We start from the raw sequence: 72,089 nt of genomic DNA on the forward strand, positions 1-72,089 counted from the left end.
AAACCTTTTAAGAAGACATCACTTGGATCTGAAATGTATGGATGCAAAATGTACTTTTACATAGATATTGTGGTGTACAAAATTTAATTTATGATAGTATGATCATCCAGTATTAGAAGGTAATGCAAGAACAATAATTACTATATACAGCTTTTTCTTTTTACATTGGTGAGAAGAATAATAGATATCCAGAAGTAATTACAAGCCAATAAATTGACTGATGAGAGCAAAACTTAAACAGTTTTCAACCTTCAACAAAATTCGGAAATTAGATTATAGCTTTAAAATCACTAACTTTCTTTTAATATTCTGAACTTCATGAAGATATTTGATATCTCCTTTAAATTAAAACGCTTGGAATTAGGTGTACACAGCACACTTTCAACATTTGCTTCTGATATGAAACTTGGAGTGTGGTAAAGACCTAGGAAGATGGTGACTGGCTTCAAGGGAACATAGATAGGTTGTTGGAATGGGCGGGCACATGGACATGAAAGACGACATAGAACAGTCTGACATGATACACTGTCAGGAAGAGACACAATGGGCGGGATTCTCCTTTTCTGAGACTAAGTGTTGATGCCAACAGAGAACCCTTGGACTTTTACGACAGAAAGCCCGGCGCCGCACCTGGACCGATCCTGCTACCGTTGAGGCGCTAGCACCGGCGCCGTGTGGAACACAATCGATTCCAATGAAAAATGGTGCGGGACACGTCAGGTCCATGATCGATACTCAGGAGGCTGACAAGCTGTAGCCGCACACACACATTGCACTCACTACACACACTTATCCCAGCCACAAAGGTGGCACTGGTTGTACTGAAGCGCGCTCATACAGCTGATGGGTCGTCTGGGGTCAGGGGGGACACCTATATGACCCGTGGCACCAAGTTCAAAGCGGGCTGTTAGTGGTATGCACAGCTGCATGGCTGCCTTGTCGGCTGTGGTCATTGCTACAGTAACAAATAAACACAGATGTCGAGGAGCAGAAAGGCTTGGGAGTTCAGACGCACAAATGGGAAAATGCTTATAGTTCTGTCAATTCCATGAGATTCTCGATATTAATAGGCACATACAGGTAAAAACTGGTCATCATGATTTTCAAATGGTAAACAGCAGCAAAAAAGACCAATTTTGGGGTGTAACATCATTTATCTGATCGGTGATGCTGTATTGGTAAATGGAGCTTTGCAGGCATTCCGCACAACCACCACAAACAGGCATTCGACATCTTACCTGCGCAAATCATTGAAATGTGGTCTGCAGATAAATTGTGGGCCTGTTTGGGCATCTTGGTGGTCACAGATGCTGCCTGTGCAGTCCTGTTTCTGGTCCCGAAAAGAGGTCCAAACAAATTTTTAATCGCATAGAATACAAAAGCAAGGGGGTGAACGCTCGCTTGTGACCCATTTTGGAGGTCTTAGATATCAAGGTTGGCTATGAAGAGTGTGCCAAAAACATTCACTGAAACAGAAACTTGAAGAGAGAATTTAGTTATAAGGGCAGATTAGAGATAAAGCAGCTCTTTTCATTCAAAGAGAGGAGGTTATAGGAGATATGACAGAACTGTTCAAAATCATAAATGGTTTTGATATTGTGACAAAAGGTGGAATTGATTTTCTATCAGAGCTGGTTTCGAGCACCTGAGGGCAGGGTGGGTGTGAATTGCAATCCTGCATTTCAAGTCTGGGTTATTTCGATTCTCGGGTCCCATTTCAAAGGGACCGGTCCAGTTCCAAAGAAGATGCAGAGTAGTTGCCAGCAGGGAAAGTGATGGGTAGGACAGGCCTTGGGAAAGCTCTTTCAGGCAGGAAAGGGAGAGCCCAGGAAAGGGAAGCCATAGGTTTCCTTGTGACAACATACCTATTCTAACCCAAGACTCAAAAAGGAACTAAGCTCATTCAGACATCACAGTACAATTAACTATGGGATTCAATTGGTCAAAAGATGAAAAGGCAACAAGCAAAGGGATGGGGGCAGAGTGGTGGTTGGACATGATGAGTGGCGATTTTAACGATGTGCTTACTCCTGCTATTGATTAGACCAGCAGTGAGGTACAGGAGCGAAGATGGTTTTGGTCAGACTACTTGAAGGGAAGAAAGGAACTTCACCCTGACAAGAGAGAAACTTTGGAAGTTTGGCCGCGACTGTTGCACTTTCAGGCTGGTTATTAAACAGCTTGAGGTGAGTGAATGGTAAAGGGAGGAATCAACCAAAAATGTACCATTGTATAAAATAAATAAGGAAGCAAGCACCTGCTGGTGAAGAATTCAGAGAGGCTCTGGGCATGGGAATATTTTATAGACTGACAATAAACATTTAGTAGGAGTGTTGGTTTATCAAAGGGAGAACTATTGCCACTTCAGGCAGGAAATCAACCTGATCAAGATGAACTCATGCCTGAGCACTGCAGAGGTATGTTGTAATGTTATGTTTCTTTGCAATGAAAACAGTATCATGCGATTATGAGCAATATTGACTCAGATTTTGCAGGGGTAATTGTGGCATTCACTGTCATTATTCTTCTGAAACGAACAAAAACTTCTGGAGTCCACACACGTGAAGTTAAATTCAGAGATGCAGAAGTTACAGTCAGTGATTCTATGCTTCTTCAGAGATGTGCAGTTGAAAGTCTCTGCAGAACGCAATTAATTCAAAATCATTAACTGATGAGACCTTCCCTTTTTAAACTATTAGGCTTACTGTAAAACCCTGGAAAATGTAAACCTTGCTGAATGAGATGCCACTGAGTTTTAACAGCATACTAGGTTCATAATTATTGCTAACAAGCTCTCAGACACAAAAAGCAATCTAAACGAGTGGAATATTAAATTTCTCCATTCTGAGAAAATTCCACATTTTTAAATCATTTGAAAAAAAAATTAGTACATGATATTTCTACCTTTATGCATGTGTACGTCCAAATGTTTATTTTCCTCTGTAAAATGACAGTAAAAATTGAAGGATAATCAGTGCATTTGACTTCCTGGTTTGTTGTCTGTGAGAATTCTCTAATTTGATTGGTTGCTTCCCTTGCTTAATGACATGGCTGGACACCTGGAGATGCCCATAACCTGGCCCCAGATTCAAATTAACATTGAGAAAGGTGATATCCATGCCACAGAAATCACTAGATCTTTGCGGACAACCTTCTTCAAGGTCAGCAGCGAGCACCGTTCCTTCACTGCTGGCTACAAAATCTGGGCCCTTGTGCTTCATGGTTATCAACATAAATAAAAGCTTCCAGTAAGTTATCCAGGAGCAACAATATGCCATTAGCTGACTCTATCATTGTAGCATAGCCCCAATTCATTTTATTTAATTATCTATTTAAGTTATTGCACATAAAATAAAAGAAATGTATAGTTAAAATTTACTAGTTTTGGAATGAATGTTTTAACCTACTTTGTGAGCTGGATTACATAATCTATTTTTGACTTTAGTGGATTTTTCTTTTGGGGAAAGCAATGATCAGTTTAGTTTTGAAAAACGGCAAAATGAAGTCATATCTGAAGTGTGTTTTCAAGAAATTCAAGTTGCTCCTCAATCAGTTTGAGATTCTCTTCAAGTTCTTTTTGCTTGATTAACAAAGCCTTTTTCATTTGGACAAAGTGTCGACAGCGCTGAAGCTGTTCCTCGGTGAGGTAGTTTGTTAGGATACTGAAGATCACCCGTTCTCGGTGGTCTTGATGTTCCTTTAGTCCTCGGGCATCTTCATGCTGGCGAGAGAGAGTCCGGTGCCTTTCGTTCAACGATTGCTGAATGAAAACAACATGTATTAGAACTAGCAAACCTTCCTGTGGCACAAGCTGCAATAAGTCAGAAATGTGCTATTTTAGAAGGGCAGCAACATTATGCCGGTGAAAACAAAAAATATTATTCTGCCTTTAAAGAGCACTTGTCTCAAAGCTTGTGTCTCAGCTAAAAGGTAATACTGCTGACAATGCAGTACTCCCTCAGTGCTGCAGTGCTTCTGAATATTTACCATATTGCTGACAAGATGGTTGCACCATGGTTAGCACTGTTGCTTCACAGCGCCATGGTCCCAGGTTCGTTTCCCAGCTTGGGTCACTGTCTGTGCAGAGTCTGCACGTTCTCTCTGTGTTTGTGTGGGTTTCCTCCGGCTGCTCCAGTTTCCTCCCACAAGTCCCAAAATACATGGGGCGGAATTCTCCACTCCCCCATGTGGCGTGGGAGAATCGTGGGAGGGCCTCCCGACATTTTTTACACCCCCCGCGATTCTCCCCCCTCTGCTCGGAAAAATCGGCGCTCGCCGTTTTTCACGGCGAACGGCGATTCTCCGAGCCTGATGGGCCGAGCGGCCGGCCCTTCACGCCCGTTTCACCATGGCAGCAACCACACCTGGTCGCTGCATTCGTGAAACGGGCGCCAGATGCCAGTTTGGGGCATCTAGGGGCACGATTTGGACGGGAGCATTGCGACTGTGCTCGGGAGGGGACAGGCCCTCGATCGGTGCCCACCGATCGTCGGGCCAGCGTCCAAAACGAACGCACTCTTTCCCCTCCGCCGCCCGGCAAGATCAAACCGCCACGTCTTGCCAGGCGGCGGAGGAGAAAGACGGCACCGCGCATGCGCGGGTTCGTGCCGTCTGCGCGCTGATGTCATCCGTGCATGCACGGGTTGGAACCGGCAACCCACGCATGCGCGGATGACATCAGAAAAGCGCCATTTCCACGTCATTTCCGGCCGCGACCTCGGCCCGCTCCTAGCCCCCCGGGTGGGGGTGAATTAGGTGCGGGGAGCGGGCCCAGAGGCCCTCGTGAAGCTCGGTTGATTTCACGACGACCATCCCGATTTTTATCGGGAGCGAAGAATACCGCCCAGGTTGTTAGGTGAATTGGGCATTGTGAATTCTCCCTCTGTGTACCCAAACACGCATCGGCATATGGCGACCAGGGGCTTTTCACAGTAACTTCATTGCAGTGTTAATGTTAGCCTACTTGTAACAATAAAGATTATTATTATTATAAGGTGTTAGATAATTGTTCACTGGTATTTTGGAAAATGATCGGGGCTCCATGGATTTAGCACTGTGGAGGGAACCCAAGGCTCGGCAGAATAGGGAATTGCAATGTGGGGTTCAGTTGATGGAGTCTTCTGTAGTCTGGAAGTACCTGGCCAGATGATGGGATGTTAGTGAGGCCACACCCGGAGTATTGTGTTCGGTTTTGGTCTCCTTACCTGAGAAAGGACGTACTGGCGCTAGAGGGTGTGCAGAGGAGATTCACTAGGTTAATCCCAGAGCTGAAGGGGTTGGATTACGAGGAGAGGTTGAGTAGACTGGGATTGTACTCGTTGGAATTTAGAAGGATGAGGGGGGGATCTTATAGAAACATATAAAATTATGAAGGGAATAGATAGGATAGATGCGGGCAGGTTGTTTCCGCTGGCGGGTGAAAGCAGAACTAGGGGGCATAGTCTCAAAATAAGGGGAAGTAGATTTAGGACTGAGTTTAGGAGGAACTTCTTCACCCAAAGGGTTGTGAATCTATGGAATTCCTTGCCCAGTGAAGCAGTTGAGGCTCCTTCATTAAATGTTTTTAAGATAAAGATAGATAGTTTTTGAAGAATAAAGGGATTAAGGGTTCTGGTGTTCGGGCCGGAAAGTGGAGCTGAGTCCACAAAAGATCAGCCATGATCTCATTGAATGACGGAGCAGGCTCGAGGGGCCAGATGGCCTACTCCTGCTCCTAGTTCTTACGTTCTTATATCAGAGCATGGCAACAACAGGGGATGGAATCACAGGACTTTTCTACTGTGCAATAATTACCGAGCAATATTGTAGCAATATTCAGAATGGTTATCGACTTTGGGCATCTGGACATGGTGAAGCAGTGGGGAGGAGTTCTCAAGGCTTACCATTATGGGGACTTCCATATTCTTTCAAAGAAAAATGCAATGGCATCTTTTCCACCTGAACAAGTATACCTTGGGCTGGATTCTCCACTGTCGGGATGCTCCATTTCGCCGGGGGTTTCCCGACGGCTTGGGGCTGCCCCACAATGGAAAACCCCATTGACCAGCCGGCAAAACAGAGCATCCCACAGGCGTGCTGAACCAGAAATCTGGTGCGGCGGGACAGAGAATCCTACCCCTTGTTTTAATATCTCATCCAAACGAAAACGACATCTCTTACTCAATTATTTCGAATGTATACCAACATCAGTGATGCTGTAATTTTAACACCAAGGTCAGGTGTATACTCTGAGATTGTTGAGTCTCAATAATGATTTTGTCATTACAGATTATTGTTATGACATTCCAGATTCTTTCAACTAAATCTTTGGTCACATTTCTGACTAATGTGAGAAATGCGAGTAGGACAGTGATGTGCAGGTTTGGTGCAGTTAAGGGGATAGGGCAGGGGAGTGAGCCTAGGTAGGGTGCTCGTTTAGAGGGTTGGTGCAGACTCGATGGGCCAAATGGCCTCTTTCTGCACTTTAGGGATTCTACGAATTTGAATTTGCTTTGCTTAACTCCTCATTTAGTCTTGTCATCAGATTTTACAGAGATCAGAAAAATACTTTTATCAGGAACATCTTGAATGAAGGACTCATATCTTCCTCAGCGAGCGTTTCAAAATGAGAAAATAAACTCTGATATGCATGAATCAAATCAGCTGATCCGCTCTCAGTGGTTTAAGAATGTGCAACTTTAAGGTGACCTTTTTGTTCATTATTGCCCTGGAATGTTAATCCTTTCTCTAAGCAGTTGCTGCAACATATTTGAGCTCTGTGCTCCACTAAGATTGTACTGTTCAGTGTACAAGGGAAATCATCATACTCAATTGGTCTGATGATGAAATAGCGACTTGTGCCGATTCAGCTTGAATATCACTTTCAACTTTATCAAAACATTTCAGTAATATGAAGGCAGTTTCCTCAGACCTGGATAATGAATCAATCTTCCCGATCGAAACATTTACTCCTCTGTATCACTTTTGTTTAAAAAACATGGTTTTCCATTCCAAAACATGGTTGAGGCTGAGGCATGTTTTTGGTTCAGACAGAATGCAAGTATTTACATGCAACATTTAATATTTTAACAACTCAGGTACTTCATGTCCATGCATGCTTGCAGCCATGATTAAGTTATCTAGTTTTTGTGCCATATGACTTATTAACTCCTTTTATACCTTGACTGAAAGATGTTATGGTAATTTAAAAAGAAATTTAGAGTAACCAATTCATTTTTTCCAATTAAGGGGCAATTTAGTGTGGTCAATCCACCTACCCTGCACATCTTTGGGTTCTGGGGGCAAAACCCACGCAAACATGGGGAGAATGTGCAAACTCCACACGGACAGTGACCCGGTGCCGGGATCGAACCTGGGACCTCGGCGCCGTGAGGCTGCAGGGCTAACCCACTGCACCACCGTGCTGCCCCATCTTTTATATTCGTACCAAAATCACAAATAACATTCTGCATGACTGTGACAAAGGAAAATGATCCCTCCTTGTCCCTTCTGTCTGTCCACAGCTTTTGACATGTTTGGTCACACTATCCTCCCTCCGTGGTCTCACTCCTCTTCTCAATCTGACATCTCCAATTCTGGGCTCTTTTAAAAAAAATATTTTTATTCTCCTCCTTTTTCACATTTTCTCCCAAATTTACACCCACCAACAATAAACAATAATCAGTAACAAATATGTCAATCCCCATATCAAAAACAACGCTCCCATCCTTCCACCAACCCCCACAATTAGCCCGCATGTTCACACAAACAAATGATAAAAAAGAATTAGGGATCACCCATAGTCGCCATTAACATACACAGCCCCCCTCCCCCCAACCCTCCCACCCACCCCAACTAATGTTCGATGTTATCCAGTTCTTGAAAGTGCATAATGAATAATGCCCATGAACTGTAGAACCCCTCCATCCTTCCCCTCAGTTCAAACTTAACCTTCTCAAGAGTCAAGAATTCCAACAGGTCCCCCCGCCACGCCAGGGCACAGGGTGGAGAGGTTGCTCTCCAACCTATCAGGATCCGCCTTCGGGCGATCAACGAGGCGAAGGCTACAAAATCTGCCTCCGCACCCGTTTCCAACCCTGGCTGGTCCGACACCCCGAATATGGCCTCCTGGGGGCCCGGGTCCAGTTTCACGAGCACCACTTTAGAAATTACCCTAAAAACCTCCTTCCAGTAATCCTCTAGCTTTGGACAGGACCAAAACATATGAAAGTGATTAATGGGGCCCCCCCGCAACGTTCACACACATCTTCTACTCCTTCAAAGAATCGGCTCATCCTCGCCCTTGAGGTGTGCTCTGTAGACCACCTTCAACTGTATCAGACCCAACCTCACACACGAGGTGGAGGCATTCACTCTCCGGAGCACCTCACACCAGAACCCATCCTCCATATCCTCTCCCAACTCTTCCACCCACTTTGCATTGATCCCTTCTAGTGGTGCCTTCTCCTCTTCCAAAATAGCTCCATAAACCTCTGACACTACCCCTTCTCCAGTCCCCCAATCGTCAGCACCGCCTCCAGCAATGTGGAGGCCGGCTCCACCGGGAAGCTCTGTATCTCCTTTCTGGCAAAATCTCGAATCTGCATGTATCTAAACATTTCCCCCTGCTCCAGCCCATACTTCTCTTCCAGCTCCTTCAATCCGGCAAACCAACCCCTAAGAAACAAATCTTTTAGTGTCTTATTCTCCATCTCCTCACATTTCCGAAAATTTCGATCCCACCTCGTTGGCTCAAATCTGTGGTTCCCCCGAATCGGCATTTCCCTTGACCCTGTCCCCAAGCCGAAGTGTTGGCGAAACTGCCTCCAAATTCTCAATCAAGCTATTATTACCAGACTCTCTGAGTATTTTCCCGGGGCTATCGAGAGCGGCGCTGTTGCTAGTGCTTTCAATCCTGACCCCCTGCACAAACTCTCCTCCATTCTGCCCACTGGGAATCAACCCCTCTGATCCACCTTGTCCACATTCGCCACCCAGTAGCAATACATCAGGTTCGGAAGACCCAAACCCCCTGCCTGCCTTCCCCTCTGTCGCAGCACCTTTCTAACTCTGGCAACCTTCCCTCCCCATATGAACGAAGTAATCCTTCCCTCAATCTCTCTGAAAAAAGCCTTTGACAGGAAAATCAGCAGGCATTGAAAAATCAACAGAAATCGCAGCAACACGTTCATTTTAACCGCCTGTACCCAACCTGCCAGTGACAGAGGGAGACCAACCCACCTTGCCAGATCAGCTTTCACTCTCCCCACCAAACTAGAAATGTTGTACCTACGAAGCCCCCCCCTCTCCACTTCTGGGCAACCTGCACACCCAGGTACCTAAAGTGAGTCCCTGCCCTACAGAATGGTAGCCCCCCCACCCCGGCCGAGACACCACAAAATACTCACTTTTGTCTAGATTTAGTTTGTACCCCTAGAAAGACCCAAACACTCGAAGCAGCTCCAATATTCCCCCTATAGACACACTCGGTTCCGACACATATATCAGCAAGTAATCGGCATCTAAGGACACCCTATGTTCTATCCCCCACCCGCACTATTCCTTTCCATACCCCCGATCTTCTTAATGCGATGGCCAACGGCTCAATCGCGAGTGAAAACAGCAGGGGGGGGGGGGGGGGGGGGGAGACATAGGACATCCCTGCCTCGTCCCACGGTGGAGAGAAAAGTATCTCGAGCTGATGTTGTTTGTGCGGACACTCGCCCTCAGCTCCTTTTATAGTAGCTTCACCCAGTCCACAAATCTTGGTCCAATCCCAAACCGCTCCAGAATTGCCATCAAGTATCCCCATTCTACCCGGTCAAACGCTTTCTCAGCGTCAAATGCCACAACCACCTCTGTTTCCTTCTCCTCAGCCGGTGCCATAACAACGTTCAATACCCTTCTAATGTTTGAAAACAGCTGCCTCCCTCTCAAGAACCCCATCTGATCCTCACCTATCACCTTCGGGAAGCACTCCTCCAGCCTACCCGCCAGTAACTTCGCCAATACTTTTGCGACCACATTCAGAAGTGAAATGAGCCTATACGACCCACACTCCATCGGATCCTTATCTTTTTTAGCAACGGGGAAATCGATGCCTGCCCCAAAGTTTGTGGTAACACCCCCTTCCCTATCGACTCTTCAAACATCTCCACCATCAGTTTATCCTTGAATTTTTTATAATATTCCACTGGAAACCCATCCGGCCCTGCCACCGTCTCCGACTGCATCCTCCAATCGCATCCTTTATCTCCTGCTCCATTATCGCCCCTTCTCATGTAGCCCTGACCCCCTCCCATAACCTCGTGTACGCCAACCCATCTAGAAATTCCTGCATTTCACGGTCTCCCCAGCTGGCTCTGACATGTATAACCTCTCATAAAATTCCTCAAAAACCTTGGTGGTGGCTCCGGATCTGACTAAGAACTTCCCTGCCCTATCCCTCACATGAACAATTTCCCTTACCGCTGCCTCCCTCCAGAGCTGACCTGCTAACAGATGCCCCGCCTTATCTCCATGTTTGTAAACTGCACCCCTTGCTTGTCTCAGTTGGTGCACCGCCTTCCTGGTAGATAGTTGGCCAAAGCTCGCCTGTAGTCCCTTCATCTTTTCCAACTTCGCTGGGTTCCCATCTTCTGCATAACTCCTATCTACCTCCAACATCTCATCTATTACCCTCTAACCTCTCCTCTTTGTCCACCCTGGCCTTAAACGAAATCACCTCACCCCTCACCATCTCCTTTAGAGCCTCCCAGACAACTGCCTTCGACACCTCACCTGTACAGTTGAAACCTACATATTCCACAATTAACTTTTCAATTTTGTCACAGAACCCTTGGTTCCCCAAAAGTCCCACATCCAATTTCCACTCCGGCCTCTGCGCTACCTCTTCTCCAGTACCATATCCACCCAATGCGGAGCATGATCTGACACTGCAATTGCCGAGTATTCGGACCCCTTAACCCCAGCCAGCAAAGCCTTCCCCCCACGAAAAAGACGATCCGCGATACCTTATGGACTGCTGAGAAAAACGAGTACTCCCGTTCCCTCGGGTGCAGAAACCTCCAAGGGTCCACCCCTCCCATTTCCACCATTAGCCGAGCCAACGCCTTCGCACCCCCCCCCCCCCGATGGGACAGCGAGCGCGGCCATGACCTGTCCAACCTTGGCTCCTGCATCAAGTTCCATTCCCCCCCCCCCCCCACTATCAGTTTATGTGTGTCCAAGTCGGGAATGGCCCCAAACACCTTCTTTGCGAATCCCACATCGTCCCAATTGGGACCGTATACACTTAACAGCGCCACTAACCTCCCCTCCAGCGCCCCGTCACAATCACATATCTACCCCCCTGATCTGCCGCCACATTCTCCATCTGGAAGCATACCCTTTTGCTGACCATTACCGCTACCCCTCGAGTCCTTCTGTCAAATCCAGTGTGAAACTCCTGACGTCACCTGGTCCTTCACCCTCAAGTGAGTCTCCTGCAGCATTGCTACATCGGCTTTCAAACTTTAAAGATGCGCAAGCACCCTTGACCGGATCTCCTAACCCCCTCATGTTCCACGTGACTATCCTAACTAGGGTTCTCTCATACCCCGTCCCACCTTTCTTTCCACCATCATCATACCACCGGGCCCTGCCCCATGAGCATGACCTGCCCCTATCCATTATTAACATTGAACCACTCCCCCCCCCCCCTTCCCAGAACCCACCTACATTTCCTCTCAAAAAAACATCTCCCAGCATCAATCCCCCCCCCCCCCCCCCCCCCCCCCCCCCGCTCCCTCGCCTCATAGGCCCATCGAAACCTGCTAACCAGGCTCCAATGTCTTCAGCCCTCCTCTCACCTTACCTCCGTTCACTAGCCGACTTTACTTAGCTAGCACGGGTGGCTCCCCCCCCCCGCCAAGGTACCGTCCCCTCCCACCCAGTCCCAGAAAAAGAAAAAACAAAAACACAATCCAACCCATACAATTTACTAAAATAAGATATAACCGTTGCAACACAGAATGCCAATCAACCCAACCAATAACTTGAACTCTGTAACAATGTAAAGAGAAGTAAATTACAATGCACGTCAGTAAAAAAGAAAGTTACAGCATTTACACATTTTCCAGCTCCCCAATCACAGTCCACAGTCTCTCTTCCAGCTCCGCTCCTCACGTCTAACCCAAGCCTTCTGCCCTCACGAACGCCTCAGCCGCCTCCGCTGTCTCGAAACAAAAGTCTTTGGCATCATACGTCACCCTCAGCTTCGCTGGGTAGACCATATCAAATCGCACCCCCTTTTTGTACAGTGCCGCCTTTACTCGCCCGAACGCTGCTCGTCTTTTTGCCAACTCCACCGTCAAGTCCTGGTAGATCCGAACTCCAGCACCATCCCACTGCACCTCGCGCTTCTGCTTCACAAAGCTGAACACCTTCTCCTTCATGCAATACTTATAGAAGCAGATAATTGCTGCTCTTGGCGGCTCATTCACTTTGGGCTTTGGACTTAATGACCGATGAGCTCGGTCCAGCTTGTACCAGGAGGGGTTCTCACCATCCCCCATCAACTCCGCCAACTTCTTAGTGAAGTACTCTGTTGGCCTTGGGCCTTCTGTTCCTTCGCGCAAGCCCACAATTCTCACATTGTGCCACCTGGAGCAGTTCTCCAAGTCCTCGAGCTTTGCTCGGGGTCCTCTGTTGACCTCCACCACCCTCTGCAGTTCGCCCCCATCAAGGTGAACTGGTCGCTGTGCTGCGACACGGCCTCTTCCATATCCTTCATGCCCTGCTCTCTCACCTCGGCTGATTGTCTTTGCCACAGCTACCCTCACCAGGGCGATTGTATCCTCCAACAATGACCTTAATGCACCCGCCATCTCCTTCCTCAAAGCTCCATGTGCCTCGCAAACAGCTTTTCCAGCTCCACCGCCATCACTTCGGTCATCTTCTCCACCGTAAGTAGTTCGGCCCCACCATGCGGTCCGGCATCCGCCATCTTGTCAGCACTTTTCGCTGGTCCTCTGATTCAATGGCGAGCACACGTTTCCTCCCTTCCTTGAGACTGCTTTTCGCAAGCTTTAACAACTTATTCTTATTCCTTTTTTTTCACCTTTCTTTCCTTCTTCATTCTTTTTTGTTATTATAGAAAAAGAAAAAAATTCTTCCTTCAAAAAAAAAGAGAAAAAAAATACTTTCACCAAGTTTCTTTAAAACTTCTTTCTCTTCTTTTTTGTATTCCTCCAGAATGTCCCTGGGGACCGGGCTTCAGTCTTCTTACAACATTCTAGGCGGGAGCCACCCGACATCACACCAACATCGCAGCCTGGCTTCATTCCTGCCCCCCCCCCCCCCCCCCCGGCTCCGAGCTCTGCGGGTGCTGGGCCCGACGAGAGAGCGAAGAATCAGGGAAACCCCCGAGAGCACTGAAAATAGTGGCCACCAGCGGGAGCTCCATTCGATGCGGCTGACCCGCTCGCAAACGCTACCGGAAGTGCTCCAATTCTGGGCTCTTGATCATCCCTAATTTTAATCACTTCACCACTTGTCTGTGCCTTCAGTTGCCTTTGGCCTAAACTAAAGAATTCTCTCACTGCAGGGTTCCACCTCTCTACCTTGCTTTCCTACTTAAGATACGCTTTAACCTAGCTTTTGGTTATCTTACCTAATATCTCCTTTTGTGGCTTGACGGAATGTTGCTTAATAACACTTATGTATGTGCTTTAGGACATTTTATTAAGTTAAAGGTGCTACATGAATATAAGCTCATGTTAATTTATCTTCAATTTTTTTGAAAAGGCTATTATTATTTGTCATTTGTATGCATGAAATAATGAGGGTCCTACACTTCTCATAACTGCCACATGTTCATTATTCTGCTGAATGCTCATATTATTTAGGAGTCTAAAACACCGAGTCTGAAACTATTCCTAATTTAGAAACGCATGACAACAGACAAACAGTATCAACAACCTTGAAAGTTTGAAGTAAACTTCTTCTATCACCGCAATACTTATCTCTGCTTTTCTTTTGTTCTTGCAACATCAGTGAATATGCATGTTTCAGTTATCTGCCACGTGGTCATAAAGCCAAGAGAGGATTGTTGCAAAATCAGTAACTGAGTGTAAATGCAGTGCTTTCTGTAAATGGTTAGTCAAATTTGCTTTAAGCTAAGGCAAATAAATATGAAAGTGCAGGGTTATAATAAACACAGATTCCTGCAAAACCTCTGGACCCACATCTTCGTTTCCTGCAGTTAAGGCAGAGCCTGTGCAATCCACAGGTAATCATCATGAAGTCAGTGGGCGCAATTCTCCCAAAGGTAGACAAACAGCCGACGACGGAGTGAAACCCGGAGTGTTTCACTCCAGCATCGGAGGCCGCTCCTCTCCCCCTATCCCCCCCCCCGGGAGAGGGGGGGGGGGGGGGGCTAGGAGCGGCGGCGCGTGAATTCCACGCGCCGGGCCTTGACGCTTGCGTCAAAGCGGTGCGCCGGGAATGATGCAGCCGGCGGCGCCGAAGTTACGTCAGCCGCACATGCACAGGTTGGTCGGCGCCAACCCGCGCATGCGCGGTTGCCGCCTTTCCCTCCGCTGCCCCGCAAGACTTGGCGGCTTGATCTTGCGGGGCGGCGGAGGGAAAAGAGTGCGTCTTTTAGAGACGCCGGCCCGACGATCGGTGGGCACCGATCGCGGGCCAGACATCTGCTGAGCACGCCCGTGGTGCTTGATCCTCCATCCGCCCCCCACAAGCCCCATACTCACTGGTTGCGCGCTGTTCACGCCGGCAGTGACCAGGTGTGGTTGGCGCCAGCGTGAACCGGCCAGGTTCGACAGGCCGCTCGGCCCATTCGGGCCGGAGATTCGCCGGTCGCCGTGAGAAACAGCGAGCAGCGATTCTCCGAGCGGCCTGTCGCAAAGCGCAACATGCCATTTTGGGGGGTGTGGGAGTATCGCGGGGGGGGGGGGGGGCAGCATGGCGTGGCGTGATTCGCCCGGCCCTCCCGCGATTCTCCCACCCGGCGTGGGGTGCGGAGAATCGCACCCAGTGTTTTTATTCCTGCAATGCCCCCACCCAACTACTGATTGGGTAAAGTGTTTTTCACACAAGCACGAGATAATTACAGATGAGGGAAACCATTTGGCCCATTTTAATTAATTCACGCAGAAAACAGGTGTGGCAGAGAATCCCGCCCACAGTTTCCACAAGTCCAACTGGAAATCTATTTTACGTATTCATTACTCTTCACGTGAAGAAAATAGTGATATCAATTCTAAATTTATATTTTTTTAGTTTGAACTACTTTGTCCTGTTCTCACTTTAGAATTGTATTACCCTGACTGCTCTGGATCTTGCGGGCTTGAATTTTACCAGGCCCCCAGGTGGCAGGCAGAGAGGGCAGCAATAACATTGCATTGAGTGGTCTTGGGACAGCTGCCCAATGCAGTCCCGGTGAATTTTCCCAGTAGCGGACCAGGTGCCGATAGTCTATCTGCTCCTCGGATAATTAATATCCTTGTTGGCTGCTATTCAGATGAGCCGCTCACACTTTGTAGGTGGCCCCCTGCCATATGGGGAAGATGCCAACTTCATGGAGGCAGCCTCACTGCACTAGCTAGAGGCCACCAGAACGAAACACTCCATGCTGCATGACAGAGAAGAGCCGGTGGCAGGAAAGGCAGTCCCTTCGGCCCCACGGGATCACAGGTGAGCGGGCAAGATGGATACAGAACTAGCTAGGTCATAGAAGGCAGAGAGGAGCAATGGAAGGGAGCTTTTCTGATTGGAGGGATGCGACTAGTGGTGTACCGCAGAGATCGGTGCTGGGACCTTTGCTGTTCATAGTATGTATATATGATTTGGAGGAAAATGTAACTGGTCTGATTAGTACGTTTGCGGATGACACAAAGGTTGGTGGAATTGCGGAGAGCGATGAGGACTGTCAGAGGATACAGCAGGATTTAGATCGTTTGGAGACCTGGGCGGAGAGATGGAGTTTAATCCGGACAAATATGAGGTAATGCATTTTGGAAGGTCTAATACAGGTAGGGAATATACAGTGACTGGAGTATTGACAATCAGAGAGATCTAGATGTGCAGGTCCACAGGTCACTGAAAGGGGCAACACAGGTAGAGAAGGTAGTCAAGAAGGCATATGGCATGCTTGCCTTCATTGGCCGGGGCACTGAGTATAAGAATTGGCAAGTCATGTTGCAGCTGTATAGAACCTTAGTTAGACCACACTTGGAGTATTGTGTTCAATTCTGGTCACCACACTATCAGAAGGATGTGGAGGCTTTATAGAGGGTGCAGAAGAGATTTACCAGGATGTTGTCTGGTATGGAGGGCATTAGCTATGAGGAGAGGTTGAATAAACTTGGTTTGTTCTCACTGGAACAACGGAGGTTGAAGGGCGGCCTGATAGAGGTCTACAAAATTATGAGGAGCATAGACAGAGAGGATAGTCAGAGACTTTATCCCAGGGTAGAGGGGTCAATTACTAGGGGGCATAGGTTTAAGGTGAAAGGGACAAGGTTTAGAGGAGATGTACGAGGAATGTTTTTACACAGAGGGTAGTGGGCGCCTGGAACTCGCTCCCGGAGGTGGTGGTGGAAGCAGGGATGATAGTGACGTTTAAGGGGCATATGAACAAATACATGAATAGGATGGGAATAGAGGGATACGGACCCCGGAAGTGTAGAAGATTTTAGTTTAGATGGGCAGCATGGTCGGCGCAGGGCCGAAGGGCCTGTTCCTGTGCAGTACTTATCTTTGTTCTTTGTTCAATGATTCCTCCCCTCTCCCCGAGGAACTTCCCTTCCAATGTGTCAATTGCTACTTAATTTTATTGGATATGTTCAGTGTTGAGTTTACTAAAGTCCCTACATCTTCTTCAACTTCGCCTGGAGCAAGTTGAACAGCATTGAGATGTGGCACCTATTTTCCAAACCTTTGTGCAGTTGTTTGCCAATGTCCATATGAATTCCCATCTGCCACTGTTCTGCTCAAGTGTAGATTTTGTCCAACTCATTCAGGAATTTCAGAGTTTCCTATGCTGACTCCACTGTCCTGATGCCACTGCGCCATTCAGGCGGGCATCATGAAATTCCTTTTATATGGTGCCTTAAGTCCCAAAGCTATCCCAAAGGACTTTATGACCAATGAATTAATGTTGTTGTGTGGTCAGCTTTTATGTGAGAAATTGCAGCAGCCAATTTCCAAACAGCATGAGCCAATAAGCATCAAATGAGATGAACAGTCAATTAATTTATAGTTTGTCAGCGTTGAACAAAGCAAAATTATTGGTGCTCTTCTTTGAATATGATTATGGGCTATTTTATGTCTACAGGAACAGGTAGGCCAGGCTTTAGCTTAGCATTCCACTGAACCATACAGCATTCTCTCAGGGTTGAATATTTGTCGGGTTCAAAGGCACATTTTGTCCCAGTGACCATAATTTGTATTTATTTGTAGGAAATCGGACTTTTCTCTGCATTCCTAACCCTGCACCATTTTCCTTTGGCCATCTTAGCGGTTCAGGAGTGTGAAATGTATAAAATGCACACTTGTGCTGACTGAGATCTGGTTCCCCATTTTAATTGGATGGTGAAATTCAGATTTCCTCCCACACACTATTTTTGTCCAGTGGTGAAAGGTTTTGGAAGCCCATTAATAGCAAACCATGTTTGTCAGTTCATGGAGAAAATGGGAAGCCCGCTGAGGAGCCTGAAATATTCTGAAAGGTCAGCGTAAAGTGTTTTCACACCATCGGATGTCACTATTTGGGCATTGCATTAGATCTGTCCTTTAAAGGCAGATTGACCCTTACTTTTCCAATGGAGAAAGCACCATGATGCTGTAAAACATGCATCAAAGTGTCTTATCAGCGGATGCTGTCATCTTTTCTACGGTGATTTAAATGGCTCTGGCTGAAAAAAAGACTGGTTTTGACACAAAAAGTCTGACCACCTGATTACTTATATTATAGACAGGCATTCTGGTTTGAAATTGAAATGCGTGCCTTCTGGTCTTTACATCCTAGACTGTCTATAGTTTGGTCATATGTGACCATTATCAATGTTTGACTGAGTTTCAAGTGCTAATTGGTTTCAGTCATCTGGGAATTAATGACAGCTTCAAGAAGTTGTAATAATAAGATTGTGTCTTTGATGTGGTTTCTGGTTTGCTGACATACAGTAGTCGGATTGTAAGTATTACAAGGTTTATTTCACATGCCACAATGCATTTGTTTGTTTAATATAAATGATGGAGAGGCTTTTATTTGATAGAAACATAGAAAATAGGAGTAGGCGTAGGCCATTTGGCCCTTCAAGCCTGTTCCACCATTCATCATGACTGGCTGATCATCTAATTCAGTAACCTGATTCCGCTTTACCTCCGTACCCTTTGACCCCTTTAACCCCAAGAGCTACATTGAACTAATTCTTGAAAAAATACAATGTTTTGGCCACACTGCTTTCTGTGGTAGATAATTACATAGGCTCACCACTCCCTGGTGAAGAAATTTCCCCTCATCGCAGTCCTAAATGGTCTACGCAGTATCCTCAGACTGTAACCCCTGGTTCTGGACTCCCCGCCATCAGAAACATCTTCCTGCATTTACCCTGTCTAGTCTTGTTAGAATTTATAGGTTTCTATGAGATCCATCCTCATTTTGCAAACTCCAGCAAATATAATCCTAACTGACTCAATGTCTCCTCATATGGCAGTCCTGCCACCCCAGGAATCAGCCTGGTAAACCTTCATTGCACTCCCTCCATAGCAAGAACATCCTTCCTCAGATAAGGACACCAAAACTATTGCAGGTGTGGTCTCACCTGTATAACTGCAGCAAGACATCCCTGCTCCTGTGTTCGAATCCTTTCACTATGAAGGCCAACGTACCATTTGCCTTCTTCATCGCCTACTGAACCAACATACTTACTTTCAACAACTGGTGTACAAGAACATCCAAGTCTCGTTGCACTTTCCCTTTTCTCAATCTATAGCCATTCAGATAGTAATCTGCCTTCCTGATTTTTCTACTAAAGTGGATAACCTCACATTTATCCACATTATACCGTATCCACCATGCATTTGACCACTCATTAAACTTATCCAAATCACACTGAAGGATCTCTGCATCATCCTCACCCTCCCATCCAGCTTTACGTCATCTGCAAAATTGGAGATATTACATTTAGTTCCCTCATCCAAATCATTAATATTTATTTTGAATAGCTGGGGTCCTAGAACCGATCCTTGTGGTACCCCACTAGTCACCGTCTGTCACTTGGAACAAGACTCATTTATTCCTACCATTTGTTTCCTGTCTGCCAACCAATTTTCTATCCATCTTAATATGTTACCCCCAATCCCATGCACTTTAATTTTATACGCTAATCTCTTCTCTGGGACATTTGTCAAAAGCTTTCTGAAATTCTAAATGAACTACATTCACTGGCTCCCCCCTCATCAACACTACTAGTTACATCCTCGAAGAATTCCAGTTGATTTCGTCAAGCATGATTTGCCTTTCGCAAATCTATGCTGACACTTCCTGATCCTGTCACTGTTTTCCAAGTGCTCTATTATTAAATCTTTTGTAATGGACTCTAGCATTTCCCCTACTACCAATGTCAAGCTTGCGGGTTTATAATTCCCTGTTTTCTCTCTACTTTTCCTATTAAAAAGTGGGGGTGACACAAGCTGTCCTCTAATCCATAGGAACTGTCCCAGAGTCTATACAATCTTGGAAGATGACCACCAATGCATCCACTATTTCAAGAACCACTTCCTTAAGTAATCTGTAGATTATCAGGCCCCGGGGATTTATCGGCCTTCAATCCCATTAATTTCCCCAACACCATTTTATTTACTAATACCGATCTCCTTCAGTTCCTCCCTCTGAGTAAACTGTGTTCCCCAAAATTTCTGGTACGTTATTTGTGTCCTCCTTTGTGAAGACAGACCCAAGTAAGTGTTTAATTGGTCAGCCATTTCTTTGTTCCCCATGATAAATTCCACTTTTGCTGACTGTCAGGGACCTACATTTGTCTTCACCAATTCTTGTCTCTTCACATACCTTTAGAAACTTTTATGGTCAGTTTTTATGTTTCCCACAAGCTTACTCTCGTACACTCTTTTCCCCTTCTTAATCAATCTTTTTTTCCTCCTTTGCTGAATTCTAAACTGCTCCCGATCCTCAGGTCTGCTGTTTTGTGCTGACCACTTTGTATGCCTCTTCCTTGGATCTAATACTGTCTCTAATTTTATTTGTAAGCCATGGTTTGGTCACTTTTTCCATTTTATTTTTGTGCCAGGCAGAAATTAACAATTGGTGCAGTTTACCCATTTGCTCTTTCAATGTTTTCCATTGCCCCTCCGCTGTCATCCCTTTAAGCAACATTCCCCAATCCATCATCAATGGTGAGAGTTTCGTTTTTTCCCCAGCAAGTGTAAAATATTTTAAGTTGAAATTGAGTTCTGTTTGAGGACTATATGTAGTGCAGTTTTTGGTATTTATTCATCCACGTGATGTGGGCATTGTGCACATTTAGTGTACATCCCAAAGTGGCCTTGAAAAGGTGCTAGTGAGTCGCCTTCTTGAACTACTGCAGTTGACGCGGTGTAGGAACAACCACAGTGCTGTAAGGAAGGAAGTTCAAGGAATTTGACCCAGTGACAGTGACGGACAGTGATAGTGTTCCAGGATCATGTGGCTTGGAGGAGAACTGGCAGGTGGTGATGTTCCCATGCTCCTATTGCCCTTGTTCTTCTAGATGCTAGAGGTCACGGGTTTGGAAGGTGCTGTCAAAGGAACCCTGGGGATTGCTGCAGTGCACCTTGTACTTGGTATATCCAGCTGCTACTGTATGTTGGTAATGGTGGGAGTGAATGTTGAAGGTGGTGTTTTGGTCCAATCAAGCCCAATGCTTTATCCAAATTGTGTCAAGCTTCTTGAGTGCTGTTGGAGCTGATCTAATCCAGGAAAGTGGAGAATATTCCATCACACTTGTGCATTGATGATGGTGGGAAGGCTTTGGGGAGTCAAGTATGAGTTACCCTCCATAGAATTCCCAGCCTCTACCCTGTTCTTGTAGCCACAGTATTTATATGGCTGGTACATTTGAGTTTCTGGTCAATGGTAACCTCCAGGATGTTGATAGTGGGGCATTCAGCGATGATAATGCCATTCAATTTCAAGGGTTTCTCTTTTGTTGGAGATGGTCAGTGCCTGGCATTTGTGTGGCACGAATGTTACTTGGCAGTTATCATACTGGGCAAATGGCGAAGGAGGATACAAGGGGGACTTATGGATGAAATTAATGACATGGGTGATCTGAGGGGCATGGACTGGCATGGGGCTGGTTGGGTGTAGGGGGAATGAGGAGTTTGTTTCAGGGGCCTGTAAGCAATGGTGGGAGCTGGGATACGGCCTTTGGGAACCAAGGTGCATCTTCTAACCAGCAGGGCTCTGTACTCACACTCCTCACGCACTGGCTCACAGCTCACCAACTGCACTGGTTCACAGCTCGCAAACCGCACTGGCTCACAGCTCGCAAACCGCACTGGTTCACAGCTCGCAAACCGCACTGGTTCACAGCTCGCAAACCGCACTGGCTCACAGCTCGCAAACTGCACTGGCTCACAGCTCGCAAACTGCACTGGCTCACAGCTCGCAAACCGCACTGGCTCACAGCTTGCAAACCGCACTGGTTCACAGCTCACCAACTGCACTGGCTCACAGCTTGCAAACCGCACTGGCTCACAGCTCGCAAACCGCACTGGCTCACAGCTCGCAAACCGCACTGGCTCACAGCTCGCAAACTGCACTGGCTCACAGCTCACAAACCGCACTGGCTCACAGCTTGCAAACCGCACTGGTTCACAGCTCACCAACTGCACTGGCTCACAGCTTGCAAACCGCACTGGCTCACAGCTCGCAAACCGCACTGGCTCACAGCTCGCAAACCGCACTGGCTCACAGCTTGCAAACCGCACTGGCTCACAGCTCTCAAACTGCACTGGTTCACAGCTCACCAACTGCACTGGCTCACAGCTTGCAAACCGCACTGGCTCACAGCTAGCAAACCGCACTGGCTCACAGCTCGCAAACTGCACTGGTTCACAGCTCGCAAACCGCACTGGTTCACAGCTCTCAAACTGCACTGGTTCACAGCTCACCAACTGCACTGGCTCACAGCTCGCAAACCGCACTGGCTCACAGCTCACCAACTGTACTGGTTCACAGCTCGCAAACTGCACTGGCTCACAGCTCACCAACTGCACTGGTTCACAGCTCGTAAACTGCACTGAGAACATGGATTGGGTGGGCAGTTTGCCAGTCACGAAAGTGTGCAGGTCGGCTTTTCCCAAACCCAGATAAAGATTCAGTTCTCGGCATTAACCTAAATTGCATGTTCAATTCTGTAGCAAATCTAAATCCACAAACTTATGAATCAGTCCCATGAGCCTACTATCAGCAACGCTAAATTTAAATGTAATTGCTGACAGTACATGGGAACTACTTGACAGGAATGAAACATTCTCTGACATGCTGTTTTACGCCATATTACTAGGAAGAAGGAATGCTTCTGCACCTGAATGTTGTTTCTCTTTAGGTGCAGAATCACAAGAATGCTCTTTCCTTAAAATGCAATGCAGGTAATCGTGCTACGTGCTTAGATTAGCATTAGATGGGGATCTCAAAATTCACATGAATCAACAGCCAAAATCAGTGGGAAATATTTAATATTCTGGCAGTAACAAATAGAATATTTTGACTCCTGATTCTTTTCAGTAATGTCAACTCCAGTAAAATGCCAACCCAAATACAACTAGATTATTGAAACAAACCTTCTCTCCCACGTCAGTGGCCTCGTTGACTTTAGTCAGGGCGCTTTCTACTCGCACCAGGCGGCTTGAGAGACACAGCAGCAAGTTCATCACCTTGCCCAAATCCTCGATGAAAGTCTTGTATTTCTCGATTTCATTTGGTGAGCAGACATCATTGACCCAGGCCTCAATGTCTTCACCTAGCGTGCTATTCATTTTGACATCTTCATTTAAGCTAGCTTTAGCTTCCTGAAGCTTTTGAAGTTTACATTTAATTGTGTTAATTAGTTCCTTCTGAAAATCAAAGCAAAATAATTTTTAGGATGCACATTCTCTTGAAACACACTCGCAATTTTATACCTGGGGAAGAAGAGTGGCAAGTGAGGGCCAAGGTGAGTGATGGAACTATTTGGTTCCTGCAATAGGAAATTGAACTGTGGCTCCTAGTAGTTAAAATGACAGAAAGTTAGAACACATCAGAAACGCAGCAAGAAGCACATGGCCACCATGTATATACTGGACTCATCTCTCTCACTAGGCTGGCAGGCCAGATTTTAATATACATCGCAGGATGAGGCAATGATATGAGGTGAAGGTCTCTTCTGAGTTTTATGTGCAACATAATCACAAACCGATTCAAAGATTAGAAATTTATGGGGCAGCAGAGTGGCGCAGTGATTAGCACTGCTGCCTCAGGGCACCGAGGCCCCAGGTTCAATCCTGGCTCTGGGTCACTGTCCATGTGGAGTTTGCACATTCTCCCCGTGTTTGCGTGGGTTTCGCCCACGCAACCCAAGATGTGCAGGTGAGGTGGATTGGCCACGCTAAATTGCCCCTTAATTGGAAAAAAGGAATTGGGTACTCTTAATTTATATTTTTAAAAAGATTAGAAATTTATAGGGTGGGATTCTCTGTCCCACTGCAGTACACCATCGGGATTCTCCGTTTCACCAGCTGGTCAATGGGGTTTCCCATTGTGGGGCAGCCCCACACCGTCGGGAAACCCCTGGGCTGCCGGCAAAACGGAGAATCCCGATGGTGGAGAATTCAGCCCATAATCTTTCTGTTAAAAAATGTGCAGCACATGTTCAGGGGTGTGCTCACACTTCCCAATATCAAGTTATACAAATAGAAATATAGGGGCACGTAGAAACTGCTAAACAGTAAAAAGACCAAGGTCTATGTAGTTTGATTGGATGTCATTTGATACAACTAGAGAGCAATGGAGACACTCATCTTCTGTATAACCAGGTGCAACTAATAACAGATGTGGCTGCCTTCATTTCTGGCAGATCGCATTTCTGGCCAGTTATGGGGCTGGGGGTTGGGAGGGGGGAAAGAGTGCAGGGTGTGAATCACACAAATGGGCAACCTGAATTCAGTGGGGCCATCTAAAATTAGTGTTGAGTTCAAACAGAGCCCATTTTTGTCATTCCAAGGGCCTGCACGGTACCACAGTGGTTAGCACTGTTGCTTCACAGATCCCAGGTTCAATTCCTGGCTTAGGTCACTGTCTGTGTGGAGTCTGCACGTTCTCCCTGTGTCTGCGGGGTTTCCTCCGAGTACTTCGGTTTCCTCCGACAAGTCCCGAAAGAAGTGCTGTTAGGTGAATTGGACATTCAGAATTCTCCCTCACTGTACCGAACAGGCGCCAGAGTGTGGCGACGAGGGGATTTTCACAGTAACTTCATTGCAGTGTTCATGTAAGCCTACTTGTGACAATAAAGGTTATTAAAAAAAAATTAACCGCAGTGTAGGAGTCACAAATTTATGGAGGAGACGCAAGCCCTCCTGAAGGGCAAACAAGGGCTTTGCTTCGCCATTCCTTCACACCGGTGGAATGTCCCAATTTAAGTTTCCAACTTTTATGGCAAAACTCCGGCCCCAAGTGTCTTGACATTTATTAAGGATTGCAAGTCAAATGAATTAGTGCCTTGGTATAATCCCAGCATGGTTGAATGATTTTTTAAGTCATCTCTAACTCTTATAGATATGCATGAGAAATCGGTAACGTTTTGAGTCTGGGGTTAAACTTTCAGTTGTTTGTGTAATGCTGGGAACGTGTACAATGTGGTGTCACCGACCATTCTTGTAGCGATGGCAGACATGAACTGCAGTGAGGTAACTTTTCTAAACAGGAAAAATACTCAGATGGACTCTTTCTTTGGTATTTCTGAGCAATGAAAATCCAGTGCTATCTAAAAAATAATAATAAACTTGACCTATTTTGCAGAAAATGTACTCAGCAAGTAAAGTTGCAATTGTAGGGAATGTCAATTTTTCAGACCTATCCCATTGTACGGGTATTACAAAGAGCTTACAAGAAGTAATAGAGTGACTTACCCTGGAAAGAGGAGGATCTGGGGAATAAAGGGATCTTATCAGAAAAGAAACTGCAGGACATGTCATGTGATCAAATGTCACATGGTTTTGCCCCCTGGAATAAACCAAATCAGAGCTGGTAACTCTAAAACACTTGTATATACCAATGGCACCCCTTGTGGTCTAAATTGGAAATGGTGCCTTCATGTATGATTTTCCATATAGTTTGAAGGCAGACAGAGAAACACTTAGTAGAACAAGGTCAGGCAGGGATTGTTAAGCTGTTTCAGTTTGGAAGTAGCCAGTGATCACATGATGTCACAAAGAAAATTTTGTCCCAATCAATCCCACTCTCTCCTTGGAAAAATAATAAACCACACGTCCTATTTCTTTCAGGGGCTGACTTACTTGTTTTTCTTTCTAGGTAAATCAACTTCCAAACCAAACTTCCTAAATTGTTGGTTTTGCAGCCCTGGGTCATGGATGTGTTGAGGACTCCTGTGTTCAAAACCGAACAACTCTCTTCCAATGTCTGTTAATTCTGATCCCAGTAAGCAGAGGGCTGTTGTCTTTGACATTTTCTCATGCAGGGATTCATCAACAGAGCTATCAACCAAGTGGTTACCCACTCATCCAGGAGTATATGTTCCCCAGGCACCTCAGGCCTGAGCTAAGTGAACAAAATTGGCCTCCCACAAAAGGTGGCAATACTAGTTAGCCCTCAGGATGAGACAACTAATTATCCCCTGGTCATCCCAGCTAATGGGTCTGGAGAATACAATAAATAAATCTTTGTCATATGAATTTGAAATGAATTCTATGTCGTGACTGTCCCCATATTGGGTCATCTGGTTTTAATACCCAATTCCCAAACTTGTGACATTCCTTATAATTTACGTTCGAAAATACAACACGAGAAGTACAACTTAATCCCAAAACGTTTTGTAAGAGAAAAACCCCCAAAAAACACTAAATGTGATAATACCACATCCCTGCAATTTAGTACCAATGTGAGGCTGCCTCTGTGCAACAAAAAATAAAGTTCATTTATAAAGAATACATTAACGATTTTGTTGCACAGAAGAAACCTTTTCTCATTACTTGTAACACATTAGAATGTGCCAGGCTATCTTCCATTAGTAGGTGACGAGCCAAGGAACAGGCCATTGGAAGATGATCCCCTGCCTAAGGGCATTAGGACACTGTGAAAATTTGTCTGAAGCACAGAGGTGGTGAACACAAAATAGAATGTCACGTTGCAGGTGACAAGAGTGAAAGTACATTGTATCGAGTGTATGATACTGCAATGCAGTTATCCCCAACGTTGGCTTCAGAGGAACAGAGCTGGAACTGGGGTCTCATCATTAAACACTCACCTTCTTTTCTGAGGCACCACTTGGGCACTCCATTTCACACTTGGCCTTTTCCTTTTCCTGATTAATTTTGATTGGTAATTCAGATTGAGAATCTCCTTTTGGAGAAGATGAGAATTGAGTATCTTGCTTGTCTCTGATAAAAAGAATTGGATAAGAGAGCAGGGGTTATATTTCCAATGAACTGCATTAACACTACAGAATATCAGGCATCAACATGACCTCTGTGATTCCACTTACTCTTATTTTTAAAAATATTTTTATTTTCCCCCTTTTTCACATTTTCATCCAAATTTACACCCACCAACAATCAACTGTAACAAATACAATGTCAATCCCCTGGCCAACAATTCCTTCTGCCCACCAACCCCCAAACAAACCTCAACATTTTAAATACAAACATCAAAGAAAAGTCAGGAATCCACCATCCCCCGTACATAGTCATCAACAAAATACACAGTCTAAACCCCCCCCCCCCTCCTGACCCCAACCCCCACGCCCCATGTCCTATGTCATCCAATTCTTGAAACTGCACAATAAACAAAGTCCATGAATTCTAGAACCCTTCCATCCTTCCCCTCAACTCGAACTTCTGCTTCTCAAGTCTTAAAAACTCCAACAGAACAACAGAACCCCCCCCCCCCCCCCCCATGCCAGGGCACAGGGTGGAGAATCTAACCTTCAACCCAACAGGATCTGCCTTTGGCCCATCGAGTCTGTTCCGACCACTTCAGCCCTCATTTCCACCCTATCCCCGTAACCCAATAACCCCTCCTAACCTTTTTGAACACTAAGGGCAATGTAGCATGGCCAATCCACCTAATCTGCACATTTTTGGACTGTGGGAGGAAACCGGAGCACCCGGAGGAAACCCACGCAGACACGGGGAGAACGTGCAGACTCCGCACAGACATTAACCCAGTGGGGAATCGAACCTGGGACGCTGGCGCTGTGAAGCCACAGTGCTAACCACTTGTGCTACCGTGTTGCCCTCCAGTTTTAGACAGGACCACTGAACACCTCCCTCCAATACCCCTCCAGCTGATTCCCCTTACTCTTACCGTAATAAAAGCAAATTACTGCGGATGCTGGAATTTGAAACCAAAGATTTTCTCTTTTGTACTCTTACTGTAATTCTACCAATTCCAAACTACCATTGTGAAACACATCATTTGGAAAATAAGAGACTGGTTGTGTGGTGAATCATAATAGCATAATTCACACTGTTATCATGTTGTACCATGCCTCTGTAAGCTCGGCACACGAGCAGTTGCGCGGCTCTGCCCCTAGGAGGAGGTGTACTGGGAATGTACGGAAGTTTGTACTGGGCTCCACCCATGACTCTCTCTCCTCCCCCCCCCCCCCCCCACTGGTTGTATAAAGCTTGGCAGTCGGAGCCTGCCTGCCAGTTCATCTAGAGTTCATCTCGTCACAGGCAGGCTCTGTTGTAAGACGATTAAAACCCCTGTTCACTTCTAACCACGTGTCGCGTGAATTGATGGTCTCATCAGGTTGATGTAGTGAACTAATATTGTAATATTGTTACAACTCTCAGGATGTGGGTTCAAATCCTTCTCCAACTTATATCCTGCCTTGGTGGCAAGCAGAGTCTTAAATAAGTTTGGAGGGAGGGTGACCCAAACAAGCGTTTAATGGGTGCGCACGAGTCCAGAGCACAAAGCAGTTGGTGAGAATTCTCAATTGCGAAATTCTCTGCCTCACTCCAATGGATGATATCAATAGACCAGGTGGGAATTTATTTTAACATGATCAATAGCAGCAGGAATAGAGTATATGGCCTTCTCGAGCCTGCACTGCCATTCGACGGCTGATCTTCAATCTCAATTCCACTCTTCTAGGGGAAGGACTTCTGTTCACTCCATTATACCACTATAGGTAATTTCCTATTCAAGGAACTTTGAGGTATTTTAATGAGGCAAAAAGGGATAGAAGGATATGTTAAAGGGATTAGCTGAAGTGGAATGTTGCATAAACAACGGAGTGAACTTGCTGGCCCAAATGGTCTATTTCTAGCTTGTAAAATCTATGTAAGGTGGGCTACCACTAGAATTTCTGTCACTAAAAGGTTGTTCTTACAGGTCAGGAAAGTCAACACTGTTACAGCATGACTTCCGCTAGACTGGTGGAAGAGATGGCAAGAGTAATCAAGAGGACAGGGGGTGGGTGTCCATGCCACCCTTCATTTCACATTGTAGTTGGACAGATTGGAGTGGGAAAGGAATGGTTCAGTCCGATTTTAACAAGCCTCGTTATTACCAGGCAGTGGGGAAGTTAAAATAGAGCCCTGGCTGCTGGATGCACCTCCATGATCCCACTTGAGATTGTAAAGGATTCTGATGGAAATGGGGCAAAAATCAGATGAACAGGCCTGTTGTTGCCTCAGCACCTTGACCTCCATTTTCATGCAAGCTGCCTTGATGAGTGCAGGATGAAAAGTTTTGATAGCATGTCTCTTTTTTTTCTATAATACTTCCATATTCGTTCATGCCACAAATATAGTGCTGTAATCATTAATAAATGGAACTCCTCCTTAACCAGCATTTTTGATTAACCGGTACCTTCAATTGTCTGATAATAAAGATTTTACTACATTTAAATGGTAATTAGGATGAAAAAGGTAGATCCAGACTACCACTTCAGCTCCACCATAATAGGATAAAGGGCACCAAGAGCAAGCCAGAAAAAGGTAAAATTAAGCCTAATAGTAATGGATGATATTAGATGGATCAAGTGTCCTTGATCCCAGTCCCTGAATGAAAACTATAATGGATCTTGTAGAAGAGTTAAATTCATCCTGAGAGTAGCATGAAAAAACCCAACCATTATTAATTTAAGATAAATTTGTCAGCCAGTGGTGTTCAGCAGCATGTTCTTGCCACTCGCTACAGTCCTTTTCCTCGGCTGTGTGATGCAATTAAACATATCAATGTCACATTTGTCTCTCCATTTACAGTGGAGCAAATTAAAGGAATGCAGGGAATTGCTGATGGATCCAAAAACCTATGGTATCTGACAGTTTTATATGAAGTACTAAATACAAAATAAATTGCAACCCTAGTTATTGCTCCTTGTTGTGCACCATTTTGTGAGCAGGTTTGGTTATATTTTTCCACAATAAAAATGCCATATGACCAGTGACACATTACGTCGCTGCTGGACCCCGGTCTCTTCTCAACCTCAGCACTGGGTTAGTCTGTTGCTCCAGATGGCACTGAGAGCTCAGGCACAAAGATACTGGTCGGAATTCTCCGACCGTTGGGATTCTCTTTTCCCGCCGGCAGTACAACCCCATGCGCGGGTTTCCTGCTGGCATGGGGTGACTTCAATGGGAAATCCCATTGACAAGTGGGACCGTCACCATCGAATGGCGTGCTTCTGAGAAACGCATGGCTGGGGGACTGGACAATCCCGCCCACTATCTTTTCCAATTGTTCTCAGTACACATTTCATTGTCGCTGTCAGGTAGGTACATGGGAAAAGTGATAGCGAGTGAGATTTTCTGTATGGCTTGGTTTGCGGATGACCCTGGACGCTAACCAATAATCACTTTATATTTGAACAGTTTCAATAACATTTATAACACTGGAGAAAGGAGAAAGAAGAAGATGCTGCTGCCAGTGTCAGAGCAGAATACTTCTGCCCAGGGTTTATCCATTTACATATCACAGAAAGAGCTAAACTTTTGCTATTAAACGTTAATTCACATCCCAACTAGTGTTACCCGGGCACTCTTGGCCTGAACCCATTTCGTAATGCATCAATTCATATCCCAATGTGCCACTAAACTCAGGGTATAGTTACCCTCCAACCCTGCCCCAGATCTTGAACTCACCTACCAGTGGCACCTGACAAGTGACCCGCACAAAGGAAGTGAGGAAATTGGATGGGGAACCAGTCTAGCTCATTCTTGCACAGTTCAAAACAACATTGGTGGAGGCTAAAGAATAGAATTAATAACTAAAATCACTATTCTGACTACATCAAGCATGATGACAAGTGTTCCAAAATCATTATCAACATATTTTAAGATCTTAAAGGCATCCCTTTGCTCACTCAATTTTCAGTAATCCTTTCACACTATGATGTGGAGATGCCGGCGTTGGACTGGGGTGAGCACATTAAGAAGTCTTACAACACCAGGTTAAAGTCCAACAGGTTTGTTTCAAACACCAGCTTTCGGAGCACTGCTCCTTCCTCGGGTGAGGAAGGAGCAGTGCTCCGATAGCTAGTGTTTGAAACAAACATGTTGGACTTTAACCTGGTGTTGTAAGACTTCTTACTGCTTTCACACTATAAATTTATTGGCAGGGTACATGCAAGAATGTGTACGTTAATTACTTACGTAGTCTTGGTTTCTTTCTCCATTGTCGGACTGATCGTTTGCTTCCTCTGACATGCCTCAAGCACTAAGGTATCCTTTTGAAACAACTCTTCCACAAGATCCATTATAGTTTTCCTTCTGGGACTGGGATCAAGGACATCTGCGAGTGAATGATCCTCATCTATAATTTCCTTCATGAGCTCCTCCATTCTCAGGTCTTCAGGGGACTTTGTCTTCACCCTCCGTTGGACCGAGACAGTACCTGGGTCTGTTGAAAGTTGCTGAGTTAGTTCTTTCCTGTTATCTTGATGGCTTTTTACTGGAAACAACTTATTGTTCTCACTTTCACCCTCAACAGACTTTTCAGCTTGTGCCATAGATGTTGTTCCGGGCATTTCGAAACTGGTGTTTGAACAATTTGCCAAAGATCCCAACTCTGATGGCATGTACCTGTAATGATGTTCCTTACCATTTCCTCCTGGATTTATTTGAACAGATTCCCTTGTTGTCAGTGAATTGTTTCCACTAGGAGAGAGAAACATGGAGTGATGTCTAAAAGCTATAGTTAAGATGACATTTGAAAAGCATCTCAGATTCACAATTAATGAGTCAGCTCCCAGTTGGATCAGGAGGTCCCTCTTCTCTACCAACCACATCCACCATAAATGTCCACATTGCATTTTAGCCCATAACCATAGTTGGCTTCCACCACGGAAGGAAAAGAAAGGAAAAATGTGCTGGGAAAGGTATTTTCCAACATTATTCTGACATTACCCTGGTGGGGCAATAAAGGATTGGTATTGATGAGGATTATTAACAGAGCCCTGAACTAAAAGACCATCAGTTAATAGAGTCCAAGCAGGATTGGTTCACAGAAAGCAATAAAAAGTATTATAAGAACATTTAATATATTTTTGGGCTTGTGCAAAAGAGGAAATGATTTTCTTACATCAGAGGGGGCAGCACAGTAGCTAGCACTGTTGCTTCACAGCACCAGGGTCCCAGGTCAATTCCTGGCTTGGTGCACTGTCTGTGGAGAATCTGTATGTTCTCCCCGTGGCTGCGTGGGTTTCCTCCGGGTGCTCCGGTTTCCTCCCACAAGCCCTGAAAGACGTGGTTGTTAGGTGTATTGGACATTCTGAATTCTCCCTCAGTGTACTCAAACAGGCACCAGAGTGTGGCAACTAGGGGATCTTCACAGTAACTTTGTTGCTGTGTTAGCCTACTTGTGACAATAATAAAGATGATCAAATAGCACAAACATTCCTCTCCATTGTCACTCAGATGAGAGGTAGCTCCCACTATGACCATGGTTGAGATTGATCCTTTGGTTTATAAAGGGAGGTGCCTGTCCACTTCTCAGCAAAGCCATATTAAGATTTCTGGAGGCCATGGGTAGCAGCAGTGAGGGTCCCATCCCCACACGGCACTCTCCTCCCCCTTCAAGACTAATTAAAATTTCCAGCAGCACCACGATTCGACATTCAACAAACTGGAAACTTGAGGTGTAGCACTTTTGGTGTCAAGCTTACCCATGTGCTGTCTTTGTTATCTTTCATTTCCACAGGTAAAGCATGAAATATGGACAGTGAAGGAGAAACCGGATACATTCGAGGGGGTGACCTTGTCCCTAATACTGAGTTTTATATTTGCAGCTAAAGCTTTGAAATACATTGACTGTGCTATACCTGAAGCCAAGTTAAAGGAGACACTTAAGCTTTTAGTATTGGTCCTGTGGGTAAGATAAATGTCAGAGTATTTAAAAACTGCAATAAAACAATAAAATGAACCCATCTTTGCTGCCTTACCTGATCAATTGCGTAGTTACTTTGGTTTCTTTATTTGTTGATGTCTCCGTGGGTGAAGGTTCGAATGTTTTTGACAGATGCTGTTGTGAGAGGTCAAATTGAACAGAAATGTTTTCGGAAGCTATGTAAGGATCTGGTGGATTGTTTTCTGATATTATACAGGAATCCTCGAGAAATACTTCATCTTCCCAGCAAGACAGGGGTGAAAGGGAATTCGGCTGATCCCCTGGTTTCCTGAGTGGTGGTGGCAACCTGCAATGTGGAGATGGAGATCGAGGAGAGGGAGATTCTGCACCCAAATAACCTGCATGAACCTTGACCATGTTGGAACCTCTCTCCAGCACAGTGGCAGCTGAGACCTGGTTGGTTCCTGACTTAATTTCTTCCCTCTTTAATTTAGTCCAGTTTTGTTTGGGAAAAGGCAGTCCCGGTAGGGGTAGGGGTCCTTTTTTCGATGTCAGTGCTACATTATTCCATTTCGCCTGCACTTCACTCGTTCTTCCTTGAGATCCCACATTTCCCGTTTCGGATCCAGGTTCACCATCAGTCACCAAGCAGTGGAGCTGGTCAGAACTTTGGCTCAGTAGCGTGGGACTTCTAGCTAGTGACAACGCCAGTTCATTCAAGGACTTTCCTCTTGGTCTTTGCAGGTTGCTGGGTGCCAAGTCTTCGTGCTTGTCTTCATTACATTTTGCACAGGAAACCGATACACTCGCAGAACTGATTGCAGCAGTAATGGGCCTGAGAAAGTACATTAAAAATTGACAAGATTAGGATTGTGAATGCAGAATTGGAGCACAAATATCATAAAATTAATTAGTTTCATGCAAAACTGAGATTATAATATTTCCTTACTCCCACATACTAGATATATGGGGCTTGATTCAACCAAATGGGCACAAAGTCCCATAGTGAGCATGTTTAGCCACGTGTGTCCAGCGGCTGAGGCCGCAATTAGCCCTGTTTTGTACACTGGGGAGTTCCAGTGAGCGAAGTTCCCCAGTGTAGCGAGAGATCGGAATACCATTTTTAAATGGCCTGATCTCTGAAGTGATCCCCGACCTCCTACCTCCAGCCCAAAAGCACTATGGGAGTGTCCCCAGCCCTGCCTCCGCAGGTCACCCCAATCACACGCATGCAGAAAATGCCAGCTTGGCACCTTGGCAATGCCATAGAAGGAGGCCATTTGGTCCACCAAGTCTGCACTGGCCCTTAGAAAGAGCCCCCCACTTAAGCCCACATCTCCGCCCCATAACCCAGCAGTACCACCTAAACTTCTGGACACTAATGGACAATTTAGCATGGCCAATCCCCCTAACCTGCACATCTTTGGACTGTGGTTGGAAACAGCAGCACCCAGAGGAAACCCACACACGGGAGAACTTGCAAACTCCACACAGACAGTCACCCTGGGCCGCAAATGAACCTGGGTCCCTGAAGCCGTGTGGCAGCAGCGATAACCCCTGTGCCAACCTAGCAGCGCCCATACCGACTGCCAATGCCACCTGGGCAGCACCAAGCTGGCACCCAGGTGGCACTGCTAAGCCCAGGTGACACTGTCAGTGCCAGGGCACAACCCTGCTCAAAGGGCATGCTGCTGGTGCTCCAATGTCCTGGGAGACCTCCACAAGTGCTGTTCTGTCTGGCCCCCATTTGTGGGGACCAGTGCTAAACAGCAATCATCCAATATCTTTAAGGTGAAGGGGATGTATCCCAAAGCCTCAGGTACCTCAGGAATCTGAACATTAGGATGAGACTAAGGGCTGGATTTTTCTTCCCCGCTCGCCGCAAGAACACCACGGGCGAGAGGCGGGCAATGGAGAAATCTACTGACCTCGGGTGGGATTCTGTGGTCGCCGGGCGGACATGGCCAGAGAATCCCGCCCGAACTCTCTCGCTCTAATATGCAGATTTGCCAAAAAGTGATCGTCTCGCGAGGTCACATTGGATATCACGAAGCATTGCGTGCAATGTAGATCCCGGGAAAGGGGTCTCTCGGCTTTCATCGGCCATGCTGCACCGCGGCGAGCTGCTTTTCAGGCGCTGCATGGGCATTGGATCGCGCCCATGGAGTAGAACTTTAATAATAACTCCAGCTTAGGCTTGTCCTTTAACGATTCCAAAAGGAGCTGGAAAAATAATTTTCTAAGTGCAGAATCGTGATATTTGAAAATAATCACAGGTAAATAGAATCCAATATCACGAGGAACATGAGGATGCAATTAAAATGACCCCACACATCTCACAGGGCTGTGTTAAGACAGAGTTGGCACCATCCTCTGCTGGTGAATGAGTGAATTTCTCTAGATTGCTGCAAATATCGACTGGCCAAAGAATTGTAGAACAGTTCAGGCCAAAATGGGGCCATTCAGCCTGCCGTTTTCATGCTGGCTCTCTGCAAGAGCAACTCAGCCAGTCGCACGCCCCTGTCTTTTCCTCATAGCCACACAATTTTTTTCTATCGTGTTCCTGTGCCGCTAATAAGGAAGCCACCTTAGATTTTCCAACTGGAAAGACTACATTTTCTCCACTGCAGCAGCCAATTATTTCTCAAATTATTCCAAGCCTTCCCTCCTCCGTGAGTATCCAGGAGACAATTCCATGTGTTAATCACTTGCTGCGTATATAACCATCTGATAATGTGTCTTCAATTTAGCTTTCACTCCTTTGAACCTACCCTTCACAGTTTGATTTTAAGGAATATTAAGAAATGACCTGTTCCATTCCCTTAGTTTTTCTTATATACTTGTATATACCAATCTTCTCTGAAAGCACAAAACTTTGATGCTAAGAACCAGCCTTTTTGAACCTTTGTTTGAACATTTCCCTCACTACGCACCAACCTGAATTAGTCACAGAATTTAAAGTGCAGCCCTGACCAAAGCATTCTACATTTTCATTATAGCCTCCTCAGAATTGTATTTATGGATTATTTTCTTGCCAATTTCCAAATGTTTTTCAGATGATGGTGAAGACAAATTTCCTCCTAAATTTAGTGTAACCGCCTGCTCCGTGTGGCCCTTGGCTTAAGTTACAGCAGTTGCCTACGGGATAGCTGCGTTTTTTTTGGGGGGTAACGATATCCCTATGTAGAATACTCTGTTGAATCGCACAGATATCATTTCATGCCTTATGTCTACAGTCACTGCTTTTGTAGATTAAAATGTTTTCCAAATATTTAGTATTGTTATTTCCAACTTGTAACCATCACACAAAGAACTCGTCATCCAAACAGTCCATGTTATGCAAATACCGACCTTTTATGTTGTTTGAACTGTTGGCTATTTCCAAACTAATAAGTAAAGAGATACATTCTTCAATTTGAAAGTGTTTGACAAACTCATTTCCATCAGCACATTACGTTTTGACGTAAAGTCACATCAAAGTAACTTACCACATTGCTAATCTATTGGCCCTTGAACTCCTCTCTCTCTCCAGCACTGCGATAGGATTTCCACCTGTGCCCCAATGATTTTATTGTTGGACCTCGAACAGGCAGAGGGGAAAGCAACTTGGAAATGATTACCATGGTCTGACTGCATGCCTTACACATTCTGTGGCTTGGTTCTAGCAATTGAAATTATGACTGCCCATGAGTCATGCAAATGAGGCAAACACGGCCTCTGGAACGATGGACAAGGAAACAAAGAAATGGGACAGGGCTGCATGAGGGGTCAATGTAAGTAATTTCAGAGTGCTGCCACACACAGGCACCAGGAGAAACATTTTCATTCTTTTTTAAATTTAGAGTACCCAATTCTTTTTTTCCAATTAAGGGGCAATTTAGCGTGGCCAATTCATCTACCCTGCACATCTTTTTGGGTTGTGCGGGTGAGACCTGTAGTAATATGAATTAACAAGTGTATGTGTAAATATGTATAGCCACCAACCAGTAGCTGTCAGGCAAGTAGTAGCACGTGACGCTGTAGCCTGGGGGGAATCTTGAGGAGAAACCATCAGTCAGGTTTGTATTAGTTCCAGTTTCATAGCATTAGTTTTCATCCGACAGTTTCTTATACTATAATAAAATTAACTAGTCTGGAACTAGATGTTCTTTAGTACGCCAACTCAGAAATTGTTTCTGCACAAGAACATAACAGGACCCATGCAGACACGTGGAGAATGTTCAAACTCCACACGGACAGTGACCGCTGGAATCGAACTCGGGTCCTCGGTGCCATGAGGAAGCAGTGCTAACCACTGCGCCACCCTTTCGGTTTCAAAACATTAAAATAGCTTTTGCATCAGAAGATACATTCTGGCTGTCTTCTCCTTGCTGTCTTGGCAGAGTCTGCGGGCACTGGACATACCCAAGAATGACTCAATCCCAGGATGGTCACAACTCTCTGACTGAGGCCACAGATCTGTGCCCCACATGGAACAATCCTCAGGCTGGACAACAGGGTCAGGAAGGCATCATTAGGTCGGGGAGAAGATGCTCCTTCAGCTCAATTCTGCCTATGCAATTTTGCAGCTTAAAGCACAGGACATGCTCTTTTCAAAAGTCAGATGTCTTGTCACTCACCTGGAAGAGCTGTTGCTGACGTCCATTTGCCTTGTTTCTGAGCTTACACCAGGAGCTGAATCCTTCTGCACCAGAAAAAAATCTTAATAAAAACATCTGTCACACTCCTTCATTTGTTTGATTTCAATTCAATACATTTTTGAAGCCACATGATGGACCCTCATCAGGGAACATTCAACAGGCAATACAGTGCAAATGTCTGGTATTGATACAATAAAAAGAACATAGAAACACTGGAGATAGTGCAAAAAATTTTGCTAGGAGAGTGCCAGAACGGAGATATTGCTCTTAGAGGAAAAATTGAACAGGCTGTTTTTTGAAAAAAGGGAAACGTGGAGTTGATCCAGTTGAAGACTTCTGAATCCTGAATTTGGGCATGGTAAATATGGAGAAAATGTTTCACTTGTGGAAAACTCCTAAACTCAGGCCATCAATATAACTTAGATACTCATAAATCTAATACGTAGGGAAATAAGGAGAAATTTCTGAACTCGGAAAGTGTTAGAAAGTGGAACTTGCTACCACAGAAAATGGTCAACGCAAGTAGCTCAGATGCTTTCCAAAGAAAATTAAGTGAGAGAATAGGCAATAGGCTGAATGGACAAACACCAACACAGACTAATTGGGTTGTTTCTTGCTCTATGCAATTCTACATAATGCTGTAGATCATAGTAAAAGTGTCACCTTGTTTACATTCAAAAGGATTGTAACAACACTTAAAATTCTTAATAAATCATCTAACTAACATGTGTGCTACTAATTATTTTCAAACTCAGATTTTACTGTGGTTAAATGAGAAAATTCAGAACAAATTTTGCAAGAGGAACAGCATTAGTCATAGCTTCCCCGGGTCTAATTTGTTGATGTGCAACAGAAACTTTTGAACTAAGAGATTCTTGATTGTTTTAGTTACAGAAAATTTCTAAAATCACTAATTCTATATTCAAATTATTTTACAATTTTTGCAAAGAGTTCTCACTGTTCTCAGGATTCCTATCCCCTGCTGCTCATCTCTAATCACCTCACATAGGACCATAATCCACTTAGAAACCGTTGGGTCTGGACCTAGCACTCAGTAGGCCCAGTCCATGCTTCCTCTTTCAGCCTGGTTGGTCACTGTTCACATCAACCATAAATGTTTGGATTTGTCAGGTGGGTTTACAACCAGATGACCTTCCTGCCACTTACCCTCTTCATTTATTCAGACAGGGGACCAGCACCACTGGGCTCTGCTGTGTTGCCAACAAGTTCTGAAGTGGGTCTTGAACCCAGAGTTTCCCAGCTCAGAGGCAGGAGCTCTACCAATTGCACCACTCAGTGGCCAGCCTATAGCAATACAAAAATGAGAACGTAATATGAATACATACCTGTGAAGACAATGGAGATGACTTTGATCTCGGGCGCCTGACAAACTGAACAGATTTTGGTTGGTCCAGCAAATTCTCTGTGGAGGCAAAGGTTCCGGAAATAGTAACGCCAGCTTTCTGCTCTTGGAAGTGTTGGCTCTTGCAGGTGAGAGATACGTTGCTGCAGACGGCAGGGCTTGCTGACAGGTTATCCCATGGTCCCCACAGTATCTCTGCAGACTTGTGTCGAGATATATTCTGCCCTTTTGCAGGATTGACGCTGGAATATGGATTGTGACTCCACTCGGAAAGCCTCCTGTGCTGGGTTGAATTTACCATTTGTCTTTGGTCACAAATGAGTTCTGTGCTACAAAGTCTCTGACCTCTCTTGCGATCCACGTACTCAACCAGTGCCTTCTGCTGGATCTGCTTTAACCCCACCGACGATGAATTTGTCGCCGCAGACGTCATCTCAAAAAGTTGCCGCCTTGAAGCTACAAAGCTCCTCTCCCCGTGTGTGTTTGGGAAGTTGAAGGTCTTTTCTAGCTCGCATGAAGGAGTGTATTTTCTTGAATTGTTGGGCACACCCAATTGGTTTATTTTTTCAGGTTCTGAATGATACATTTTCTTTTCTTGCAAGGTCAGTCTTTTCCTGCTCCCTATACGGGCAGCATGGTGCTGAGATGCCGGAGGTTTAGATCCTACATCCTCTTGTAATACTTGCGATAACTGGGTCATGGTTGTTGAATCATCAGGGAAATGACTGGGGTCTGTCAAAGAAACTGTATGAAAATGTGCAATGCTTGGCCTCTCAGTAGCCTTCTGCTTAGCTCGGTTTGGCCAACTGAACTGGAGGTCTCTGCGTTTAAAAGAGGTCTCCGTCAGAACCTTAGTCTGAGCATGCTTTACTTGGTTTCTATAAGCAATTTTAGAAGAATCATTTGGTGAGCCAGAGACATCCACAGGTTCTTCATTCAATTGGTTGAGTTCAGTGGATTCATCCAACAGCTGGGAAGAACTCTTGGACTTTCGAAGCTGTGCGATTTTATTCCGGAACCCCCTGCGCAGGTCTCGGTTTCCTTCCCTCTGCCTGTATTCCTCCTTTGAACCCTCAGTGAGTTGCCTTTTCTGTACAGTATTCAGTGCTGTGTTTGTAGCCATATTCGTGCTTTCGATAGTTAGTCGATGCAACATTGGAGTATTTTCAGCAGTGATTGCAGCATTAGCACATAACTCTCTTGTTGGCCTTAACAAATCGGTCTCTAGACCATTGCAGCTATTTCTTGCAGCCGAATGTGGATTTATTTGAAATCCTGCACTGTCTGTGCTATTTCTCATTTGCCTTTGGCTTGTATACTTGCTCTGCATTGCTGACTCAGGCACTGTAGGATGTGGTTTAGGCTTCTGAAGCTTTTCTTCGGGTCCACAGTAGAAGATCTGGCTGCTGCTGATGGTACCATGCCCTCTAAACCCAAGTTCTCCACACGTTGGTTGTAATTCGAGTCTAGGTGACTGAGGTATTAGGTGTCTGGCATTCATCTCATTCAAAGATTCTTGTTTCTCTTTGCAACCTCTCTCGACATGAAACTTAGAATCTACCTCAGATCTTTGGGGTTCTATTGTCTTCTCCGGATTCCTAGCCAGGATAGGGCCTGAAAAGCCATCTGCTGGCCTGGGCTCCCGAGTAGATGTGTGGGTGTATGTGTTAGCGATGTAAAAATATGGTGCTGCTTTCTGATTGCTTTCACTGGGACTACTAGGAGTTACCACAGGTGGTAGCTCAAGGAGCTGCTGGCTAATCGGAGGTGGCTTAGTTCCGTGTGCCAAGGGTAGACTGCAGATTTGTTGCTGTGATTCCGCACAGTCAAGTGTGACACCAGAGCTGTGATGGATAAAGGAAGGAGGTGAACCAGTTGGGTTGCTAGGAGGTGGCTTCGCAGGCTGTTTGGAAGTAAAATTGTCCGCACCTTCAAGTGAATGGTTGTACTTTCCCACAAAGCCCGTAACGTTTAAAGGAGGTCTGCACCATGGAGCCTGGAAATAGACTTGTCCATGATCAGAATAAAGTCCATCAAGGGACAGGTTTATTGTCTCCCTAGACTGGAGATTATTTTCAATAGTCATCCCTTCTGTCTTGGTCTCAATTGATAATCTCCTTGTCGCATCCTGTGGGCTTAGCCCATCATAATCGTAATAGCTACCAAGGCCATCATGTTGCCGGGCAACTAGGAAACTTTCACGGCGCGTTGGTGGAGGTGGGGGGTTTGGCCAACAATACTCATCATGACCATTATTATTGGAGTTCTCCATTGATGGGAACACAGGTCTCTCTTCAGTGCCCATAGCACCAGCATCACACGTTATTGAGGTCAGATTTGTGTCAGTTTGTTGTAGTACCTGTGAATCAGGAGCCTTATGGAACACATTTCCTGACTGTCCAGGACTCTTGCTACAATGAGCTAGAGACAGATCATCTGGAGCAATGAAAGATGTAGAGAAGGAACTGTACCCAGAGTCCCCTTTGTTACCATGGTGTCTGGCCTGGTCTAAGTGGCCAGTAAGCCTGTTGGGAGAGAAATGACTGGAGGTGGCTGCTCTGTGGTCAAACCTGTTCATGCTTCAGCTGTTGTTCTGTAATCTGATATTCATCATTTCCAAAGGAGGCTGCAAAGGTTCGTTTACTTTCTTCAGGTGAAACGATTTCTGAAAGGAGATTAATTACAGTTAAAGCACTTACTGCCATCGTAAAGCAGGAATGCGCATAAGCTTAACATAATTTTAGGGCATCCCAAAGTGCTTCTAATCATGTAGATAAATGCAGCAGCCAATCTTGCATACAGCAACATCCCACAGATAGAAAATGAAACTAATGAGCAATTGGTTGTTACCATGGGAGGGAGGAACGTTGACCAGGAAAATGGTCAACAGGGTCATTTATCGGACATGTCAACCTGAATGGATAGCAGACTCCATTTTAACATGTAATTTGAAAGAAGCCACTTCTCACAATCCAGCAATACCTCAGTATTGCACGAGAGGGACAATAGATAGTATACTCAAGTCAGCAAGTGGACTTGAACCCACAACTTTGTAATCAGAGGCAACAATGCTACCAAGCTAATACTACGAGTGTCAATAACTGTGATATATTTATGGGCATGGCCGAGGTTAGAAATGTTATATACTGCATACAGTGCCAGTCGTTAGCTGAGGTTCCAAGCACATGAAGTTTCAGAAAGCAGCTGGTCTTCTGTGGAGAGGTACTCAGCAAAGTCCAGGTATTCCCCAACAAAGAGGGAGGAATAGAGGAGAAATAATTTGTCTTTATCTGGGGGGAGGGGGGGGGTGAAATGTGCTTCAAACTATTATTTTTTTTCTCAGTCGGTCACATAGACCAATAATTCGTTAGCCAAAGGAACAGGTGAATCATAGAATTTACAGTGCACCTAACCTTTGGATGCTACGGTGCAATTTAGCGTGACCAATCCACCTAACCTACACATCTTTGGAACGTATGAGAAACCCGGAGCATCCGGAGGAAACACACGCAGACAAGGGGAGAATGGGCAGACAGTGACCCAAGCTGGGAATCGAACCAGGCGCTGTGAAGCAACAGTGCTACGAGGCTGAGCTGCCTGGCTTAGCATCACTCAGAAACCAACCACTCATTTGAATCAAATGAAGGAAAAATATAACTTATAAAAGAAAACGATGTGAAATTCTTGTTTGATCATCTAATTCGCTGCATTATATTATTACACCCCCCGTATTTTCTCCTCCATTCTTTGGGGCCTCTATTTTGGGTCGTTTTTCTCTTTCCCCCCCCCACCCACCACTCTCCCAGGCAGCGTATTCCAAGTTCCACCAACACGGAGTAAAAATTCCCATAGAGCAGAAGGAGGCCATTCAGCCCATCGAGTCTGCACCGGCCCTCTGAAATAGTACCCTACTCCCCCGCCGTATTGCTGTAACCCCATCCAACCTGCACATCCCTGAACATTAAGAGGCAATTTAGCATGACCAATCCATGTCAATTCTGATTAACATGGGGCAGCTAGGGAGCTGGAGGAACAATTCCGTACATTCACCTACCCTGTTGTCAAAATGAAGAAAACATTTTGGACAATCTAAAACTAGATGGCTGTCCTCCGACGGAATTCTAGATCAGGAAAATACTGGCAAAGGGTGTTGACTTGGATTTGTATATCAGTTATCTAGGGAGGTTGGCTCCCATGTTTCTGTAATTTGAACGTTCTTCCTGTGTCTGCGAGGGTTTCTTCCGGGTGCTCTGGTTTCCTCCCCCAGTCCAAAGATGTGCAGGTTAGGTGAATTGGCATGCTAAAATTGCCCCTTAGTGTTCAAAGATCTGAAGTTTAGGTGGGGTTACGGGGATAGGGCGGGGAGTTGGCCTAGGTAGGGTGCTCTCTCAAAGGGTCAGAGCAGACTTGATGGGCTGAATGGCCTCCTTCTGCACTGTAGGGATTCTATGGAATGGCAGCTTTAAAATACAACATTGGCGAGCTTCTTACTTTTATCTTTACGTTAGATGTGATCAGAGCAGTGGTCACACCTGGCACAATGGAAATAGATTTGCAATGGAAGATAAAACATGTGCTGTGCATGATAATATTGTGAACAGGTTTATGAAAAACATGATGCCTGGTTGACACATCTCATCTGCATTTAATCTCCATACCCTTACTTTAAAATGTAAGCTATTCAGTGGAGAGAAGCTTGTAAGCAGAGTTGGAGTCAACCAGCCAACCAGGTTGGCACATAGGGACAGAGCAAACACTTCTTGGCCTTTTGGATAAGATGAAGCGTCAGAGAAAGCCCAAAATGAGATGCAATGCCTTTTCTTGTCAGTTTGGATCTTGCATATCTCTCTTATGGAGACCATGAATTAGATTCATTTTGAATTGTTTTTTGGAGCAAGCAAGGAGATGGGTTAAGGACATATCTTGTCTTTCTCCTTTCAGATACTCAGGAACTGCAATCTGGGCAGGCAGTGGCATGGGAAGGTTATATCCAAGAGGAGCAAAGTGATGATGACAAATCATCAGCCCCCAGTTCAGATACATGGTAATGTGCGTTCTTTAGAGGTTAGCACAGAGGCAGGGTGTGTATTTGGTGACTCATTAGGCGTGACAGGCCTGCAACCAAGGCAGGGGGCTAGAGCCACATGTGAGTTTTGCTGCAGAGGATAGATTGAAATAAGAACTTTGGTGGGAAGGCATACAGAGAAAGGGTATGCACACAGAATGCTTGAATTGTTGTGCGGCTTGCAAAAAATTCTGCTGTCACTCTCAAGGAGGATGGACCAGCCCGACTCCAATCTGGCACAGGGCTTTGAGCAGAGGTATTGGCCAAGTCCAGAAGAACAATTGCAGACCTAAGCATGAAGCAGCGCCTGAAGGCCAACATCTCAGCTTTCAATGCAGCGCATGCAGGAGTCACAAAATATCTGAGCGTTGCGATGGAAGCTTAGACCAAGGGTCATGCCACCTCATTTTGCTGTCACGGCTGCAGGTACCAATGCTCAAGACATCTTGCAAACAATGTTGCTGCAAAGATGCATGTGTACAGCTGTGCAGCAGCCTTCAAGGTACCATGTAGATGATGCTCCGTGATAATGCACGCAGTTGCACAAATATATGTAAAGGAACCATGCACTACAAAAACAATAAAGCTGTGGATGGAAACAAAATCTTGAAGGGAAAATTGCTTGCAGGATACCACAGCCTTGCATCAATCTCATTCCAATAGTAATAATCAATTATTGTCACAAGTAGGCTTACATTAACACTGCAATAAAGTTACTGTGAAAATCACCTAGTGGCCACACTACGGCGCCTGTTTGGGTACACCGAGGGAGAATTCAGAATGTCCAATTCACCTAACCTGCACATCTTTTGGGACATGTGGGAGGAAACTGGAGCACCCGGAGGAAACCCACGCAGACACAGGGAGGACGTGCAGACTCCACACAGACAGTGACCCAAGCTGGGAATCGAAGCTGGGACCCTAGCGATGTGAAGCAACAGCGCTAACCACTGTGCTACCAATATTCATTTTTTTGTGCTCTGCCCAAAGTCAGTCGGCTCATTTTCTGTGACCGGGTCAGCCTGAGCTTGTTCCTTGGCTACCCCTTTTCCAGTGGTGTCTTGCCTCTGACTTCTATTTTCTGGGTCGGGTGAGGAGGCAAGTTCCAAGTCCATCCCAGCTAGAACAGGGATCAAACTAACACTGTTGGTGTTACTTTGAACCACGCACTAGTCATATAGCCAACTAAACCAACTTGTCCTCTTCCAGCAATCGAGTCTCCAACTGGTTACTCTGATTATTCAAACACTGCTCAGGAGAATGGCAGTGGCTCTGTAGTTCTTGAACCTTACCAGTGCCTTTGCTCTTGCCTCTCAGCGCAGACTTTTGCTACTCTCACAGCCACAGGGATAGCACTGTGTAGGAGCCCTACACCAGGGAAGGTCATCTGCAAGACAGGGACTAAGGGAATGCACAAGCATGATGAGAAGACTTTTTTTCTGGAATATTGGATGATCTGTCTATTAAATGTTTTTTGGAATGGTTGCTTTGTGGTGCAATTTGTCTGAGTACCTAGCCAAGAAATAGCTTTGGTGGTCAGTAACTGAGGTAAGCAATGATGTTCCTTGTGACGGCAATGATGCTCCATGCAATAACAATGATGTTCCATGCAAGGGTAGCAGCAGTCTGCATTGACAAGCAAGAGCAAAGGCACTGACAAGGTTCAAGAACTACAAAACTAATGCCCAGGGCTGTGCTTTGATGATTTGAGATTATCCAAGATACAGTAGACCACAAGCTCCAAAAAGTAGCTTAGGGCGGTGCCAGAGGTGTCCAGCTAGCAGAACCATTGTATGAACAACAGTCTGCCCAATGATGGTCCATGTGACAGCAATGATGGTCCATGTGACGGCAATGATGTTCCTTGTGATGGCAATGATGGTCCATGTGACGGCAATGATGGTCCATGTGACGGCAATGATGGTCCATGTGACGGCAATGATGGTCCATGCAATAGAAATGATGTTCCTTGTGATGGCAATGATGCTCCATGCAATAACAATGATGTTCCGTGCGACGGCAATGATGCTCCGTGCGACGGCAATGATGCTCCGTGCGACGGCAATGATGCTCCGTGCGACGGCAATGATGCTCCGTGCGACGGCAATGATGCTCCGTGCGACGGCAATGATGCTCCGTGCGACGGCAATGATGCTCCGTGCGACGGCAATGATGCTCCGTGCGACGGCAATGATGCTCCGTGCGACGGCAATGATGCTCCGTGCGACGGCAATGATGCTCCGTGCGACGGCAATGATGCTCCGTGCGATGGCAATGATGCTCCGTGCGACGGCAATGATGCTCCGTGCGACGGCAATGATGCTCCGTGCGACGGCAATGATGCTCCGTGCGACGGCAATGATGCTCCGTGCGACGGCAATGATGCTCCGTGCGACGGCAATGATGCTCCGTGCGACGGCAATGATGCTCCGTGCGACGGCAATGATGCTCCGTGCGACGGCAATGATGCTCCGTGCGACGGCAATGATGCTCCATGCGACGGCAATGACGCTCCATGCAATAACAATAATGTTCCATGCGACGGCAATGACGTTCCATGCGACGGCAATGACGTTCCATGCGACGGCAATGACGTTCCATGCGACGGCAATGACGTTCCATGCGACGGCAATGACGTTCCATGCGACGGCAATGACGTTCCATGCGACGGCAATGACGTTCCATGCGACGGCAATGACGTTCCATGCGACGGCAATGACGTTCCATGCGACGGCAATGACGTTCCATGCGACGGCAATGACGTTCCATGCGACGGCAATGACGTTCCATGCGACGGCAATGACGTTCCATGCGACGGCAATGACGTTCCATGCGACGGCAATGACGCTCCATACGACGGCAATGACGTTCCATGCGACGGCAATGACGTTCCATGCGACGGCAATGACGTTCCATGCGACAGCAATGTCTCTAATTAAACACATGCTGGCCATGTCAGGCTGGGTTGTGAAAGGGAGGTTTGAGACAGTAGTAAAGCCAAATGTCCCAGTTGCCAACAGCCATCTCTCGTTCGATGAGATGGCTCAAAAGACAGGTGGAAAGCGGATTGGTGCAGAAGAATTGCAGCCAGCATTCCAGGGATTCATCTGCATGATGTGCTGAACATGGTCGCACACGGATTGCACATTCCAAGAGTGGAATGTGTTGTGGTTTCTGTACATCTCTGCATTTAGATGTGGGGTTCATGAAGCCAATTATGTAGCTTTGGACAATTACTCCGATTCGAAGGGCTGGTTGGACTGCTCTGATTCACGGTTCCTCACCCTGAAAGACGAGCAACCCATGACCTCACCTTTCTGTGGGGGAGTGGGTTTCCATTTGTCTCTCCGGAAAACAAGTCTTCAACTGCCATAGCATGAAAACTAACATGCTTATCCGTGCCTCTCCCCCACTTCATAAACCTTGTTGATTAAAGCCAATCAAAAAGCACAAATTCCTGCATGCAATCATAATTATCTTCATTAAAATACATTGATTCATTTTAACAGAACAAAAGGTCACCTAATTGAACCAGATTGTGAGATTTCCCAAGGAGAAGCCTCCAACCTTGGTGGCTGCTGGAAGTGCTTCGCCCTTCGTGTGGAAGAAGCAGAGATGGAGGCCGAGTGCTCAAGTGTCTTTGCCTGGTGGTCGGTCTTTGATGTTGTGGTGCCATGGTGAGCACAAGAACAGACTTCCACACCTGTGACAATGCAGGGGAAATTGCTGCCACAGGGTCTGGCTGCACTGAAGGCATCAGATGATTAAGGTGCCCCATGAAGTGTGGTGCCCTCACAATCATCACTAACTGCCTTAGCCATTTCACATGGTGCTTGAACACCAGAGTCAATCAATATCTGGGACACATCTGGCATCATTCATACATCATTGTGCCATCAGTATCATTAACCAGTCAATGCTACAAAGTGGCATCAATGTCTGGCAGTCAGTGTGCTAATCCTGCATCCACTGAACATGATGCCACATATGTGTCTCCGAAAGGTTGGCCACTCTCTCAATGGATGAGCTCATGCATTCATATGCCTGAAACAGGACAGAGCACATGTCATGGATGGACCCCTCCATTCTCTGCTCATGACTGCACAGGGAACTCCAATACTTGTGTACATCTCCTACTGCGGCCCTAGGAAGCCACCTATGGCTCTGCATCTCCATCAACTGAGTATGATTTTGTCTTTCCTCCATTCTCCTAGGAGGTACTATACACAGTTACATCTGTCTCCTTCATTTGGTCCTTGACATATCACTCCTGTGTCACCCATTCTATAATTGCTTGTGGGCCCATATTGGTGAGTGTGTCTGCTGTGGTGGAGGGTGTGCTTAACAGTGTGATGGTGCAACCCTCACTCACGCCTTCCTCTTCTTCAGATGACACCTATGCTGTTGCTCTGCTCTGTGTTGCCTCCTGCTCTGAATTGGTGCTGTGGGAGACATAAGAAGGTGGTTATGCTAATTTGCCTCTATCATGATCTGATCTGCAAGCCTGGAGCAGACTATTGGAGCTGCTGCTTTGTCAGGAAGGAAATCAGAGTGGAGGGAGTTCCATCCCCGTCACCTGAAAATGTTCAGATCTTATCACCCATTCATTTATGAACTCAACTCTTACCATTGCCAAGTCTTTCATGTGCTTCTACCCTGGTCAGGTCAAGGGTAGTCTTCTTCATTGGCATCAGTATGGCCAGATGTGTCACTCCACCAGCTGACTGAGCTCCATCTCTGGTGTTTTGTGCTCTCTTCTCGTGCAAGGGCAAGAGGGCGAGTGTGAGAGTAAAGACTAGTGAGCACTCCCTCACTGTATACCGTTACATCCAGCTACAGATTAATGACGTTGGTCACAGTGCTGTTTCCTGCACTTCTGACAGAGATGAACTTGGCCCACAGCTCATTGATGCTCCGGGGCACACATGTATAGGCTTTCAGGACTAAATCACATCTACAGACCAGACATGGACGCCTGCCATCTGGGTGTCAGTCTGCAGAAGGTTGTTGATGTGCTTGGGGAAATGGTAGAATAGCAGTAATGCCACTGGGCTAGTATTCCAGAGGCCCAGGCTAATGCTCTTGGACAGATGGGCTCAAATTCACAACGGCAGATTAACAAATCTGGAATATAAAGCTGGTCTCAGTCATGGTGACACGGCAACTCCTGAAAACCCAAAGGAAGCATACATAAGGTCTAAAGGAAGCCTACATAAGGTCTAGGCGACTGAAGACAGACGATGCTTTGGAAGAATATCAGGAATGTAAGACCAATCTGAAACGGGGAATCAAGAGGGCTAAAAGGGGTCATGAAATATCTTTAGCAAACAGGATTAAGGAAAATCCCAAAGCCTTTTATTCATATATAAGGAGCAAGAGGGTAACTAGAGAAAAGGTTGGCCCACTCAAGGACAAAGAAGTAAAGTTATGCGTGGAGTCAGAGAAAATGGGTGAGATTCTTAACGAGTACTTTGCATCGGTACTCACCGAGGAGAGGAACATGACGAATGTCGAGGTTAGGGATAGATGTTTGATTACTCTGGGTCAAGTCAGCATAAGGAGGGAGGATGTGTTGGGTATTCTAAAAGGCATTAAGGTGGACAAGTCCCCAGGTCTGGATGGGATCTATCCCAGGTGACTGAGGGAAGTGAGAGAGAAAATAGCTGGGGCCTTAACAGATATCTTTGCAGCATCCTTGAACACAGGTGAGATACCGGAGGACTGGAGAATTGCTAATGTTGTCCCCTTGTTTAAGAAGGGTAGCAGGGATAATCCAGGTAATTATAGACCGGTGAGCCTGACATCAGTGATAGGGAAGCTGCTGGAGAAGATACTGAGGGATAGGATCTATTCCCATTTGGAAGAAAAGGGGCTTATCAGTGATAGGCAACGTGGTTTTGTGCAGGGAAGGTCATGTTTTACTAACTTAATAGGATTATTTGAGGAAGTGACAAAGTTGATTGATGAGGGAAGGACTGTAGATGTCATACACATGGACTTCAGTAAAGCATTTGATAAGATTATCCATGGTAGGCTGATGGAGAAAGTGAAGTCTCATGGGGTCCAGGGTCTACTAGCTAGAACTGGCTGGGCAACAGGAGACAGAAAGCAGTAGTGGAAGGAAGTTTCTCAAAATGGAGAACTGACTAGTGGTGTGCCACAGGGATCCGTGCTGGGACCACTGTTGTTTGTGATCTACATAAATGATCTGGAGGAAGGTATAGGTGGTCTGATTAGCAAGTTTTCAGATGACACTAAGATTGGTGGAGTAGCAGATAGTGAAGGGGACTGTCAGAGAATACAGCAGAATATAGATAGATTGGAGTTACGCGGAGAAATGGCAAATCCGGGCAAATGCGAGGTGATACATTTTGGAAGACCCAATTCAAGAGCGAACTATACGGTAAATGAAAAAGCCCTGGGGAAAATTGATGTACAGAGAGATCTGAGTGTTCAGGTCCATTGTACCCTGAAGGTGGCTGTGCAGGTCGATGAGTGGTCAAGAAGGCATACAGCATGCTTTGCTTCATCGGAAGGGGTTTTGAGTACAAGAGTTAGCCGGTCATGTTACAGTTGTATAAGACTTTGGTTCGGCCACATTTGGAATACTGTGTACAGTTCTGTTCGCCACATTACCAGAAAGATGTGGATGCTTTGGAGAAAGTGCAGAGGAGGTTCACCAGAATGTTGCCTGGTATGGAGGGCGCTAGCTATGAAGAGAGGTTGAGTAGATTAGGATTATTTTCATTAGAAAGACGGAGGTTGAGGGGGACCTCATTGAGGTCTACAAAATCATGAGAGGTATAGACAGGGTGGATAGCAAGAAGCTTTTTCCCCCAGAGTGGGGGACTCAATTACATGGGGTCACGAGTTCAAGGTGAGAGGGAAAAAATTTAAGGGAGATGCGTGGAAAGTTCTTTACGCAGAGGGTGGTGGGTGCCTGGAACGCATTGCCGGCGAAGGTTGTAAAGGCGGGCACGATAGCGTTATTTAAGATGTATCTAGACAGATACATGAATGGGCAGGGATCAGAGGCATACAGATCCTTAGAAAATAGGCGACAGTTTTAGATAGATGATCTGGATCGGTGCAGGCTTGGAGGGCCGAAGGGCCTGTTCCTGTGCTGTAATTTTTCTTTGTTCTTTGGTTCACGACTGTCCTTTACGGAAGGAAATTTGCCATCCTTACCCTGGTATGGCCTCTCTGTGGCTCTTAAATGCCCCACTGAAATGGTCTGGCAAGCCATTCACTGCCAGGGCAATTATCTATGACCGACAAATGCTGACTTTGTCAGCCAGCCCCACATCCCATCAAATAATAAGGAAAGAACCCAGGTGCTCCTTTGAGTTTCGCTGTCACCTTCAGCCAAGACGGGCCTTCTCCTGATGAAATGTGATGGAGTTCTGACACCGCCTCCAAGTGAACCTTAAGACCACACTGGCTTGGGTTGCTTGTTGTTCTAGTGGCCCGCTGTTCTTCTCCTTATGCCATCTCTCATTAAACTGGCAACCGCAATAATGGCAGATGGCTCCTTTTTAAAACATCCATGCCTCGCTGCAGCCCACTTACTCCCCATCTTTGTTGCCCCTATTTGGACAGCGAGTGCACCCCCTGGTGGATTGACTTGCTGTTTAAAATCACATCAGCTCTCAGGGGCCAACACAAGACAGGGTCAGAATCCAAAAATTCTACCTCGTGATTTTGGGTCCTGCTATTCTACAGGTTTAGGCATACATTTATGCCTACTCAGTATGGACACCCATGAAGGAAACTTGTGTTTTCTGGGTACCTTTAGCTCTGGAATAAAAGCTGCAGAAAATGTAACCAAACTGAAGCATCACATCATTTGCATTTAGGATTTTATATCGTGTTTCCTTCAGCTGTAGCCAGGTTTCAGTATTAGAAGTATGGTGTATTAAAAACAAGAATAATTTTAATTCTGTTATGAAACTTGGTCAATGACTTTGAAACCCATGTGTCTACTTGAATTGAAGTTCTGGGGCGACAGATCTAGCTGTAGTTTAAATAGTTTTTAAATAGTTTAATGTCAATAATGCCAACCTTAAGCAGTTTGTGCTGTGAATATTTTCTCCCAATGGCCGTGAAATACGTTTAGGAGTACATGAACACAGAAACCCTGAAGCCATTCATGAGAGAGATGTGATTTCCATTGCATCAGTATGCATGGCCTTTAAAGATACGGCCCAAGAAACAGGATTCCAACCATTCACCGTGCCCTTCATTATTAATATTGTATAATTACCCTTTTAAACAAATAAAAACTGGAAATACCTAATTTTCTTAGACACAATCAGCATTTCACATTAGTTAAATGCTTCCTAATTGCATCTTAGCTGAGTGGCAGCCTATGGATCAGAAAATAAAGGTTGAAAGCAATGTTCCCTTTGCATTTTCCTTGTGTGTGGCCTGTTTATTTGAATGCGCGATACGTTACATTTGTTTGTGTGACAACACATATGTAACCTTACCTGAGGCTTGGTTAGCTAAGTTGGCTGGATGGCTGGTTCATGATGCGGAGCAATGCCAACAGCGTGGGTTCAATTCCCGTACCAGCTGAGGTTATCCATGAAGGTCCCACCTTTCTAACCTTGCCCCTTGCCTGAGATGCGGTGATCGGTGATCCTCAGGTTAAATCACCCCTTGCGAGAGAGAATGCTGACTGGTGGAGAGCAACCTATGGTCCTTGGGCTCCCACTATCTTTCATCTTAAATGAAACAACTCATGAGGGGCCTGTGTGGCACCTCTCAGATTTCTGTATGACTGCACATGCATGCAGCTTAGGGGGAAGGTTGGTTCAAGTCCCTCTCCCGGACTTGAATACACAATATAGACTGACCATTCAGTGCGGTGCTGGTGGAGAACTGCATGGTGGAAGCTGGAGCTTTTCAAGTGGGGCAGCACAGTGGCTAGCACTGCTGCCTCACAGAACCAAGGATCTAGGTTCATTCCTTGGGTGACTGTGTGGAGTTTGTACATTCTACCCATGTCTGTGTGGGTTTCGTCCGGGTGTTACGGTTTCCTCCCATAGTCCAAAGTTGTGCAGGTTAGGTGGGGTGACAGGGATAGGAAGGGGAGGTGAGCCTGGGTAGGATGCTCTTTCAGAGAATGAGTGCAGGCACCATGGTCTGTAGGAATTCTATGAGATGTGATGTCAAAGTGAGACCATGCATGTCTGCTCAACTAGAGGTCCCATGGCGCACTCTAAAAAACAGCCAGAAGTTCTCAGTGTCCTGATCAATGCACACCCCTCAGCTAGCTCCCTCAAAACAGATTCACTGATTATTAATCCATAGGTGTTCACAGCATCTTTGCTGTGTTCAACTGATTGTCAAGTAGGCGAAAGCACCAGTGACCATTTCAAACAAACACCTAATTGTCTGGGAAGTATTTTTTGATGTCCTGAGGACTTGAAACGTGCTATGTTAGCAAAAGCCTGGAGTTTATTCTATCTTTCCTTGGCAGAATAGAAATGCGCTGTCTCAAAAGAACTAGCACAAATGGCAGAACAGTGCTAAATATCCAACCACTGCACGATCAGGCTTACTTATTTAGTGAGGTAGCACAACAGGAGTACCACCACAGAGGGGACGTTGCAAGCTTGAACATTTCCCATTTTTTTAAGCGTACACATGTTAAAGTTTGAAATTGAAACGCATTTATAGCGCGATGGAATCAGCAGAGTGACAGTCTCATCACTGGTCGTGTTGTTGTGCTGGGCTTGGAAGTATAAACATGGCAAAATTCCTTGGGAGCTATTACCATGACAACACTGACCTTTAAAAAAATAAATTAACTGCAGCGAGTGGCTCCTTGTTAGTTACTTCAGAATCAGCTCGTCTTCACAGGCGGAGCAATGTCTCAGGTTTTTTTCAAAAATAAAAAGGTCAGATTTCCGAATATAGCCTCTCTTCAAACAACTCCTATCTGGACAAATTCAATATTCCCCAGGGTGCAGAAATGCAAGCAGGTCTTTGCCGGGAGAATCATTGACCCCCTTGTTTAAGAAGTTGCACACTGACGTGCAAGCTGACAAATGCACTTCAGAACCGCGAGGAGACCTTTTGGTGCAAGAGGCTGGAGAATTACACAACTTGTGTGTGTCCTGAGTCGAGCACACAGCAAATAAGTAGAACTACATTTCAGCCTGCAAACTACTATTCCTTACTACCGTAGAAAATTCTAATCACAGTTACTTCAGTCATTGAACATTTAACGCTGTGAGGTAAATAAAAGGCGCAAAACTCACCAGAAGTCCAGAGCTAATGAACTGACACTGGTTAACAGTAGGTGCGATAGTGGCTCACAGGAAACCTGAATGACGTGAGCCTTTCAGCATCCACACAGAGAGCCAGAATGACATATTTCTTTGCTGACATCCCTTATTTAACAAACAAAACAAAAACGACCCACATTCTTGCCCGACTTCAAAGGAGGACAGTCCTGGTACTGTTCGACTGCAACTGGGGGGTGAAGATGGAGAGCAGCCAAACAGCAGCAGCACGTCAGATTATAAACAGAATTCCATCAGCAGTGATCCACTACACACACACACTCTGTTATAAAGAATTCTAAAATAATCTTGGCAGTTTAGGCCTCCAGTAGGAAGCATGATGTGAAGAATGAGATCACCTCTGCAAAGCGAATTAAGAAGAGTTCCTTCCCCAATTGCTTGAATGAATTAAATGTTCAAAAGGCTGACCAAAGACAAGCTTTGATCCTAAACCTATGTGCCAACAAATCTCAGATATATTTGAGTTTAATTGTATCACCTGCTAATTGGGACAATGCAGATTTAAGCTCATTGATGGCTCACTTTTGTAAGTCTTGGGGGCTGGTGCTCAAAGTAATCTTTAATGCTTCCCTAAATAGCTTGATTCCCTTTGTTTGAAACTATTGACTGATTTATCCTCTTTCTTCCCAGGCAGTGCTGCTTCATTCTCCCGGGTTGTTCCTCCCCTGCAGTGTTTATCTTCCAAAACTCCATGACAATATTCCTTGTCCACCTTGTATTCAGCTGGGGTGATTGTCAGACAATTGGAATTGACCTCAATGTCCCTTATCTTAAGAATGAGGAAATCAGCTTGGGTTTCTGTTCTTGATTCAGAACAATCAAACGTTTACAGCACTAAAAAAGGCAACTTGGAATATCATGCCCCTGCCGACCAGAAAATGAGCCACCCAGCCTCAACCCACTTTCCAGCATTCATTCTGCAGCCCTGCAAGTTGTGGCACTTCAGGTGCACATCCAGACACTTTTGAATGAGTTGATGATTTTTGCTTCGACAACCCTTACAGGCAGTCCAGCATTTGAGATGTGTTGAAAACAATAAATTGTGATAAAATATAGACATCTATACCCAAACTAGAAAAATGTGAAAAGTTGGATTATTACACAATATTCCCTTTCTTCCCCTTTAGTTTAACAATTACATACATGTTTTAGTATTAACATGCATTGCAAAGTACAGTTTAAGATGCAATGGTCTCATTAACACACAAGGTCCCATTTAAGCACACAAATCGACTGTGGTCAAATACACACTCTGAAGTTAGTGTCTGTGGATTTCTCTTCAGAATCCCCCCAAATGATTATCACATGAGAGTTCCAAAATACCACTACAAAAAACTTGCTTTAAAACATTCTCTCAATATGATGCTTTCCATTAGTGGTTTCCATTCCAAAATCCAGTCCAGGTTTTCCAAATATCACTTCTAAACAAAGCTTCTACTCCACTTAACTGCGAATCCAGTCCAAGTGTACAACTATTCATATAAGATGCATTTGTCTTGACTGCTGTACAAACTGGTCACAATTGCTTTAACTTTCAATTCTCCCCCAATCCTAGTAAAATGGCATCACATGTTTCACTTACCCCTGAAGTCTGCTAGCCACCTTTAAATCTAATTACTGCAACAGTCTCTTTAACTCATAACACTTTGTTTACTCTTCATTGAGTTCTTCTGAATAATACTTGCTCTCTGTTCTCTTAACTTCAGCCCTAGAGATTGTGTCCCAATTCTCTGGTTATCTGGACTGTTACTAATTACTTGGGAGCATGTCTCTATGGACCTCCCTTCTCCTGTCCAGCTTCTCCTGGCAGAGTTGAGAGATGTTCATTCCCCAGTGTCCTGTCTCCAACTGCCAACAAATTCAACTAAAAACCATAAACAAAGGAAATCCCTTCCCTCTGTAAAGTGGCCCTGCTACAAAGCAATGACTTATTTCTATTATTTCTTAATCCATAACCCTCTTTAAGAAATAGAGACACAGTTGGAACTTAAGCAACCACCACATATACAGTCACCTTGGTCCAGCATGAATCTAATTGTAGATTTTACCCTTCTAGGCACAGCAACATTAAATTAAACACAAATTATACCTTATTTCTTTTTTTTGTGTGTTTTTATTGGGTTTTCATGTCTTGTATTTCGCAGTTCATAGGTTACCTATCACCAAAAAATCATACGTTATTTCTAATGCTTATCAATACAAACAAATCCCTTAAAAACTACCTTTGTGGGCAGCACGGTGGCAAAGTGGTTAAAACTACCTTTGTTTTTCAAACAATACCGACTATAGTATTATTACAAGAGGAAAACAGCCATTTGGGAAAGTACTGATGGTTGACCAAAATGTGGAACGTACGTGTTATGATCTCCATAGGGGAACCGTAAATCAAAATGACCAAATTTACCAAGTGAAGAAATTAGTAACAAGATTTCAACTTTTTGTGACTTTTATTTTGACATGATCCAGAACTATCACAAATTAAACGTAAATTAACAGGCAAATAATATATCAAATAAAGGAGGTAAATTTCACTTTGAATAGTCGATAAAGATATAAAGACAACTTCCGGTTGCGGCTATACAGAGCTAAGCCGCACATTCGGCAGCTCCCGCTACTTAAGGACTTTTGGGCCGATTTGAGGGCCCCAAATGGCGCTGTCTCGACGAATCCCGGTGGGGGAAGGTGTCTAGAGGAGCATTCCCCATAATTTATGGTGCTCACTCAGAGTGGGGCAAAGGAAAAAGCTGCAGCAGCTCCCCAAGAAAAGCGGGGGAAGAAGGACAAAATGGCGGCCGGTGGAACACCCGAGGACTGGTGGAAGTGGGCGCAGGAGCAGCAAGCCACTCTTCTGCGCTGTTTTGCGGAGCTGAAGGCTGAGTTGCTGGACTCCCTGAATGCGACTACCAACAAGCTGCTTGGGACCCAGGCGGCCCAGGAGGTGTCCATTTGGGAGTTGCAGCAGCAGGCCGCTGAGCGGGAGGAGGAGACCGTGGTCCTCGTGGGGAAAGTGGAGTTGCACGAGGCACTTCACAAAAAGTGGCAAGACCGCTTGGAGGAGCTGGACGTTCGCACGAGGCGAAAGAATTTGAGGATCCTGGGCCTGGCGGAGGGGCTGGAGGGGTCGGATCTCCCGTCGTACGTGACCACGATGTTGAGCTCGTTGATGGGAGCGGGGTCCTTCCATTTGACCCTGGAGCTTGAGGGAGCTCACAGAGTGCTGGCCAGGAGGCCTAAGGCAAATGAACCCCCGCGGGCGGTGCTGGTGCGGTTCCATCGATTCAGCGACCGGGAGTGTGTGCTGCACTGGGCCAAGAAAGAGAGGAGCAGCAAGTGGGAGAATTCGGTAGTGCGAATCTACCAAGACTGAAGTGCGGAGGTGGCAAAGCGGCGGGCCGGGTTCAACCGGACGAAGGCGGTGCTGCATGCCAAGCAGGTCAGATTTGGAATGCTGCAGCCTGCGCGTCTGTGGGTGACATATAAGGACCGGCACCACTACTTTGAGTCCCCAGAGGAGGCGTGGGCCTTTGTACAGGCGGAGAAGCTGGACTCGAACTAGGGTCTGGGGTCACACTATGGCCATTGCTGTTTTCGCTGTTGCTGTTCTTCAATTTTGACACGTGTTTTTTATGCTGGCTTTCTTTTTGCTCTGTTTCTGGGTGGGGCTGTCTGTTGGGTATGGGTGTGGGGTATGTGGGGAACGTTGGGGGTATGTGCTTTATATGTTCTCTTCTGTACGGGGCTGGGGGTTGGGGTGAAACTGGATTTTGAGGAGCTGCGTCAGAAGGGTGGGGTGTGGCAGTGTGAAAGCGCGGGCTTTCCTCTGGTTTCCCGCGCTGCGGGGCAGGGGGGCGGAGCTAGCAGTGGGGGCGTGGCCTCTACTGGTTTTCTTTCCCGCGCTGAAGCGGTGCCAAGGAGGTGTGGCAAGAGGGAGATGACCCCATGCCGGGAGGGGATGGGTTTTGGCGGGAGCTGCCGGGGTCAGCAGAAGTCAGCTGACTCACGGAAGTACCATGGAGGGTGCGTCGCGGCTAGGAGGGGTCCTAGCCTGGGGGGGGGGGGGGGGGGGGGGGGGTACCGGGTTGCTGCTGGAATGGCCAGGAAGGAGCTGGTGTGGGCCGGGGGGGTAGAGGAGAGGTGTTATCGCCGTGGGGAACGGGTCGGGTGGGGCGAGCTGGTCTGGGGCGAGCAGTCGATAAGCTATGGCTAGCCGGCGGGGGAGGGGGGCGGGTTGCCCTCTGATCCGGCTGATTACCTGGAACGAGAGGGGGCTGAATGGGCCGGTTAAGAGAACTAGGGTATTTTCTCATCTGAAGGGGCTGAAGGCGGACGTGGCTATGCTCCAGGAGACCCACTTGAAGGTGGCGGACCAGGTTCGTCTGAGGAAGGGGTGGGTGGGGCAGGTTTTTCACTCAGGATTGGACGCGAAGAACCGGGGGGTGGAGATTCTGGTGGGGAAGAGGGTGGCATTCGAGGCGGCTGAGGTGGTGTCGGACAAGGAGGGCAGATATATAGAAATATTATGGTGAAGGGTAGGCTGCAGGGAGAGAAGGTGGTGCTGGTTAATGTATATGCCCCAAATTGGGATGATGCTGGCTTCATGAGGCGCTTGTTGGGCCGCATTCCGGACCTGGAGGCAGGGGGCCTGATCATGAGGGGAGACTTTAACCCACTGCTGGATCCCCCACTGGACCGATCCAGTTCAAGGACGGGTAGGAGACCGGCGGCGGCCAAAGTGCTGAGGGGGTTTATGGACCAGATGGGATGGGTGGATATCTGGAGGTTTGGGAGGCCGAGAGCGCGGGAGTATTCCTTTTTCTCTCATGTCCATAGGGTTTATTCCCGAATCGATTTTTTCGTCCTGAGCAGGGGATTGATCCCGAAGGTGCAGGATGCAGAGTATTCGGCCAGAGCGATCTCAGACCATGTTCCGCACTGGGTTGATCTGGAGATGGGGGAGGCACGGGACCAGCGCCCGCTCTGGCGCCTGGATGTGGGGATGCTGGCTGATGAGGAGGTGTGTAGGAGGGTCCGGGGAAGTATTGAGGGGTATCTTGATACCAACGACACGGGGGAGGTCCGGGTGGGGATGGTCTGGGAGGCTCTGAAAGCAGTGATCCGGGGGGAGCTGATCTCCATCCGGGCCCATAGGGAAAGGAGGGAGAGGAAGGAGAGGGAGAGACTGGTGGGGGAGCTCCTGGATGTGGACAGGAGATACGCGGAGGCACCGGAGGAGGGGTTGCTGGGGGAACGGTGTAGTTTGCAGGCCAAATTTGACTTGTTGACCACCAGAAAGTTGGAGACACAGTGGAGGAGGGCACGGTATATGAGTATGGGGAGAAGGCGAGCAGGATGTTGGCGCATCAGCTCCGTAGGCGAGATGCGGCTAGGGAAATTGGTGGAGTGACGGATAAGGGTGGGAATGTAGTGCAGAAGGGGACAGAAGTAAATGGGGTCTTTAGGGACTTCTACGAGGAACTGTACCGGTCGGAACCTCCGATGGGGACAGGGGGGATGGAGAGCTTCATGAACAGGCTGTTTCCCAAGGGTTCAAGAGGAGCTGGTAGAGGGGCTGAGGCGCCGATAGAGTTGGAGGAGCTAGTCAGGGGGATTGGACAAATGCAGTCAGGTAAGGCGCCGGGGCCGGACGGGTTCCCGGTGGAATTTTACAAAAAGTATGCGGATCTGGTGGGCCCCCTGTTGGTGCGAGCCTTCAATGAGGCATGGGAGGGGGGGGGGCTTTGCCCCCGACGATGTCGCGGGCACTGATCTCTCTGATCCTGAAGCGGGATAAGGACCCCTTGCAGTGTGGATCATACAGGCCTATCTCGCTCCTCAATGTTGACGCTAAGTTGCTGGCGAAGATACTGGCCACCAGGATAGAGGACTGTGTGCCAGGGGTGATACACGAGGATCAGACAGGATTTGTCAAAGGACGGCAGCTCAACACGAATGTGCGGAGACTGCTAAATGTTATCATGATGCCGGCAGTGGAGGGGGAGGCGGAGATAGTGGTGGCCCTGGACACAGAGAAAGCGTTTGATAGAGTTGAGTGGGGGTACCTGTGGGAGGTGCTGGAGCGGTTCGGATTCGGGGAGGGATTCATCAAATGGGTGAGGCTGCTCTATGCGGCTCCGATGACGAGTGTAGTTAGCAATGGAAGGAGATCTGAGTACTTTAGGCTCTACCGTGGGACCAGGCAGGGGTGCCCCCTGTCCCCCTTGCTCTTTGCATTGGCGATTGAACCTTTGGCTATGGCGTTGAGGGAGTCAGGGAGATGGAGGGGTCTGGTGCGGGGTGGGGAGGAACTTCGTGTATCGCTGTATGCGGACGACCTGCTGTTGTATCTGGCGGACCCAGAAGGGGGAATGCCGGGGGTGATGGAGCTGTTAGCGGAAATTGGGGGCTTCTCGGGCTATAAGTTAAATTTAGGCAAGAGCGAGGTATTTGTAGTACACCCGGGTGATCAGGAGGAGGGAATTGGGAGGCTCCCGTTTAAGAGGGCAGTGAAGAGTTTCAGATACCTGGGGGTGCAGGTGGCCAGGAGTTGGGGGACTCTCCATAAGCTTAATTTTACCAGGCTGGTGGAGCAGATGGAGGAGGAATTTAAAAGGTGGGACATGGTGCCGCTATCGTTGGCGGGTAGAGTGCAGTCCGTCAAAATGACGGTTCTCCCGAGGTTCTTGTTCCTTTTTCAGTGTTTGCCCATCTTTATCCCTAGGGCCTTTTTTAGAAGGGTGACTAGCAGCATCATGAGCTTTGTTTGGGCGCATGGGACCCCGAGGGTGAAGAGGGTCTTCTTGGAGCGGGATAGAGATGGTGGGGGGCTGGCGTTACCCAATCTCTCGGGGTATTATTGGGCGGCCAATGTCGATGGTGCGCAAGTGGGTGATGGAGGGGGAGGGGGCAGCATGGAAACGGATGGAGAGGGCGTCCTGTGGAGATACAAGCCTGGGGGCCTTGGTAACGGCGCCGTGGCCGCTCCCTCCCACGAGGTATACCACGAGTCCGGTGGTGGCGGCTACCCTCAAGATTTGGGGGCAGTGGAGGCGACATAGGGGAGAAGTGGGGGGCTCGATGGAGGCTCCGTTAAGGGGGAACCATAGGTTCATCCCGGGGAACATTGATGGGGGATTTCAGGGTTGGCACAGAGCGGGCATCAGACAGTTGAGGGACCTGTTTATTGATGGGAGGTTTGCAAGCCTGGGGGAGTTGGAGGAGAAATTTGGGCTCCCCCCGGGAAACATGTTCAGGTATCTGCAGGTAAAGGCGTTTGCTAGACGGCAGGTGGAGGGATTCCCTTTGCTTCCCGCGAGGGGGGTGAGTGACAGGGTGCTTTCGGGGGTCTGGGTCGGAGAGGGGAAGATATCTGATATCTACAAGGTTATGCAGGAGGTGGAGGAGGCATCAGTAGAGGAGCTGAAAGCTAAGTGGGAGGGGGAACTGGGGGAACAGATCAAAGACGGGACATGGGCTGATGCCCTGGAGAGGGTTAATTCTTCCTCCTCATGTGCGCGGATTAGCCTCATCCAATTCAAGGTGCTGCACCGGGCCCACATGTCCGGGTCTAGGATGAGTAGTTTCTTTGGGGGTGAAGACAGGTGTGTCAGGTGTTCGGGGAGTTCAGCGAACCATGCCCATATGTTCTGGGCATGCCCGACACTGGAGGAGTTCTGCAAGGGGGTGGCGAGGACGGTGTCGAGGGTGGTGGGATCCAGGGTCAAGCCAGGATGGGGACTCGCGATTTTTGGGGTTGGGGTGGAGCCAGGAGTGCAGGAGGCGAAAGAGGCTGGTGTGCTGGCCTTTGCGTCCCTAGTAGCCCGGCGAAGGATCCTGCTACAATGGAAGGATGCGAGGCCCCCAAGCGTGGAGACCTGGATCAATGACATGGAGGGTTTTATTAAGCTAGAGAAGGTCAAATTCGCCCTGAGAGGATCGGTACAAGGGTTCTTTAGGCGGTGGCAACCTTTCCTCGACTTTCTGGCTCAACGATAGGGTACTGGGACAGCAGCAGCAGCAACCCGGGGGGGGAGGGGGGAGGGAAAAGGGGGGGGGGGGGGGAGACGATGACTATGTTTGTTTATTTAATTTAAATTTATTTTTAAGTTCTCTTGTTGTTCATTGGGGTTCGGGGTGGTGGGGGGGATGTGATACATGCGTTGATACGGTCTGGGGGGTGTTACAGTTATTATGGGTTATTTTGTTGCATTTCATTGTTTGTCGTTATATTTTATATTTTCTGTAAAAAATTCCAATAAAAATTATTTTATGAAAAAGATAAAGAAATAAAGACATAAAGATATGTCTTGTACACAAGCAAAAGCACCTACATTACTGCCCCACAGACATGTCACACATCTTGCAGTACCAAAGTTCTCTAACTTGGCCTCTGGTATGTAGGATCTTCTACTTTCCCACTCAATTGATCCTATTGGCAGAACTGAAGCAGTAGTAGTAACATTACACACACACACACAGGTTCTTGTAAATGTACCCTGTCTGTTCTCCCCCCAACTGCAGCTTCTCCTTTGCCTGCAGGGTATATTTTAAATAGCTCTGAACAATACAGAGATGCCATTAGTTTCTACGTGTGTAACAGGTTTTATTCATTGCGCTTTAAAATGTCGGGCACGATCCACCAGCTTTGTCGCGCCTGACTCGGGTTGTGACAAGGTCGTTAAATCCCGCGAGAGGCACCTCGCTATGATGCTTCTTTTGCCTGACGAGATCTCGCAAGGTGTCACCATCTGGATCTCGCCCTCAATGGGCGTGATCCAGATTTGCATATTCAAGTGAGCAGTTAGGCTCACTTGAATATGTCTGCGCCGGAGGAACCCAAGGCGCAGGATCGAATGGCCTCGCCGTGGAGATGCCGACTGGGGTGTGATTTAGCACTGGTTTCCAAAAACGTGGACCAGGAGTACTGGCACTTGGAGCATGGGTCTCCCAGATGATTGGGGGGCCCCCAGTGGTCAGACTTTGGGACAGAGTGGTACCCTGACACCTCTATGCCACCCAGGCACCATGGCAGTGCCACCTGGGTGCCACCCTGGCAATGCCAAGATGCCCAGTTGGCACTGCCAAGAGCACAGGTGGCATATTGCCTGTGCCAGGGATCAAGCTAGGGGGTGCCATGCCACTTATGAGGTGGGGTGCAAGGAGCTTGAGGACCGCCTAATTGGTAAGATAGGGCATTGAGGGTGTCCAGAGGCCACGTGCTGTGCTCATTAGTGCAGGAAATCAGCCTAAGTGCGGCCTCGGCAGGCTTTCCTTGCTGAGGGCCAGAAATGAAGCAGACTCCTATTTAATTACAGGATCGTTCTTAGCGCTACAAGCACCAGGAAACACCTGCTAAACGTGCCCAAAATGGAACTTTAAATGGCACCCATCTACTCCAAGCTTCTAACACTGGCTTCTATCACTTTCTTTGGCTTAGTTTATTTTTCTGAGTCCATACCTGGGATAAATCAATGAAGCACAATAAGCATCAATCGAAAACAGAGTTACTTAATGAAACACAGAACAGTTGAACAGCATGTGAAGCTCTCCTCTGTATCTGTCTACACGGCTTCTATTTACTTCCTTTTCAGGTCAAGTGATACCAGATCAAATGGACCAGTATTTCTGATTAAACAAAAATGCGACAATTGATCCCTTTATAATTGTTACAAACTCGCTTTAAAATAATTACAGATTCCACAGACTTGTTAAAGAAATTCAATATTCTCTTTACGGTTCTGGGTTGGGTCGAAAGTCATCACAGACACCAAGGAGAAAGAATGCCTTCAGGAGAAGAGGAAGCAGAACTTGAGAGAGTACAGCCAAACAAAAAAGAAAATTAGCTTAAAATGACTTCGAGTTTATGCAAAAGGACAATCATAAGATGAAATAGGAGCAGGAGCTTTGAGCCTGCTCCACCATTCAATATCATAGCTGATCTTCTGCAAACCTTTGCTGCCCATTCCCCATATCCCTAGATTCAGTGAGAGATCAAAATTCCATGGATGCCAGTTTTGAATATACTCAATATTAAATCCCTGGGTTGTAGAGTTCCAAAGATTCATAGCCTTCTTAGTGAAGAACTTTCTCCTCATCTCAGTCCTAAATAATCAACTCTTTATTTTCGGACTGTGCTCCTCTGCTGCACACTCCCCATTTAGGGGAAACAACATCTCAGTGCCAATCTGTCAGGCCCCTTCAGAATATTTCAAGTTTCAATTAGGTCAACTCAAGAGTCTTCTAAACTCCAGAAAGTATAGGCCCACTTTATTCAGAGTCTCACCACAAGACAACCCTCTTATCCTGGGAGTCAAGCTCATGAAACGTTCCTGTGCTGCGTCCAATGCAAGTGTATGCCCCCTTGAATATGGACACCAAAACTACTCACAGTACGCTATGTGCGGTTTCACCAAAGCCCTATACAACTGTAGTAAGAATTCCTTGTTTTTGCACTCCAATCCTCTTGCAATAAAGGCCAAAGTCTAAGATGCCCATGACTCAAAGCTGCACATCAGCGCTAACTAGTACGATGTTTTATTAGCAGGCAACTGTGAGTTCCATCAATGGGAAGCTTGTCAGAGATGGAGAGAAACTAAACATGAACATCCTTTCAGGATGTGTGGAAAGATAATAAAATCAGCGACTCTTTAATGCTCACTGATCAAGGTGGAAGCATGGCAGGCAAGACCAAAGGAGCATTTCATGTTCGGATGCCAACCATGAACAAAAACTAATAGAATACTTGTACTTATGAGCAACAGTCACCTGCACAGATTTAAGCTTACAAAGAGTTAATTGAGAACCTGCCCTTTGGTATCCCAATTTGTTTGGTATTTTAATACTTTAAAATGTTTTTAACACTGGATGAACTCAGTAACATTTGTGCCAAGGGCAAGGGCTATATTTCCATTCTGTTCGAGCCCAATCTCAGTAAAATGATGCCATTGTTTTACTAAAGCTGCTATCGGCTAAGTAGTTAGATGGAATGTTGTTTCTGGTAGATAATAAATGACTTGGCAACCCTATAACATATGGATTCTGGGACAGTTTGAACATTCCAACGGTGCTGGCCACGTTGTCATTGCAATCCTTTTTGTTGCAATAGGGAAATAAATTAAAGCATGGCAAGGATTTGGGAAAGAGATCCTTCTGAAAGCAGTAAGTAAAAATGAGAGGGACTTACTGAGCGCAAATATCCAGTGTTGAAACTAAATGCTCCCGCCGGTGGAGAATCAGGACGGTGTCCCGTTGACACTTGGAGCATCCCACAGAGGTGGGATTCTCATACCTTTGCTAAATTATGCAGAGCGGTGAACACACTGGTCTCCCTGAATTTACCAATTTCAGGCCATGATTTTGACCAAACACCCCGATCCCAGCATCCAGAGGCAGGCCCCTATTCCCCCGCATAACACAAATGTTCACTCCCCCCCCCCCTCCTCTACCCCCGCTGAGAAGGGGAGAACCTCTAACCCCTCATCAAAGAGGGACATCCACTCCCCTACATCACGCACACATAAAAGGGTGACCCAACCCCCCCCCCCCCAACCAATCCCCCCAGCTACTGTGCTCCGGTTTCCTCCCACAGTCCAAAGACGTGTGGTTGGGTAGATTTGCCATGCTAAATTGCCCTTGGTGTCCAAAAAGGTTAGGAGGGGTTATTGGGTTGCGGAGATAGGGTGGAAGTGACAGCTTGAGTGGGTCGGTGCAGACTCAATGGGCCGAATGGCCTCCTTCTGCATTGTGTGTTCTATGTTTAAGAGGCATGTCCTACTCTGTCAGGTCAACATTTGGGGAAACATGCATCTTTCCTCAATGGGGCTCAGGCCTTAAATTCTCTCCTAAGGACAAGAATGATAAAACTGCCACATAGCTTGTGCTCCGAAATTCAATTCGAACAATCCAAATGTTCCCAGATCAAGTCATTAACTCCAATACACTTGTGGCTGGTTTAAAGTATTATTATTATATTATTATTAAAGTAGTGGAAGTTCCTCTCCACTTAAAACCAACAAGACCAGCAACATATAACTCAAGGAAAGATTATCCAGCCCAGAGTTTTACCTGTCTCGATCAATAATCAGGATTGAATCAGGTCAACTTCATGTCTCTCATGCTTTGGTGCCATCCTTTATTGCTCCATTCCATAAGAATTTGTCCATTTGTTTGAATTTACATACTTCAATTTAGTCTACATTCACTCTGTTTGGTATTAGTCTACTGCTGTAAAGGAGATACATTACAATGTTGGTGTTTGTACTGTTTGGTATGTTTCACACTGATGTTAAACCTGGTTCCATTCGTATCTATCTAATCATAGTCAGACAACTACTTGCAATGTCTTCTCTTCCTGCTTCCTCACTGTTACCTCTGGTGTCCCTCAAGGATCTATCTTTGGCCGCCTCTTTTTTTTCACATGAATAGCATATGTCCACATTTGTAATGACACCAAGTTAGGAGGCAAAGGAAATTGTGAGAATAGAAGATAGACTAAATGAGCAAACCACGGTAGCGTTCAATGTGGGAAAATGTGAAGCCATCCACTTTACGTCTGAGAAATATGCACCAGAATATTTTCCCAACGATCAGACAGGAAGCAAAAGGACATGTACATAAATCACTCAAATCTAATGTTGAAATACAAAAGGTAATCAAAAAGGCTAATGTAATATTGTTTATTTATTCTTGGGATGAGAGGGTCTCGGGAAAGGTCAGCATTTATTTTCCATTTTTCATTGCCCTGGAGTACATGTCAGTGAGCTACCTGTAATGGAGTGGCTTGCTGGGCCATTTCAGGGGACAGTTAAGAGCCAACCACATTGCTGCAGGGTCAGGGGTCACACCAGATTAGATCTAACGATTAGAGCATTTTATTCCAGAATTCCAATTCAATTAATTTATATTACTTCTGCTGCTGTGACTGGCGAGATTGGAATTCATGCCACTGTAGTATTACTCCAGCCCTTTGGAATCCTAGTCGAATAACATTTACCGCTATGCTACCATCCCCTTATCTTGATATTAACTCAATAGAATTGCAATTCAGAAGTGAGAGTGTGATACTTCCCTGTTTAGGACTCCTGCTGGAGTATTGCATTCAGTTACTGGAGAGCATGGAACTGCAGGAAAGTTATCTTGACATTGGATGGGTACTGATTCACCAGAATGATAACAGGGCTTAAAGGATTAAATCATGTGGACAGGTTGCATAAACATAGCTTGTATCCCCTCAAGTTTAGCAAGCTGAAAGGTGATTTAATCGAGGCACTTTAGATGGTTAAAGATAAATCTGGAAAAACTACTTCCTCTTGCGCCGGGGGGTGGGGGGGGGGGGGGGGGGGGGGGGGGGGCAATCCAGAAGAGGTCAAGGATTTAAAATTAGACAGACATTTTATGAGTGGAAACAGGAAGCAGTTTTTCATACAAAATGTACTGGAAATCTTGTACTCACTCCCTAAAAAAATCTGAATCCTGAATCAATTGAAATTTTCGTGACTGACTGATACCAATATAATGTTGGTAGGCAAGACCGTCAGAGGGTCAGGCAAATGGAGTTAAGGTACAAATCAGCCATCATCTAACTGAATGCCCCGGGGGGGGGGGGCATCTTCAAGGGCCAGAATACAATTCCCCTCTTCCCAAGTTTCTACGGTGTAAAGTGAAATGGCCCTTAATTGTCAAGTACTCTACAAGTTCAATTTAGCTCAATATTTTCTTCGCTCAATATTTTCTTTGCTTTTAATCACGTCTCCTCGTACTATGGGAATTATTTCTCTGTATTGACCTTGCTGATTAGCTTCCTGGTTTTAAAGCGTATGTTTAATTTAAAATCCTCACCCCCAGAAAACAAATTTATGCTACGATCATGGCTTGATTATCTTAAAAAGGGCACTGTGAACCCTTTGGAGTCTTGCACTGCAATGCTGCTGTTGTGCATTGCAGTATATAACTGCTGACAATTTAACCACAGTTCTCACACAGTAGAGTTAGGGATGAGGCAAAAGCAAATCTATTCAAGCAAGCTGTAGAGTTTTGACGTTTTAACACCGGGATCTCACCATCCTCTTTAGCACCCTTTCAGTTGTGTCCCCTGCCACTCAACCAATTTCCTAACCAGGTCAATAATTTGCCCTCAACTCCATGGGCTTCCACCTTAACTAACAGTCTCCTGTGTGGGACTTCATCAAATGCCTTCTGGAAGTTCATTTAATATCAATAGACATTCCCCTTTCCACTTTGTATGCGCTTTGAAAGCAGACCAAGCAGGCCAGCAGCACGGTTCGATTCCCGTAACAGCCTCCCCGAACAGGCGCCGGAATGTGGCGACTCAGGGCTTTTCACAGTAACTTCATTTGAAGCCTACTCGTGACAATAAGCGATTTTCATCTCATTTTCATTTCATCACTACCTTAGTCACCTCTTCAAAATTTCAATAAGATTAGTCAGGCATGACCTTCCCTTCACGAATCCATGCTGGCTTTCCGTGATCGGTTGAAATTTTGCGAGGTGTTCAGTTACCCCATCCTGATTATAGACTCCACGCTCTCTCTGGGTCAAAGTCTTAGAATTCCTGAGTGGGTATTAACAAGGTGGAAGCCCACAGAGTTGAGGACAAATTCTTGACATAGTTAGGAAATTGGTTGAGTGGCAGGGGACAGAGAGTGGAGATAATGGGTAAATGCTCTAATTGGCAGGAGGTGACTAGTGGTATTCCAGAAGAATCTGTATTGAGGTCACAATGATTCACATTATTCATTAATGACTTGGATGCTGGCATAGAAAGTCATATATCCAAATTTGCTGATGATACAAAGTTAGATGGCATTGTTGACAGCCTGGATGATGCCATAAAATTGCAAGGAGATATTAATAAACTCGGTGAATGGGAAAAATTGTGCAAGATGAAATTCAATGTAAGTGTGAGGTTATACATTTTGGACAAAACAAAACAGAGCAGAGTATTTTTGAAATGGAAAGAGGTTAAGTACAGTGGATGTCCAAAGAAATTTAGGGGTTCAGGTGCGTAGATCCTTTAAATGCCACAAACAAGTGCAGAAAATAATCAAAAGGCTAATGGAATGCTCGCCTTTATATCTAGAGGATTGGAATATAAAGACAGTGGTTATGCTGCAGCTGTACAAAACCCTGGTTAGACCCCACTTTGAGTACTTGAGCAGTTCTGGACACCACACCTCAGGAAGGATATAGTGGCCTTGGAGGGAGTGCAACGTGGGTTTACAAAAATGTTACCTGGACTCCAGGGGTTACATTACAAATTAGACCTGTTTTTGCTAGAATTTAGAAGGTTCTGCGGTGATCTGATAAACGTATTCAAGATATTAACAAGGAAAGACTGGTAGATAAAGATAAACAATTTCCACTGGTTGAAGATTCTAAAACTAGGGGGCATAGTGTAAAATTAGGGCTAGACCATTCAGGAGAGATTTTGGGAAGAACATCTTCACTCAAAGGGTGGTAGAGGTTTTGAACTCTCTCCCACAAACAGCAGTTGAAGCTAGAATAGTTGTTAATTTTAAATCTGAGATAGATAGATTTTTGTTAAGCAAAGATATTAAAGGATATGGGCTAAAGGCAGGTATATGGAGTTAGGCCACAGATCAGCCATAATCTCATTGAATGACAGGAAAGTCTCAAGGGGCTGAATGGTCTGCTCCAATATTTCTATGTTCCTAAGACTGTGAAAGAATGGCAATATATTTCCAAGTCGGGGTGCTGAGTGGCTCGGAGGGGAACTATCAGGTGATGGTGTTCACATATTTGCTGCTCTTGTCATTCTAGATAGTAGTGGTTGTGGGTTTAGAAGGTGCTGCCTAAGGAACATTGGTGAGTTCTTGCAGTGCATCTTGTAGCTGGTACACATGGCTGCCAATGTACGTCGGTGGTGGAGGGTTTGAATGTTCAAGGAAGGTGGAGCAATCAAGTGGGCTGCTTTGTCCTGGATGGTATTGAGTTTCTTGAGTGGTGTTGGAGCTGCACTCATCCAGGCAAGTGGAGAGTATTCCATTACACTCCTGACTTGCGCCTTGTAGATGGTGGACAGGCTTTGGGGGGTCAGGAGGTAAGTTACTCGCTGCAGGATTCCTAGCCTTTGACCTGCTCTGGTGACCATAGTATTTATGTGGCTAGTGCAGTTCAGTTTCTAGTTAATGGTAACCCCCAGGATGCTGATAGTGGGGTATTCAGTGATGGTAATGCCATTGAATGTCAAGGGGTGATTGTTAGATCCTCTCCTGTTGCCTGCCACTTGTGTGGGGCACATGTTACTTGCCACTTGTCAGCCCAAGCCTAGATATCGTGCCGGTCTTGCTGCATTTAGTCATGGATTGCTCCTACTGGGGAGTCGCAAATGATGCTGAACATGGTGCAGTGTATCTCACACCTATCATTTTGTGGACCCATTACAATCAACGAAACAAAGGAGCATCAGATGGTCCATCTCCCCAGCCTGGACTACTAACAACGAGAGAGTGAACAAAACATTATACCTGTGGAGACATTAATAATCACCACCATCTCCCAAGGATTTTGACCAGAGACATAGACTGAACCTGAAACGGATTCAACCATGGGAAACATCACATGATCCAAGTTCCTTTGGCATTTGGGAAGTTTTAATGTTACATTCCTGGACTCCCAGGTTAGTCTGCTGTTAAACATCCAGCCTGTCAACATCAAAACAGAAATCCAGGCTAACAACGAAGCTTGCCCCAAGTCTAGACCTCCTTGAAGCCTGGTTCTCTGGAAGATTCCTATCATTGCCTGTAGAGTGGATTAAGTCTCGGTATTCCAACCTAATCTTACTGCCCCATTGCCAACTTCAAAGGAATCCTGCAACTCCTGCTTTCAGCTAACTAAAACTGCCTGAACTCTAACTCCTATGTGAAGGAACCCTCATTGGACTCTGACATTCACATGAATTATTATCTATGTCTTTGGTTTCTTTTTGTTTTACGTTAGTAATAATTGTAAAACTCGTTCTTTCCCATCTCCTTCAATGTGCTTGAGCCTGTATGTAGTTGCGATCACCATCCCCCAGTTTGAAGGTATGAATAAACAACGAGCGCGATCTACTGGCCTTGCCATACTCGACTCAGGAGACGAGTATATTTCGTGAGAGGCCTCTCATTAGATTTACCGGCCTTGTCATGCTTCACGAGATCTCACAAAGAGTTGCGATTTGGACCCCGCCCACTGACCCGGAGTAGATTTGCAGTCAGTCTCACTTGAATACGTCTACGCCGGTACTGCCCAGAGCCCAACGGCCTCGCCTCGGAGACCCTGAGCGTGCCCCATTTAGCACTGGTTTTCACAAATGTGGACCGTGCCATGTTGCCCGTGTGGCACCGTCAGGGTGCCAGGCTGCAGTACCAAGGTGCTGAGGTGGCATCATGCCCGTGCTGGGGATTGGGTCTATGAATGCCCTGCCCTTATGAGATGGGATACAGGGGGCTCGATGACCTCCTTGTTGGTGAGTAAGGCGATGGGGGGTTCTGGAGATCGGGCCACCATTTTAAAATGGCATCCCGATCCCTTCCTCCACTGGCGAGCGGTGGTTGTTAAGGCAAGAAACAGAACTAAGTGCCGCCTTGGCAGGGCATCCCTCACAGAGGCCCAGAAATGAAGCAGAGTCCCATAGCCAGGTCTTCATCAGCAGGGCCAGCACCGGGAAACACCCAGCTAAATGCGCTCGACACGCTGTTAAATCGCACCCAATATGTCTCATTTAACCCTAAAGAGAGTTTACTGTAAGCCACTTTAAAATTAGCTTCACAACAGAAAATTAACACATCTCCGCTTATGGACAGAGAATGAGAAAAATAAAGTTGTTCCATTAGCCTCACTCCCTTGTCTATAAAATATTTAACAGATAACATAGAACACACAGTGCAGAAGGAGGCCATTCAGCCCATCAAGTCTGCACCGACACACTTAAGCCCTCACATCCACCCAAGCCCTCACTTCCACCCTATCCCCGTAACCCAATAACCCCTCCTAATCGTTTCGGACACTAGGGGCAATTTATCATGGCCAATCCACCTAACTTGCACGTCTTTGGACGGAAACCCTGTATTAAATTTATCCATCAATCCAACCTTGTAAAAACATTTTAACTTATCATAATATATGTACTGATTTT

General features: G+C 46.1%; 1 protein-coding gene across 1 annotated transcript; it reads right to left on the reverse strand.

The window, feature by feature from the left end:
- Positions 1–720: 720 nt before the first annotated feature.
- shroom1 (shroom family member 1) lies at positions 721–54,055 on the reverse strand. Its single transcript, XM_038796023.1, has 8 exons — positions 53,891–54,055; positions 38,541–41,222; positions 37,174–37,238; positions 32,649–33,389; positions 30,862–31,365; positions 26,502–26,634; positions 22,825–23,097; positions 721–3,760 (listed from the first exon to the last, which is right to left on the reverse strand). Exons 2-8 carry the CDS (start codon positions 41,133–41,135, stop codon positions 3,506–3,508), a joined length of 4,566 nt encoding a protein of 1,521 aa, XP_038651951.1. The 5' UTR covers positions 41,136–41,222; positions 53,891–54,055; the 3' UTR covers positions 721–3,505.
- Positions 54,056–72,089: the final 18,034 nt, after the last annotated feature.

This window comes from Scyliorhinus canicula, chromosome 4, assembly GCF_902713615.1.
Source record: "Scyliorhinus canicula chromosome 4, sScyCan1.1, whole genome shotgun sequence".
Classification (NCBI taxonomy): Eukaryota; Metazoa; Chordata; class Chondrichthyes; order Carcharhiniformes; family Scyliorhinidae; genus Scyliorhinus; species Scyliorhinus canicula.

Bases quoted from the DNA above. Each gene is read 5' to 3' on its own strand.
- shroom1 (XM_038796023.1), bottom strand. From the start codon at position 41,135: ATGAACAGGTTTGACCACAGAGCAGCCACCTCCAGTCATTTCTCTCCC. The intron at 26,635-30,861 runs GTAAGTAATTAA...TCTTTTTATCAG, and splicing joins GAGAAAGAAACCAAGACTAC to AGACAAGCAAGATACTCAAT. The intron at 23,098-26,501 runs GTGAGTGTTTAA...TTTGATTTTCAG, and splicing joins GTGGTGCCTCAGAAAAGAAG to AAGGAACTAATTAACACAAT.